This window comes from Carassius gibelio, chromosome A3, assembly GCF_023724105.1.
Source record: "Carassius gibelio isolate Cgi1373 ecotype wild population from Czech Republic chromosome A3, carGib1.2-hapl.c, whole genome shotgun sequence".
In the NCBI taxonomy this organism is placed as follows: domain Eukaryota; kingdom Metazoa; phylum Chordata; class Actinopteri; order Cypriniformes; family Cyprinidae; genus Carassius; species Carassius gibelio.
In genome coordinates, this window is record NC_068373.1 from 20,557,968 (window position 1) to 20,630,056 (window position 72,089).

At 36.1% G+C, this 72,089-nt stretch overlaps 2 protein-coding genes across 3 annotated transcripts; one reads left to right on the plus strand and one right to left on the minus strand.

The window, feature by feature from the left end:
• Nucleotides 1–12,367: 12,367 nt before the first annotated feature.
• Nucleotides 12,368–26,201, minus strand: LOC127951520 (zinc finger protein 281). Its single transcript, XM_052549420.1, has 7 exons — nucleotides 25,968–26,201; nucleotides 21,898–22,436; nucleotides 18,108–18,209; nucleotides 17,850–17,973; nucleotides 17,158–17,241; nucleotides 16,878–16,996; nucleotides 12,368–16,803 (listed from the first exon to the last, which is right to left on the minus strand). The coding sequence occupies exons 2-7, from the start codon at nucleotides 22,339–22,341 to the stop codon at nucleotides 15,139–15,141; spliced, it is 2,538 nt and encodes an 845-aa protein (XP_052405380.1). The 5' UTR covers nucleotides 22,342–22,436; nucleotides 25,968–26,201; the 3' UTR covers nucleotides 12,368–15,138.
• Nucleotides 26,202–30,866: 4,665 nt separating this feature from the next.
• On the plus strand, nucleotides 30,867–51,289 carry LOC127951531 (G protein-activated inward rectifier potassium channel 1-like). 2 transcript variants are annotated; one of them, XM_052549433.1, is made up of 3 exons: nucleotides 30,867–31,921; nucleotides 43,966–44,182; nucleotides 50,413–51,289. In XM_052549433.1, the coding sequence occupies exons 1-3, from the start codon at nucleotides 31,253–31,255 to the stop codon at nucleotides 51,048–51,050; spliced, it is 1,524 nt and encodes a 507-aa protein (XP_052405393.1). In that variant the 5' UTR covers nucleotides 30,867–31,252; the 3' UTR covers nucleotides 51,051–51,289. The 2 variants fall into 2 exon arrangements, with proteins under 2 accessions (XP_052405393.1, XP_052405404.1); XM_052549444.1 differs by lacking the exons at nucleotides 43,966–44,182; nucleotides 50,413–51,289 and adding an exon at nucleotides 33,300–34,918.
• Nucleotides 51,290–72,089: the final 20,800 nt, after the last annotated feature.

Sequence of the window (72,089 nt, forward strand, 5' to 3'; positions counted from 1 at the left end):
AGACTCAGTCAGTCATATCCAATTAAAGCACAGTCGGCCTATACTACAGTAGTCCCATGCTGCAGAGCACAAGATCCAGGGCGTGTGGTTGGTTCCACATCTAGGGGTGGAGATTGGTAGGTTTAGGGGTGGAGATGGGTGGGTTTAGGGATCAGGGGGTGGAGACGGGTAGGTTTGGGTATATGTAATGTGGGAGGAGTTGGATCTGGATCCAACCACACCCCCTGGATATTGTGTTCTGCAGTGAGAACCATCTCCTTTACTTTCCAATTAAAGGGGCAGATTTACAACCTCTAATATAAAAAAGGAAGAAGAAGAGAAAGAGAGGAGAAGAAGAAACTGATTACAAAAAATATTTAATCCATGTTATAATCAATTTCTGAAAAGTGGAAATCTCTAAATAAACTATATATTTTTGCATACAGTGAAGAACATGTATTTATATCCTTGTAGTTTTATATAATAATCTTAATTTACAAACCAGACAGACATTCATTAACTATATTGGTTGTGTTAGAGAGCTTCTTTATCCCTCAAATGCCCAGATTAGCATTACAGCACTTTGCCTGGATTAGAGCTCTCCCTGAAACAAAGGCCTTATTCCACAATCCTCCCTTCTCCCAGCCTAAAATGGTCCAATAACACAATTTAATTTAGAACTTGTTCAAAAACATCACATCACAGGTCTGTTTCTGACTAGGTATTGGAGTACCAAGGAGGCAGCAAATTAATGACTTTGCTTTTACACAACAGTTCAATAAACAAGAAGTTAACAATATACTTACTGTACATTTTAGACACAGTTCTACTGGTTACTCTTTCCACTGATAAAATGTCACACAAAGAATATTAGTAACAATATGGTACAATGGTACATAGGAGCTTTTGAAAAGGTACCGCCGCAGTGACAGTTCTGTATTTTTTTTCTGAAAGGGTATGGTCACTTCATTTCATTCCTGAATGAATCAGTGTTTTTGAACGAATCAAGTTAATGAGTTAATGATTCAAATGATTACTCAAAAAGACATATGTTGGATACATTTAATCCCATATTTTAAATACTATCTCTGTCTCACACACGTTTGTCATTTCCCTCACACAACATCTTGCCATCTGTCTGCCTTTCCCTTGCTTTCTGTCTTTGACATGTCACAGTAGGACTTACTTTATTAGAAACACAAACATGCCCTGAGGCAAAAGGTGGCACATACTGTGGTGTCATATCTATACACAGTTTATTATGTGTCTAACTAGGACTCCTGTCTGCCATAATGGTGATTCATCATTTGAAATTTGAGTGAAATTTATGAAATAAACATATCAGTTCATGATCAGTGAATATCACATTAACGCTGTGAGATCACAATAAGAGATGCAACACAAAAGTGCATATTCTGAATGAAACAAAGGATATTTGATATCTGCGGTAGCTACTAATCTATAGGCTGTGACAAAGTCAATCCCAAGAGTGCTCGCTCACACCCAAGTGTGTGTGTGTGTGTGTGTGTGTGTGTGTGTGTGTGTGTGTGTGTGTGTGTGTGTGTGTGTGTGTGTGTGTGTGTGTGTGTGTGAAGAAAAAAATCTCATAGTCATGGTACAGTCACTCACCACAGACTAACTGTCACACCACACAAAATGCAAAAACATTATAGAATCGAAACTTCTGATCTTTTCTGTTTTGTGTGATCAAAATTCTTGATCTTTTCAATTCACAGTGTGAATTGAGCCGTTATATCCTGCCCAGAAATCCTCTAGGGGTTTTGCGAGTCGAGTGATTACAGGTTTTAAGAGTCAAAAAAAAGGCTCAATTAGTCAATAAGAACTGAATTGTAACTGAATAAGAATTGTTTTTTCAGGCAATTGCGGATAAAAGGGAAATTTAGATGAATGAATGAATTAAGAATAAATTCATGTTTATTAATGGTGTTACTTGTTACATTTAATCTAAAATTACTTGGAGACCTATAATGTGAATCATTCAGTTAGTTATTTAAATCGTTTCCCTCTGACCACAACTGTGAGTGACCAATGACATAAAAAAACAGTAATAAGCCCTTTCATTATTACAACTATATTTAATCTACTAAATGTAGCCGTTGTATCTACTGCATGTTTTACAGAGCTCATTAGAGGGACAAACAGACTATTTAAAATGTTGACTACTGCTTCACCAACTAGTTTTAGAGCCTAAAAAGTACATTTGAGTAACACATTTTAGCTAAGTCAACGGCGGATGCCTATCATGGCTAAGAAAAATACTGTCTAGGTAGTCAGCTCACTAGGTTTTGCGTGTTATTCCGCTTAAAAGCCGGATCGACTGCGGAAAGTGTTATGTACTCAAAGTCTTCCACGGGATCATTCATGTGTTCCTCACGTTTTGTTTGTTGTTGCAGACGAAAGTTTTGTCTCTTACAAACACAGTCGAGCATTAGTAAGCTATAAAACTAAAACTATAACTGTGGAGCTTTTTTAGCACTTGAGACTGTCCATGGTCCTTAAAACACAGCACGGTCATGGCGCAAGTCAAATCATTACAAGTGGGTTCGTCTACAAAATAAAATACCACTAGTCTTTCTTTTCAAATATAGATAACTTATTGTATATCTATAATAAACCCATCAGCACACACAAACACACGCAGATCGCAGGCTTACCTGAAGTCGAGATTAATATCAATAGGAATAGTTGATGCGACAGTAACATAGTTCTCTGCGTAGGTGTCGTTTATACAAATAATAATAAAAATAAAAAAAGATGAAAAAATAATGAAAACAGAAGATGTGTTCCTTGTCAAGAGCTTTGTGTCCGTTAACAACCGTTGGCTTTCGGAGGTTAATTTCCTTTGGAGGATAGAGATCCGCTACAGGTGGCTCTGAAGAGGCAGCGGGTTAAATACGCCTGAAGGGGGAGGAGGACACCACCTAGATTGCGAAACAGTGCTCTTGAAATCAGTGTGGCACATTCAAATCTTTTTCTCCAACACACCCAACATTAAGAAATGCACGTATATATTAATGATCTTAACAAACCAGCAATAGAAAATAACCCATTTATTTGTTTGTTTAATCAAAATCACAGTTACACATTAAAACAATAGTAATTAGTAGGCCTAGTAGTTAATTATTAAATATATAATCCCGTGGCACACATTTGGTTTAACGTCATGGTTCTGTTGAGAAAATGTCATTTAACAAGGACTCCTTTATTAAAATCAATGGTTAACTGCCTATTTTTAAATGTTCTGAGCTAGACTTGTTATGGGGTGCTATAGATGTTGCTTTATTTGCATCAGTTTGGAGTATTTGCATCAATGTGCGGTTCATTTGCAGTAACATGAATGATGGGAGTGAGGTCAGAAAATCCATCAGGACTCAAATTATAAATCAGTTGGCATAGAGACCTAATTTGTTTAATCTATTTATTAACGATAATTTATCATTTGAAATTTGAGTGAAATTTATGAAAGAAATGTACCAGTGTGTGATCGGAGCATCAGATTAAGGCTGTGAGATAACAATCAGAGATGCAACACAAAAACACAAAAGCACATATTCTGAATGAAACACAGGATATTTGATATCTAAACTAAAGGATGAGAAGGAATCAATCCTAAGAGCAGTGTTGGGGGTAACACATTACAAGTAACTTGAGTTACGTAATCAGATTAGTCTGTTCAAGTAACTAGTAAAGTAATGCATCACTTTTTAATTTACAAGAAAATATCTGAGTTACTTTATCAAAAAAGTTAATTTGTTTCCCCATTTATTGACTGACAAGTCTCCTGTCCCCATATTGGGAGAAATCGGAAGTACAGAAGCGTGGTGTGCACTGTGTGGACATGATGTAGTTCTAGACTAAATGTGAACATGCATTAATTCATCCCACTCACAAAAACTGATTTAGTGTTCATCAAAATGAATTAGAGAAGTGAGAAATGCAAACTCAGAATATGACGCAAACCTGCAATAATTAAATATTTTAAATAACACAAATGTATTCAACCAGACTAATATGCAAAATTACTTTAGATAAACTAACAATTGTGCTTTATTGTTTGTTTGTTTTTGTTTTTATTGCTGTATAGTGTTCTTCTCCTGTGCTCTACTGTACAGACGTGAATTTACTTTTCCTTCAGCCTGAGGTTTATTCATTACACTTTTTTTGGTGTGAAATAGCTTATACATTTGCTATAAATAGAACTTCTTATATTAAAAACAATCAAGCCCTGCTCATATTTAAAAATTAATGTGAAAGTAAAGCACATTACTTTCCATAAAAAGTAACAAAGTAATGTTATTAGTTACTTTTTTAAGGAGTAACGCAATATTGTAATGCATTATTTTAAAAGTAACTTTCCCCAACTGAGTGCTCACTCACACCCAAAGTGTGTGTGTGTGTGTGTGTGTGTGTGTGTGTGTGTGTGTGTGTGTGTATATGAACATTGGAGAGTCATGGTACAGTGACTAACCACAGACTGACTCTCACACAAAATGCAAAAACACTGTAGTTTTAAATCTAATCTTAATCTTTTAAGGGGATATAAAATACAGCATACAAACTTAATTCTGCATGTGAAATATCCCCATAATGATAGCTAAACCAGTGTGTGTGTCAGTTTTTCATATTTTATTATGTCACTTTATCATGGAAACACTTAATTCATATATTATGACATTGAATTATAATTAGAAACAGGAGGAGTAAATACTACTATCTTTTAACCTTCATCGTCATATTGGCCATATACTGACGCTCACACAGTTTAGGAGTTGGACAATTATAGCACACCTTATTGTGAAATATTTGACAAATTCTTTTTCATAAAAGCTCAAGCCTTAAAATAAGACATTTGTTTTATGAGACTATAAAAGGGCTCCTGCTTTGATCTAAAGCATATCTGCGGATGTCAGGTTAACCGGCATATTTGATGTTTGCAGACTTCATGATGAAGCATGAGTAAACCCCAACAACAAATATGAAAATCTAAAACCAAAGAGAGTGAAAACCGTATGAAAAAACAAGTCTGACATCAAAGCTTTATAGTTCTGATACATTCCAAAAACTCATTAAGAACTTCACAATAAGGGTGAGAAGCACTTATATATCTCCAATGGAAACAGACTGTTTGATACTGTTTTAAGGAAGAATGTCTTGACATTTAGTGCTCCTTCACTTGTATCAAGTAGCAACAGACACTCCCTTCTTATCACTTTGGAAAATTTGAGGATTGCCAAGAACAGGATGGCAACATAGGCCTTTTGTTTAACCAGCAGTGATAAAAAGAACAACTGTGAACACTCCAAGCTCCAACCGATAAAACTTAGCCATGCCGAGACTCAGTGTCAACTAACATCCCACTGCAAAATGTCAGAAAAAAACAAAAACAAAACAAACATCTTGAATAGTTGCTGGTTGATAATTTGTTTTATTTGAACATTTTTCCTTGGAAATGTCTTGTCAGGTACCTATGTATAATATACATATAAAATTGTAAATTAACGACGCAATTTCCATATAGGGATATTGTATCTACTAGGTTTCCTGATCAGCACATCATGTAATGAGAATATCTTGGGTCCTCCTGGTCTAAAATCTCATCTTCTGAATGTTCTGAACACACTTCATTTAAAGTTTATCAGACGCTTCCCTCTTTGTGTCATTTATGTGTGATAAAGTCTGATCTGTGCTGGCATTTGGATGATGTAAGAGGGTAAAGAGTTGAGGCAACCATATTGTTAACATTTAAAATGGCCATAAAGACAAATGGGGGTTTATGTAATGAGGAGGGCTTGAACTCTAATCTGTGCAGGAATGCAAAGTCATTCAGTGTTGAGAGTATCAGTATAGTCAGTGTAGCAATCAAAATGGAGATTTAACACACATCAGATTTGTCCATATCAGCAAGCACAAATATGTTCTACTAAAATTTCCATTAAGTCATGAAAATGTACTTTTTTAAAACCTTCTTTTAATGTTCAAAGTGTCCAGATTTGAAATGTTTTAGAAATGTTTTTGTGCAAACATTAGGGGAACATTCCATGTTATAATTTTGCAAACATTATGGAAATGTTATTTTAAAATGTTCTCTGAAAAAGTAGTAACAATTAAAAAATAAAATACAATAAAAAACAGCAGAAGTGCAACTAAAATGTTTTTAAGAAGCCTAATTCTGGATCCAATTGAAGATGCTCCATCACTTTTACAGCAGGTTATTTAGGTTAGTTCAGCGCTGCTGATGTAGAATTGAGGAAGCAGATTTAATTCAGACTTTACAGCTTTATTGACCTTCATTGGACTAAAATGCATGCATTTTGGGTTAAGCGTCACAATTATGCACTGGAAGTACAAGGAAGCTTATTTTGCCCTTACTTTTATATTTCATGAGAACTGTTTACTTATGAAAATGTGAGGGAATCCAAATAAGCATTGTGATAGGCAGGCAAATCATCATAGAGAGATAGCTAGCCTTTATTGTTCCAAGAATGACATAAAGAAAATGGGTGATTTGCTGCATATTTAAATATTTTATTGTCTAGTTAAAAGAATAGATGTTTAAGTCTAGTACATATAGGGTTTTAGGTACTAAATAAAGACATTTCAGGGAGACTAAATAATAAAAGTTTTAATTATTGGGGTACTTTTTCAAACCTGTTTATTTGAGCAAAATATATTAGTATTTTGTGTAGACTTTCGTTGAAAACTGAGCAAACTGGAAAACAGGTAATAGCGTTAAAAGAAATGTGTTTGTTTTGAGAATTGAATGAATGATTTGGGAAATTGTGCCAACTGTATCATTTATGCCCTGTAAAAAATGTTATGTGCTATCTACTTAAACAAATATATGGTAAAAATATTACACATACAGTATTGTTCAAAATAATAGCAGTACAATGTGACTAACCAGAATAATCAAGGTTTTTCGTATATTTTTTTATTGCTACGTGGCAAACAAGTTACCAGTAGGTTCAGTAGATTCTCAGAAAACAAATGAGACCCAGCATTCATGATATGCACGCTCTTAAGGCTGTGCAATTGGGCAATTAGTTGAATTAGTTGAAAGGGGTGTGTTCAAAAAAATAGCAGTGTGGCATTCAATCACTGAGGTCATCAATTTTGTGAAGAAACAGGTGTGAATCAGGTGGCCCCTATTTAAGGATGAAGCCAACACTTGTTGAACATGCATTTGAAAGCTGAGGAAAATGGGTCGTTCAAGACATTGTTCAGAAGAACAGCGTACTTTGATTAAAAAGTTGATTAGAGAGGGGAAAACCTATAAAGAGGTGCAAAAAATGATAGGCTGTTCAGCTAAAATGATCTCCAATGCCTTAAAATGGAGAGCAAAACCAGAGAGACGTGGAAGAAAACGGAAGACAACCATCAAAATGGATAGAAGAATAACCAGAATGGCAAAGGCTCATCCAATGATCACCTCCAGGATGATCAAAGACAGTCTGGAGTTACCTGTAAGTACTGTGACAGTTAGAAGATGTCTGTGTGAAGCTAATCTATTTTCAAGAATCCCCCGCAAAGTCCCTCTGTTAAAAAAAAGGCATGTGCAGAAGAGGTTACAATTTGCCAAAGAACACATCAACTGGCCTAAAGAGAAATGGAGGAACATTTTGTGGACTGATGAGAGTAAAATTGTTCTTTTTGGGTCCAAGGGCCACAGGCAGTTTGTGAGACGACCCCCAAACTCTGAATTCAAGCCACAGTACACAGTGAAGACAGTGAAGCATGGAGGTGCAAGCATCATGATATGGGCATGTTTCTCCTACTTTGGTGTTGGGCCTATTTATCGCATACCAGGGATCATGGATCAGTTTGCATATGTTAAAATACTTGAAGAGGTCATGTTGCCCTATGCTGAAGAGGACATGCCCTTGAAATGGTTGTTTCAACAAGACAATGACCCAAAACACACTAGTAAACGGGCAAAGTCTTGGTTCCAAACCAACAAAATTAATGTTATGGAGTGGCCAGCCCAATCTCCAGACCTTAATCCAATTGAGAACTTGTGGGGTGATATCAAAAATGCTGTTTCTGAAGCAAAACCAAGAAATGTGAATGAATTGTGGAATGTTGTTAAAGAATCATGGAGTGGAATAACACCTGAGAGGTGCCACAAGTTGGTTGACTCCATGCCACACAGATGTCAAGCAGTTTTAAAAAACTGTGGTCATACAACTAAATATTAGTTTAGTGATTCACAGGATTGCTAAATCCCAGAAAAAAAAAATGTTTGTACAAAATAGTTTTGAGTTTGTACAGTCAAAGGTAGACACTGCTATTTTTTTGAACACACCCCTTTCAACTAATTGCCCAATTGCACAGCCTTAAGAGCGTGCATATCATGAATGCTGGGTCTTGTTTGTTTTCTGACAATCTACTGAACCTACTGGTAACTTGTTTGCCACGTAGCAATAAAAAATATACTAAAAACCTTGATTATTCTGGTTAGTCACATTGTACTGCTATTATTTTGAACAATACTGTATGACACAATGAATTTAACATTGCTAGTGAAATGGGCTTATTTATTTTAAGCTGATTCTCAAAAGTTTGTGATATTGAGTAAGACCTATTTGTATTTGATTTTGAGTAATCTTCTACAATCACAAGAAGCTCTACTCTTCAGCACAGTTGTAACGACAGAAACTCTTCAAAATGTCAAACATAACTGAACATTAAACATTAATAGATGTTTCCATGTACTCAAAAACACATACAATAGCACTTCATCGCAATATATGTACTCTCCATATCCAGCCACATGCAAAGCATGTTAGGACCTAACAATCAACGCCAAAATAAAACGGCATAATTAAGCTAATTAACTTACAATAAATAGATAGCCTTTCTTCTTTAATTATGTCATCTTAATCAGTTTCTCAATATAAGCTTCAAAATTGCTTAAGTTAAAAAAAAAGAAATAGAAAAACATATCTCTTAGTTTTATTAATGAAATGTGCTCAATATTTTCTATACAACTTTGAACCACAATTTCTTTAATAAAACATACAAACTATTTGTAATAATCTTTTTTTTTTCTATGAAAATAGTAAGACCCAGGATTTTTTGTTTTGTTTTGTTTTACAGTGTAGTGTGTTAGCAATTACTCGTAAAGTAAAGTGGTCTTACAACATGTATTTACATTCAAAGTGTGAATCAGAAATTACTGGTTATTGACGTATCACAGGAAGTAAAATGAGGAAACAGGAAAAAAAAAAAATTCCTGAAATGGATGTTCCCTGAAATGTATCAAATACTAGTGCTGCCATTCTCCTTTTTTGCCCATTGTCTCATATCTACAGCTCGAATCTCCCAGTAATAGACTCTGAGACACCTGAACAGTTGATCTGATGTCTTTTCCTCAAGGGGTCCTAAACAATCGGTAAACCCTGTAAGTGGTTCGGTCACTTATTTTGTCTGTAAAAAATTTTTTTTTTAAATCAGATCCACTGGGAAGTCTGTTCCTGGATAAGGAAACCAGGAAGAGCCATTTTTTTTCACATAAATTATATAAATTCTTCCATATTGTTCTGGTTTAAATGAAAGCATGGGGTCTGTTACTGTAAACATTGGGTGAAACATTAGAACAGCATTCCCATCATATTGCATAGTTGACAAAGACTGCACTTCGCAATGATGCCAAACTAACAATATCTTAAGAAACAAAAATCTCAAAGTAGAACAGGGATTTTGTCAGAAACTATTACAAAATGGTAAAATATGAATAAATAAATAAAGCATTATAGCTTGAAGCTCATACGATCAATAGATGTTTGGCTGAAATGCAGGACTGTCTCCTCCGCTCTGTTTGATCAGTTGTGGTCAGACAATCATACTTCTTTATGGCTTTATGACATGCAGGTTGCCATAGTGACAAAGGCCACACAGTGCTCCACTGCAAAACTATAAATATAAATATAAGTTAGAAAGCTGCTCCTTTGGCCTACTTGTTTACTGGGACCGATACTAATTTAGAAACCTACAACATTCCTGATCTATGCTAAAGGTATTATGAAGAGGTCATTTCCATAAGTGGCCCGTCTAATGTGTGACGTGAATGGCTACAAGGGAGTAGTTCGTGGACTTTAAACCTTATGAGTGACTGATATTTTATTTTAACACTATGATTGAGACAATTAAATAAATCAAATCATTACAGATTCGTATACACACATGAATATTTGAAAAGTAATAATTTTATGGATTAAATGTAAAAAATGAATAAATGAATAAAAGATTAAATAAAAAGTAAATAAAAACACGCCCAACCCATCGATCATATTTTCCATCAATTCAAAACATGGGAGGTCAAACTTTTTTTTTTTTTTCATGGATTCAAATGACTTCACAAACATAATGAACAATGCATTTGTTATTTATGAAGCGGAGTTTATTGCCCCGAAACTTACAGGGCCATAAATATTTATCTTGACTCTAAGTAAGGTAACAGTAAATGCTTAAACTTAAAAATGCTTTGAAAAGTTTGATCAACTTTTAGCGACACATAAAATGGGCCATTGTCTATAATAAAATTTAAATATGATAGTTATCTAAATCTTTCATGAACACTTTAAAAAATATAATAATATGCGATGTATAAAGGTAAGGTATAAGACAACATCTTGTGTATTTCATACACACTTGCATGTGTGTGTGTGTATGTGTGTGTAAAAAAAAATCAGGGGACTTTATCTACGTCGCAGGCAGGCAATGAAAAAAAAAAAGCCTCAGGTGTAGTGGATCCAGCCTTGACCAGAGGCGCGTTTCAGTTCCCACCAAGACAGACATCTCATTTTATTATTGTGGCTACAGAGAATCTGCTCAAATTAGGTTGAACTCTTTGTCCTGCCACTGTCATTCAGTGCACAAGAGCATGGTCTATCACAGTAGCTTTCATTTCATCTGAAATGACGGTTCTTGGTCTTGCTCTTCCATTCCTCTGAGATTGATGGATGCACCCATGCCATCTGTGCACTTTGAACTGGCTTATATTTTGTACATTCACATATTTAGAAACAAGTGTGAACAGTTTTGAATTATTGTGTAAATGATGACAACTGTGTTGCAGTTGTGCTTAACTTTTGCTTTCTTGTATTTAGGGATTTGCATCACGTTTAGCAAAGTGCAAATTGTTTTAGTGAGTGAGAATGTGTTTAGAGTTTTGCAAAAAGAGCGCATGAGAACTGCAATCAGTGTCTACTGCCTGAACTTGCTTAAGGTTTTGCAGAAAGAGTGATTTACTTGACAAATTGGTTTAGGCTACTGGTTCAGAGAATTGGGTTTAGTGTCTTAAACTTAAAAACATTTTGAGGATTGTTTGATAAATATAAAGTTTAAAAGTTTTTGTAACACTGCATGCACTATAAAAAATGAATCATGGGTCTTGTCCTTTTCATTTAAAAAAAATGAAGGTGATAATTAAAAATAATGTGTGGATTTCATTAAAGAAAATGTTAAGGACATTGTTGAGGAGATGTGTTTTCCTCATTTTTCTTTTAAGGAGACTTAAGCCGTTTTGGTCCTTGAATTGGGGAACTGGTTAAACTAAAATAATTAAGGAAAGAAGGCTACCTGTTTTATTTTATTTTTTATTTTTTAAGAGAATTAGCTAAATTTTGCAGTTTTATTTTAGAGGTGATTGTAAGTTCCCAGCATGCTTTGCATATGGCTGGATATGGAGAGTAAGTTTTGAAATTGAATGCCATTTTATGTTTTTGAGTGAAGGGAAGCATCTATTATGATTTAATGTTCTGTTATGTTTGACATTTGTAAGAGTTTCTTTTGCATTGAAGTTTCCATTGCACAGTACAATAGTTACCCTTGTGCAGAAGAGTAGAGCTTATGGTTATGGATACTACTCCTCTAAGGATTAATCCTTGTTTAATGAGCAGTGGCTTTGCTAGTGCTAGAGTGCGGTACAATCCTTGTTAAATAAAAGTTATAATTTTGTAGAAAACACTTTTGCACTTTCTTAGAAAACACTTTTGTGCACATTTAAGCAAGAAAAACCCACAAGATCCAAAATGAATTTCATAGGTAGGCCCTAAAAACCAAGCTGTACAGGGCTGGATAGGTAGCTATAAAAAAAAAAATTATTCAAAAAATCTAAAACACACAGTCCATGCTCCACCCCGATAAAGACATTACCTCATGATAGTGAAAGTGATGAGATATCGGGGGGCGGGGAACTTTTGCATTAACGGTTCAGAACCTCAAGTCCACTTAAGTCCTTCAGCTCAAAAAGTTATGGTTTGTTTAACAAATTAGATACTGAAGGGGTGGATCATATACTGTACAGCATGTACAAATGTTTCCCTAGCATCACACAACAGAAATAAATCCATGCATCCAAACACACTGATCTCAGCATTTTTATTGTTTTTCCTAATCAATAATAAAAGTCAAAATGGACAGGTATAGCCCTGTGTATCAGATCACAAGAATCTGTAATCAAATAAGACAGGAGAGAAAAAGATCATTAGCTACAAATTTGGCATGGTGACAAATGGGAGCAAAAAGAACAAATTCTGAAAAAATGTACATGCAAAAAAAATAAAAAAGGGGAAAAAAATTAGTGTTATTAACCATGTAAAAAAAAAAAAAAAAAAAAAAACACCAACACAAACAAAACGTCCAGGAATATAAAGCGTGAAGCCAAAAAAATTCATTAAAAAGTGTCAAGAAATCCATCCTAATGGTGGCAAGCACTGACAGACAGATCAAGCCACATCATTCAATGCTTAACAGTGTCTGAGGGGGCTTTACACATTTTTCAGCTGTGCTTCACATCAAATCATAAAACAAATCACAGAATATAACTGTTGGGCACAGGCTGAATAAAAAAAACAAAAAAAAAAACATTAATAGCCTGTGCTCATCTGAATAAATTTAGATTTCAATTCATAGCATCTTTAGATCTCCTGACCTTACATTTATTGAAACGATACAAAGTGACCAACTTCAAGAACCTTGCGTTCACATAAAATTGTCTCTGAAGAGGGAAAAAAAAGTAAATAGCACGATAAAAAAAAAATGGCAAAGGGACTATTTGAGGCGTTTCTTAACGGTAGCCACATCAGTCATGCTACATACAGTCACTCTTTGATATCCCTGCTTCTGTCACCAGTGATATGAGGTATAAAAACATCAGCTGTGATTATTTCATTATAATCATCACACTCCTCATTAATGTGATGATGATTATTATTATTATTATTTCCATTGTTGTGAACGGAGTACCCCAACCTTCCTAAATGAATCCTAGTGGTCAGTATGTGTTCCCTAAGAGGAGTCCGCCTGTCAAACAATCTTGCATGTGGTTCTGTCCTTTTGGGGATCGGTAGGCAAAACGCATGAAAAAGGAACAACATTAGATGACAGTAATTCAAGGACAGTGTAACAGCAGCCAACAGCGCTGATGGAAGACCGTTGTCGATTAAAAAAAAAAAAAAAGACAATAATACTTGTACAGTACAAAATCAAACATATAAAAATGTAGTTCAAGGTAATACTTTGCCCTGCATGCACACTGCAATAAGTCGGCTAAATTCCTTTTGGACTGTTCCATCAGTATATTTAGGACCAATACTATATAAATTACTAAGATCGGGACTTTTTACAAGTCGCCTCTGGAGAAAGGCTTGAAAAACAAAACAAAAAAAAGTGGTACAACAGGGGCCATTTTACCACAAAGCACATTTTCCCAACACAATACTTTTGAAATAACAAAAAGGAGAAGAAAAATCCCCCTTTATAACCTGCCCTGCGTCAATGAGAAACTAGGAATAAAATATAAAAAAAGACACCCTACACTCCCGTCCCCCGAGAAAAGCCCACCCTTAATTCCAGCAAACACGTCCCATTGAAACTAACATTTTCTAGAAGACCTTATCATTGGTCTTTTCAACATAATCTACGCTTTCCTAAAATGAGTCCCGCCCCTTTTCTGTCCACTGCCCCCTTTTCAAAACAGCATGTCAGTTACACAGTTCACATTCTGTGTGAACAGCCTGGGTAGTTTCATTCACCGTGTAAAATAAACAGGATTAAAAAAAGTGCTAAATGGGATTCTTTCTGACGAAGAGGGCAAAGGAGAAGTGGACGGAGGGAGAGAGGGAGGAGTAAGCCAGACAGGCGCAGAAGGATCCTATGATGTGGCCTGAGCCAAGAGGCACTTACACGCTCACATGCAGTGCCCCCTAGTGTATAGCCCTTGGCTTCACAATCCAAGGGGAAAAAAAGACAGTCACGGGCCTCCCTTCACAAACTCAGTCCCTCTTTATCCCCCTCCAAGTCACCTGCCAGTCTCAAGAGAGAGTATATGTTATTTTACACACAGATATTCTTATAAATATATATTTATATATATATGGCCCTTACTGAAAGCGAATGTGAGCATTTCACATTGACATAAAAGTACCATAATCTCTATACAGCTAAGTGGAAAGTGGTGTCAGTGTAATTTAACAGGCAGCATTTTCGTCTGCTTGATGAACTTATTCAGAAGAATTAGAATTAAAAAAAAAAAAATCTCCTGAAAAAGCTCTTTGTATTTGCAAAAATATCTGCCTCCTGGATGAATGCTTGCTACCCTTCTTAGAGATTTGCTGTCCACACGTTTTCCTGAGTAATACTTGATTCATTGTAACAGACGATTTCAGTTCTGGGTGACTCCCTGCCATTGCTTGTTCATAATTATTTTTACATTTCTGTGAAGTCAAATGTGAAAATGTAAATGAATGACTTTTGAGAGAAAAAAAAAAAAAAAAAAAAAAAAAAAGCAAACTATACTAATTTTGCTTTCTTTATCGTCTATTGATTAACAGAGCAGAACTAAAAGTCTATGGAGCATTTCCTTTTATTCCAAAGGAAATCGAAAAAAAGAAAAGAAGAACGTAATAATGGAAAATGCATCACAGGCCAAAGGAGGGGTGAAATTTCATGTGAACATAATGGCAGTGAGAAAAACATTACTTAAAAACATTACAATTTCATTAAAGTAGGAGACCTAAATAACAATAATAATAACAATATTAATAATAACAACAACAACAGCAATACAAAATAAAGACAGCATGACAAAATTAAAATAGGGAACCTCCATCTGAGCATCTAGGCACAGGAGCCCATTCACCTGTAGCTTTGGCTTGTTGGGGTTTTGGAGCCACTGCTGACTGGGTCGCTGGCATCAGCCAAGAGACTGCTATACCCTGAGAATTCCGAGACTGACGTCTGTAAGCGGTGAGTTACCTCTCCCCCCGAGTCACTGCTGAAGGCCAGGGACACTCGGCCCCCTTTAAACTGCGCCCCAAAAGCCTGGGCAAAGTTCTCGATCTGATAAGGAGCCTTGGCTGTGTCCAGCGTGGCCAGGTCCTGGGACGCAGCCAGGGAGAATCCTCCTGTGGTGGCTGCGGCTCCATTTTTTGGCCCTTGCTGTTCCTTTGGACCACCCAGGTCTGGAGGCTGAGGTGTGATCTGGTAGGCGTTGGTGTTAGGGGTGTGTGGAGGCGGCGGAGGGGAGGTGTGCTGCTTCTCCAGCTGTTCGGTGAGCTCCTGGGAAGGTGTGAGCTGCTGCGTGTGCACAGACTGCTCCAGGCTGCTCAAGTGGAAGCCCGTTGGAGGCGACGAGCCCTCAAGAAGACCAAAGTGGGACTTTGGCACAGATGAAAGAGAGGGTGAAGACGAAACAGGTTGAGAGTACGAGTACTCCAGAGGTGAGGAAGTATACACATGCTTGTCTGACAAAAGCAGGCTAGGGCCTGAAAAAGGTACTGTGGTAGTCACGGAAGAACCAGGACTGGAACCCATTGGGAAGCTTGCGCTGTGACTGGTCCTCTCCAGTGCCTGTAGGAGAAAACGTGAGTACTCATGCATGATTACAGCTTTGTCGCCACTGTTGGGACTTGACGGGGTGTCCTCAGTTCCCAACGGGTCTGCAGCATCCGTGGTGGCTGGCTGGAGCTCAACGTGATGGGGATCGGTGATGTCGAAGGTCACTTCAGGCTTGTGAGCATAGTGGTCCAACAAGCTCTGGAGAACCTCATCTGGGATACCAGACTTGTCCTGCTTTATATCTCCCAGAGGGGATGAGTCGAGGAGGCCCAGTGCAGCATCGCCATCTAGGACCCCAGAAACTACACCATGAATGACTGTGGGTTGCGAATGCAGATGACTTACACCTACGTCATAGTCTGAAGTTCCAGAAGCAGCACCGCCACTGTTCGGCCCATGAATGTATCGTCTCTTCTTCAAAAACTGCATGGCATCATCATAGTTACTGCTGCTGGAACCAACTTTGACCCCTGAACCTTGAAGAAGCCCGAGGCTTTCCAAGCATCCTCCTGCAGGCAACTCCATGCCTCCTGGCTTGGATTGATCCATGGGGTGAGTATTTTTCTCCAGGAACTTCCTATTCCCTTTCTTAAAGGGCATCTTGGGAGCCCGGCCATGTTCACCATGCATGCTGGGGCCCGGCTGGGCTGAAGATGACGTTGATACCATGTGGTTCCCGGCTGAGCCAAAGTCATGCACCCCGTAACTGTCCACCCCCTGACTATGTGTCACTCCCATAGACCCAGATGACTTTTTACGTTTTCGCTCACCCCCTTCACCAGCATTTTTTGTCTTGCCCCGTTTGCGGCTAGGCGTAGCAGCATTTCCCTGAGAGATTCCGTAGCTGCCATGTTCTCCATCACCTGCTGAGCCCAACTCGTGCTCTGCCCCATCCACACCCTTTTTTATGGCATCTCCACACGTCCGCTTGTGCTTCAGCAACCGGTCTGTTCTGGAAAAATACTAAAGAAAGAACACAAGTATGAGAAAACAGTACTGCTAAACGGAACTGGTTGAAACTTGTGCATGAAACACACCTGTTGGCAGGTGTCACACTTATATGGCTTTTCTCCACTATGAGTTCTCTTGTGTCTTTCCATGTGATACTTCTGGATGAAACGCATGTTGCACTGGTCACAGCTGAATGGCTTCTCTCCTGGAAACCAGACATGCATGAAAGGAAAAATAAATTGAGGACTAAAAGAGGCTTTGCAAATTTTACATTAAAAACAGAAGTGGCTGTGGAGCGTGATCGACATCTTGCAAACAAATAAGCCAGATATGAGGAAATGAAAGCTAAAGTTGGTGTGAACTTACCACTGTGGATCTTCTCGTGTCTCTGTAAGAGGTATTTCTGAATGAAGCTCATGTTACACTGAGTGCAGCGGAAAGGCCTCTCACCTGTAAAGGACATGGATTGTCAAGCACTGGCGTGTTTGTAGTGACTACAGAGACAGCAATACAACATGATGTTTTTTAATGGGGCAAATACCACCTCTAAGTATTTGTATGAGTAAAAGAACTGATACAATTAAAACTGAATTTCAAGTATAAATCAGCAAACCTATATTGGTACTATTAAAGCAGTGGTTCTCAATCTTTTTTACTCAGAGGCTTCAGTTTGTACAAAATCTATATATCTATCTATCTATATATATCTACATCTATCTATATATACACATATCTATCTATCTATATCTATATCTATATATATAGCTCTTTTGCAATCCTATTTTCAAGACGAATCAATTTAAATTTTTAAGAAATTATTCAAACAGTTCACCTGAGTAAGCAAAATAAGTAATGTTTTCTTTTTCTAATACAAAAAATAGTTTTGCTGTTTTGTGATTTGACAAACCAACTATTTTAGAATGCAAGTCCTCTTAATCTCTACTTAATACTGGCTGTTAATCCTTGGAACAAATTGTTTTGTGATGACACTGTGTGCACTGTTAGTACACATACTAACATATGCTTGCTCTTTTGTGTAAGTGTAAACACATGCTGACCTGTGTGTATAAGCACATGTCTGCGTAAATGATAGGAGCTCCTGAATGCTGCATTGCAGTGCTCACAGATGTGCGGTTTGGAGTTTGGAGACAAGCTCCCTCCATCTGGATCCAGCATCATTGACTGCAGATAAAACAATTTTCAGCATTGGACAACACTGATATTTGTATATGAAGGGAAATCCTCTATAAATTTTAACTAGAAGCACAGCAGTGAATAATAAGTAAGTTTTATGTTAATGAAGTGTTTGTTTGCACCTTCGACTCTCCTCGTTTCCTCCGTGTCTTGGCCTCCTGTCCCTCGCCGTTTGACCTTCGACCTTTCCTCCCTGAGGATTCCTTTACCAGCCGTCCTGACAGCTGGGAGGATAACAAAGATACAATGGGATTGGGAGCAGACTAAATAAAAGACAACAAAGACCCATTCATTCACACAACATTTGTGAAACACAAATCTGTTTTTCATTTTATATGAATGGCATATTGAGACTCAAGTTTCTGTGAATGAGAGACACTCTCAGCCTTGGATTATTTTATATATATATATTTTTTTTTTTTTGCAAAGGCGGACACAGAAATCAGCCACAACTCTATAATATGCACACACTAGATGAGAGACTAGTTTGTATATTAAAAGTATTCCCTAATGTGTATGTGGCAGAAGGAAGGGTGGTAAATCTCTTATTTACGAGCCTCTATATCTATCCCTGGAGAATCAATGGCACTTTCGTCATTTTCACATCCATCTATGAAAAACACCATATGGATTATTGACCAGCTGCACATCTGAATATCGTCTCACACTTGGGCAGCATAAAAGAGCTCGGCGAGAAACACACACAAAAACCTATGAATGGAGATTAAAATATGAATTGCCAATGTGATGCTCATTGTCTTTGTGAAGGCTATGGCATATTTAACAAAAGAAAACACTAGTGTGAGAAAGAAATGAAATTATAATTTGCACCCAAAGCTAGTCAAAACAAATCTTAGTCTTTTTACTCTAATCTGATTTCTTTAAAATGACCTATTTCAATAGAAAAAGTTTGAGGAAGAGCAACTGGGATAAATTAAATCCAACCGAGCAGAAAACAAAAGACAGAACAAAAGATATCTTGCATGTTATTTCTTGCCGTGCAGCTAGAAATAATCGTGAATTGGCACGAGTCATCATTTTATTAATGTAATCACAGCTGCCTTTGGCTACTGCACAAAGACAGCGCCAGATGCAGGGCATCAATGCTTCAACCCAATTTCCTTTCAGTTTTCGTGTGGATGAGATGATCAATAAACCCTTATAATGATTAAATGGGTTCACTGCCCCCATAACCTTGGAAAGGACTTAATTATCAAGAATGAGAAGCAAAGGTGCCATTTTGCATTTCCGCACACACAACCGCATGACTCCTGTTGCTTTTGTCCTAGTCAAAGCCCTTACTCACACACAGAAACCAGATGACATCACTGACAGGAAGGACATTTCTACCCTACAGTATTATTATGGAATCTGCATTGCTTAGGAGAGAGCTGTATGACATTAAACACAAATCTGGCTAAACTCTAGGGTACTCTAGGGAATTTATATATTTAAATATCTAAAGAAAAATACCAAAACAAAAACAACAGGACAAAAAACATATGCCCACCAAAATACAACAAAGGACCATTAGATTAATGAATGCGGGACACCCACAACTAACACGATAAATCTGGATTTAAAATAAATAAATAAATCAACTTAGATATTAGGGCTGCACGATTAATCGCATGTGACTGTCATGCGTGTCTCGTCAGTAAAGCAGATTCTGTGATTAGCAGTAAATGTCCATCACCTGCTCTCAAATGGAGCGGCACTTAATATACAGATTCATAGTTTGCTGACAAGCTATGCAATACCGCGTCATAGTGCAGATGAATCGCATGCAGTTATGAAACCGATATTGCATAGCTTGTCAGCAAACTATGACTCTGTATATTAAGTGCCGCTCCATTTGAGAGCAGGTGATGGACATTTACTGCTAATCACAGAATCTGCTTTACTGACGAGACAAGCATGACAATCACATGCGATTAAAATATAACATTCAAAAGTGTATGAATCACTAATTTTGCTAAAGAAACATTGTCCAACAGTGACACCAGTAGGTAAAGTTACAGTCTCTCCACGTCTCTCTCGCCTCCCCTGAGCCCATTGAGTTTTAACAGACCCTCCAAAGCATGCTGTGTAGTGATGTGTCGTTCGTGAACGAATCATTCTTTTTGAACGAATCTTTTAGGTGAACGAATCGTTCTCGTTCACGTAATCCACTGACTCATATTTCTCGTTCAGTGAAGTTCCTCCCTCCACAGCAGCGCGGCGCTATAAGCAGCGCATGCGCAGCTCAGTGAACCGGGTAACAACTGTTTCATCCTGTCAAAGAATTACTCAACCTCGAGCCAATAGCCTTATGAGATGTGTATGAGATGTGACAGTATTTGATTTGTTGAATGTAGTGAACGAATACGCCCTTCAATGAACGAGTTTCATATGAGTCTGTACTAGATCTAGAGATCTTATCGTTCGTGAACGAAATGACTGAACTGGTACCCATGTCGTTCGTGAATGAGTTGAATGAGCTGATACATATCGTTCGTGAATGAAATGACTGACCTGATGGTCTGGGTATATTCTGGCAAACCGTTTACCAATCACGTTTCTCAATCGGCAAAGCACATGTCGTTCGTGCACGAGTTGAATGATTTAGTAAATCTCGTTCGTGAATGAAATGACTGAACTGGCACACATGTCATTCGTGAACGAACTGAATGAACGGATATGAACTGAACTGAAAATTAACGAATCACTAGAAAGAATCATAATTTCCACCACTAATGCTGTGAGTTTTGAGGGGGGTAACTGAGATTGAATGGGGGGGGGGGGGGGGGGGATCAAGTGAGAGGCCATCATGAAATGATTGGATGTGACTGGTTATGTTCGGCTGTGATTGGTTCATTCGATTTCCATCGCCATGTTCACAAATCAGTCTCAATGGCGTTAATGGGAAGACTCATTAAAAAAATTAAGTGAACAATTCCACACTTATAAACGCTATAACCACTTTGTTACATCAAAATAAGGCTTGAAATGGCCTGAAAACATGATCTGTGGGAGTTTTTAGTGAGTAATCAGCTTGGAAGAATTTGAAGTACATTTCAGTGTCTGAAACCAATATTTACCTAGCCTTGATGACAGGTGAACCAAATAATGCAAAAATAAATTCAAGTTAATTATTAAAAAGAATAGCTCAACATAAGTTTACAAATAAAATATATAAAGTTATTTTGGAATAAATGTAAAATGCTTAAAAACACTAACTTGATGAGATACATCCTTGGCTGTAATAAACAGAATATTGATTGCATTGTTAATGTAAAAAATATACAATTTCTGGTATTGTATGTTTATTTAAAAAACTATGCCTCCTCATTTCAGTACACCAATATATATATATATATATATATATATATATATATATATATATATATATATATATATATATATATATATATATATATATATATATATATATAGACACACACACATACACACACACACAAATATATTCATTTGATATTCCACTAAAATTCCACCGTCTTTCTGGTGAGATGTTTTTTTTTTTTTTTTAAATAACTACACTTCCAAAATTGTATTTTCTGGGTTCACTATATAAACTTTCATTGAACGGTTCTTAAATTATTTATTATTTAGTGTAAATAAAACGTTATAATCAAAAAAAAAAAATGTTTTTACCAATACAAGGAACCTTTTTGTGGAATGCAAAGGCTCCATGGACATTAAATGTTCTTCAAGGAACCATAGATAACAATAAACCGTTTATTTTCAGAGTGTAGTGATATTAAAAAAAGGGAAGTTCAGTAAAAAATGTTATCTTGGAAATCACATGGTAGTTCTTTACCTTTTAATAAAAGCTCAAGTGAGAAATTCCTTGGTGTAATTATCAACCATCCTGTCCAAATGTATTTTACAGACAAACATGGGCACACTTACGTTTCCCAGACTGAGGTCATGGACCACCAGGTTCTGATGGTTACCCAGCGAGACCTCCAGCAACTCTCCTCCACTTCGTATCCCAGTTCCGGCTCCACCTCCAGGGTAGAGAGGCAGCCTGTAATCATGTTCAGAGACCTTCTCCTGTTTAATGCCCATTGCATGAACGTAATCTCCCATGCTTCCCATCATCCCTCCTATGCCACCTCCACCACCCATGCCTCCAGCACTCAGCCCTCCTCCACAGTCTGGCGAGTCCCTCTCCTTCTTCAAGATCATCTCGTGGGGCTGCAGATCAGCCATAACTGTTTGACTGGCCAGCCGGGTGAAGCTAGTAACAGGGGGTAGGTGGCTGAACATGAGCATGCCTGGACCAAAGCCTGGCTCCATGCCACCGTTGGAGCGGAGGAACTCATTTCCAAATTTGTCCTGGATCAAGCTCATGTTGAAGGGGCAAGGCGCAGAGTGTTACACACTGATGCTGATGCTGGAACAGAGGGCGACAGGGTCTGCTTTAATGCAAGGCCACCTCACTCATCCTAAAGAAACAAACAAAAGAAAAAAGAAAAATTATTTGACATTCTTGACATATACTACTGTGAAGTACTCGCAACTGTGTCTGGTTGGCCAAGTAGCAGAAAGAAAGAAAAATGTTTTAGGAAAGTAATTAATGAATTATTAAAACAACTTGCATTCAGTATTTTTCTGAAATAGATTTGTATTTTTTGTAACGATGCAAGTAGATTTGTAATTTGGAAAGTTTTCATTTCAGGTCTTCGATGCTACTCAAAAATCAGGTCACTGTGAGAAATGTTTGAAACAAAACTATGAAAACCTTTGTGAGGCTTGCCAAATTCATGGAAATTGCAAAGCATGTGATGCAAGCAAGTGATGTACAGATCTTTGAGAACAAATTTAGGAACAGTAACCGTATGTTCTTTTGATCCAACTAATAAGCGCTTAACTGGATTAATCACAGAGGTTTGTGGGTCAGGCACGAAAGAGACATGTCAACCTCTCTTCGGTGTACTGTGCTTGCTTTTTCCTTCTTTTAACACACAAACAACCACCTGCAGGAAACAATTAACTTTTAATGAGAAGTAATGTTTATTACTTATAAAGATTAGGAGTAATTATAATAAGAGTGACACAAACATATCAACTAGAGAGACTCATTTTTAAAACTAAAATTAAAACAGATTATATGTTTGAACTCATATGGGCAATTGTGCGGCTAATTTTTTTCTTAAAATCCGAGTCATTATCATAGCTCACCTATCATCAACCCTGTTTTGATTTCAACAAATCAATTTGAGCGAAGGGACGCAACCTGATGAATATTCATGAATCCAGCAGCTCATTAATCCTTAGTGCGTTTTCTTAGTAGAATTTGTATCATTATCTTTTATCATTATTCTCCCACAAAAAAAACACTGAATAACCAAAAAGCACAACCAACAGTCCCGAAAAAATATTCAGTTATATTGACTAATATGCATTCATTCATGAATATTCATTCATTCCAATTACTAAAGTTCTATCATGAAATAATACTTGATTATCATATATAATGCTTGACTGACTGATGTTAAGAGTGTACTTTCAGATATATAAAAAAAAAACTGTGCAATTTTACAAACACACAAATATAATAAAGTCTATTCGACTGCCAAATAGAGGGTTGACACGTTCAAATTTTTAGTAAATTAAATTAAAAAGTGCCAATTAAGTAAGATTATTATATCTAAATGTTAATTTTCAGGCTGGAAAAACCTGTATTTACACACGCACAGACATTCATTTTAAGATATCGTCCACAAAACAAACCACCTGGTGTTTGCCACATGCTTTATTTTTGAACGTTAAGGATTAAGAGCATGTTATAAATATAAACACAGACCCTGTAACCCTGTCTAGCATTAGAAACGTTAGTGAATTGTAGCCTGTGGGACATTTCTCTTAATACATTTTAGTCCAGTACAATGTATGTGTTTGTGTAAGAGGCATTTGTTTTGAGGCCTTCCTAAATCTATTGTGGTGGTTATTTTATATTTTAGTATTCTTTAGTATTCTTAGACTGGTCCCACCGTATAAAGGTATTAGCAAAATGTGTTTTTGTGGAATATGATCAAAATCTCATTACATTAAACATACAGATGACTTGGGTGAAATATGAACAATAAAACACAGGACGAACAAAGAAGATATTTTGAAGAAAGCTAGTATCCAAACAGATTTGGTTACCATTTATTTCGATTGTATTGTATGAACAAACAAACCATTTCTCAAAATATCTTCTTCTCTTACTTATATATATATATACACACACACACACACACACACACACACACACACACACACACACACGCAAACAAAAGGAAGTCATACAGGTTTGGAACGACATGATAAATGACTTTTACTGCTAATGATGACACTTTTAATTTCAGGATGAATTATCCTTTTAATTGGAGCTCATCACTGTCATTTAAAAATTACACAAAAAAAAAAATGTAAAAGCTTTGTATCGGTTTAACATCGATCCCATTATAATATACAATGGTTTTACAACTGTAAACGAGATCTTAAGTAGTTATGGTATTTTGCAGAAATGTTTCCATGTAAATTATGAAGAGCACAGCAGATTGGTTTCAACATCTCACTCAGTGTGTGCGCGCACATCAGGGTACATCATGTTTCCGGGAAGTCAATGGCCAATTGCTCTTCTTTGGAGTCCTGCACCATCCGATGATTCATACTAATTCATTTCCCCTTAAAAGGCTGCTGGATTGGATCTGAACCAGATGCTTTGGCATTAGTCAGAAACAAACCATCCGTGTCATTCAGGGCATGGATATTTCATCATGTCCAATATTTTATTATTAGCATTATTCAAAATATGTCGAGCTTTCTTGTAGTTAGGTCCATTACATTAGGTGAATTTAACTTTTAACTGTGTACTCATGTCAAAAAAATTATATTATACTTTTTCTGCTATTGAGTTGGAATATGCAGGTTTCAATGTACGGTAAGGTTAAGGGGGGTTTAGTTTCAACGATGTAATATATATATATATATATATATATATATATATATATATATATATATATATATATATATGTACACACATATACATACATACACACACAACGTAAAAACGTGTGCACAGTAAGTGCACTAAATCAAATTATTAATTTTAAAGTTAGTACATAGCGGTACAAGACCCTTAATATGAAGTGTGTCTAAACATATATCATGGAATACAGAAAGGCGAAATAAAGGAACACTTTGTCCAAGTACAGGCGTCTTTTATCTCGTGTAACAGCACACAGCTCGAGTCTCTTTGTGTTGTGAGTGCGCGCAGACGGCACGCGACGCAGATGGTATGTAAATAGCTCGTGCATACGTTAGCCAACTGAGCTAGCTCATTAATCAGAGACATAAATCATTTATTTCACACACTCAAATCAAAGCGAGTCTCAACTCCAAGACGAAGTGGCCATATCGGCCAGAAAAGAAGAAAAAACAACAACAACAACATGAATCCGTGGCGAGGGACCCAAACGTCTATTATGTGAACGTGGGAGATTTAAGTTTTTGTTAGTAAGGCAGGACCGTTATGGTGGGATCCATAACTTCATGCAGACTCACAAAGGGCCTCGCTGCTAACACGCTAGCAATCCGGCTAAGCGATGCTTAATAAATAAATTACGCTTGGGCAATACAGAGCACGGAACGTGCACTCATAAAATGACAAATATAATGAAAACATATGCAATAATTAACTAAAAAGCACTTTGCAAAGTAAAAATGTGCTTTCGCTTACACCACAAGCTTACAACATTAAATTAAGACGTATTGAACATACACAATGGTATTGCTGCGAGATCGACAGCGCTTACCCATAATAAACAGCCCCGTGCAACTCCAACGAACAATTGATGCTCCGCGTCAAGCTACGCGGCTACATGCTACACTGCGGCGCTGCGCTGCGCTTTGTTGTCTGCCCCGCTTTCGTGCGCCTCTCCGGCGCTTCAAACTTCACGTAAATCTGATCTCAGCATTTCGCTTACCAGTGCATGTCCACCGTTGGCTCTCTCTGTGTGTATTTCCCCCCTCGATCGTTTCTTTTAATGTTCAGAGTCCAAACATTGTTCTCCTGCAGCTGCTGCGTTCCTCCATCTTGTCTGAGCGCGGAGAACTGTGGGTAGAGCGGACGGGTCCTGCGAGGAGACAGGCGCTGTGATCCAGGGCATTGGAGCAGCGTCCGATAGTGAACTATGGCACAGAGGAACAGATAACAGTCTGCTAGACCTAGTGGGTGCTGTTGGGAAGATTTTCAACTCAACTCACTTCTGCATTGTTTCAAGGCACACAGCATGCAGTGTGGATAATTCTCACAAATAGGCCACTTTTTTGTTCTTTTTGGCAACTTTATCACATCTATGCATTCAAAGAGGAAGGTGTCTGCATAAACAGCTTAGTTTTCTCTTTGAAAACCTGTTTAAGTTTCTATTCCCCATCTTATTCTCTCAAGCTGTGTTTGTCTGGCAGAAATATGGTGGTGTGGTATCCCTTTGGGTCCCCCAAAATGAGGACACAGCACATACTACTGTTGTAATACAGCTCTCAAATTAATAGGTTGTCTGACACAATTCATTAGGCTAAAGAAAAAAAGAAGAATGGAAAAACAATTCCTCAAATAGCCTCTTAATTAACTAGACTATCCTAATTGTGAGGAGAAATAGTGACCCTAAGAAAAGATCCAGAGAGAAACAAAGAAAGAGACAATATAATAAAACTATACTAAACAAAATATGCTAAAACAATGTGCTGAACTGAAAGAGATCTGGTGAACAGAGCCATTTAGTTTGCTTATTACCCAAAATGTTGCCCCTCCAAGAACTACCAACCCATTATTTTAAATAATAATAACGCTCCTATATGTTACATTTGCATAGAAACCACCGTACAAATTTATAAAAAAATATATCCAAATGTTATATTATTATAATTTTCTTTACAATTTGGGTTCTCAGAAGGACAATAAATGGTTCTAAAAAAATTATTAGTGTAAAGAATATTATAATTTATTACATTTATTTTTCAATATTTGTCTATTTATATTTACAAATGTGTATATTTTGGGGATTTTTATTTTTATTTGTATTATTATTATCTCTGTGTTGTTGTCTCTGTGGAAGCTTGTCACTAAAACAAATTATTTGTATGTGCAAGCATACTTGGCAATAAAGCACTTTCTGATTCTGATAATAATCACAAGAACCTTTTTTTTTTTTCACTGAAAAGCTTCCATGAATGTTAAAGGTTCTTCATGGAACCATCAAAGCCAATAAACTTTTTTTTTTTAAGTCTAAGATGATTTTGTACCTTTTATTCTCTTCCTTTATCCACTTTCCACCAAAAGGCAAACTATTGCAGCCAATATTTGTGTTTCTTTATTTTATAATTGCTAGTATCTTCCCTTGCTTTTAAAAATGCCTCAAAAATGCATGTGACATAACTGAAATGTTGCAGTTTCAATATAGGTAAAATAAATTATTTCAAAGTGATTTTATTTTTCTGCTCTTCCCGTGAATGCGCCTGCAACCATTTGTGTGTGCTAGGGGGGTTGTTTATTTATTTCTCAGTACTGGCGTCTATGAAATCTCTCCCATCTCTGGACTGGTTAGATAAATGTGCTTTGAAAATTATTTTCAAATGTTATAGTCTGACAATGTTCTGTCATATAGAGAGATCTGTTCATGTTTAGTACTTCAATGTATAATTCATTTAAAACATTATTATGACTAGGATCAGACAACAATACTCATAACCAACCACAACAAACTATTGAAATTATAGAAAGACCTTTAGTCTACACCCTGATCTTATCAAATGCTTATCTTCCTTTTTAAATTAATGTACATGCAACCGAATTAAAACATAAAAATTAAATAAATATGGAACATATTTAATCAGAGGCTGTGCTATGGGTAAAGTTAATGCTAAAGGTTATTGTCAGGTGTGTTTAAAAATATTAGGAACACTTTACTATTATTATTATTAATCAGATTCATTACATAGCCTTCTGCTAGAATATATGGACTAAAAATGACAGCTAAATGTTTGCCAAATCTTTCCACTGTCATAGCTATTGTAGTGATCTCAGCATTTACAGCTCATGACTGATATTTAAGAAAACTTGACAAGGCATGTGGTATCATATATATGTCATCAATTCTTAAAGCTCATTCTTTATTCAAGAGTTAGCATGTATTAATACGCTCACTGTCTCCATCTCTGCCTTTCTTGTTCTATTTTTTTTTCTTTCATTTTGCATTTCCTTATCTGAATGGCTCTGCACAGCATCTGGTGTTCTAATACTATATTATATTGTTCATTTATCATTGAGAGAATCTATATTTCTCTATATGGGGTGGTGGGCGGGGGGCACTGTTTTCTCCACTGTTGTTTAGTTATGGGTGCTTGATCCTGTTCACATTATTCCTAACCAGAAGAGTTGTCATTATGAGGGACTATAATGATTTTTTATATAATAACAGATCTACTGGTCTGGTGCCCTAATGGCTGCCCATGTATTTGAGTTTCCCCAAACAGAGAGAGAGAGAGACGAAGAGGATGCAGTTTCAAATTTCTCTGCAGTGAATAACTGCACGATAACCGAAAATAAGTATGTCGTTAGACTGGTGGGAATATTATATTCATGTGTCATTACTGTTCAGAGATATATGTTACAGCTATTTATAAAAAAGACAGACAGCACCTTTCTGCTAGCATTAACATCATCAGACTCAGCACTTTCTGGTATACATTCTGTGCTGACCTTTTACACAATTCATCAAAAGAGCACCTTTTGAGGTAATTCAGATTTAGGAAAGGCTATCTGATAAACAAATGCATGATGGTTACGGATGGCATTGTTTAGGTGCTCTACGATTAGTCTGTTTAACCCTTTTCATATTATCATCAATAAAAAGAGCATTAAAAAGAAATAAATACATACATAAACACATAATAAACCTACTAAATTCAGCTACATTCAGGTACTAAATGTTCTCAATATATAATATTCTCTCTCTATATATATTTTGAAAATAAATGTAGAATTCCAATTATTATTTAGTGTCCCTTTTTAATAAGAATACAAATAAACTTAAGAAAATCAGAAAATAATGCTACTTTTCTTTAAGTTTTAAGGTCACAAATATTTATTAGAAGTCAGTTAAACTCAGCTTTCGGTTCCAAAATCAGAGGAAACTCCAAGTAGCTTTTAACTTTGTTTAAGGCACATGGCATGATTTCTGTAAGCTTCTGCAATTTCACATTTATCCCTATCCAGAGTTGCATTCATTTTTATGCAAGATCTTGTTTTGATGATAGGAGAGTAGGACCACTGCACAAAGTCTTCTCCAGCACATCCCAAATATTCTCAATGGGGTTAAGGTCTGGACTCTGTGGTAGCCAATCAATGTGTGAAAATTATGTCTCATGTTCCCTGAACCACTCTTTCACAATTTGAGCCTGATGAATCCTGGCATTGTCATCTTGTAACATGCCCAGTCCTTCAGGGAAATATGATGGAATAACCTGGTCATTCAATATATTCAGGTAGTCAGCTGACCTCATTCTTTGGGCACATAAATTTGCTGAACCTAGACCTAGCACTGCCCCCACAGGCTTGTACATTAGGCACTTGGCATGATGGGTGCATCACGTCATCATCCACCTCTCTTCTTCATCACCATCACCATCACTCTGGAACAGGGTAAATCTGGACTCATCAGACCACATGAACTTCTTCCATTGCTCCAGAGTCCAATCCTTATGCTCCTTAGCAAACTGAAGCCTTTTTTCTGATTAGTCTCACTGATAAGTAGTTTTCTTAAGGCTACACAGCGGTTTAGTCCCAATCCCTTGAGTTCCATTGACATTGTGCATGTGGAAATGCCCTTATTTCACTATTAAACATAGCTGTGAGTTCTGCTGTTGTTGTTTTTTATGATTTGATTTCACCAAAAGTTTAAGTAATTGCCAATCCCGATCATTTAAGTTTTTTTCCAACCACAGTTGATCACTGTTCACCACTATCCTTCCAGTTTTTAATAATGCGTTGGAAAGTTCTTAACCCAATTTTAGTAGTTTCAGCAATCTCCTTAGATGTTTTCTTTGCTTGATTCATGCCAATAATTTAAATAAGACCCTTTTGAAACAGATTAACATCTTTTCCATTAACACAGGAACTGTCTTCCGACATGGCTAGAAAATGAGAAGCTACTTACTGCATCATTTAGGGTTAAAAAACTTTTTTGCCAGCTGAAACATAATCATCCATGCAGTAATTATCCAGTGGGAGGCTCTTACCTCTTTGCTAAGTTAAATTCAGTTACCTCCGTTTTTGGAACCGTAAGATGCGTTTATCCGCTTCCTTACCTTAAACATACCCGGGCCTGCATCACACCTGCTTTCTGGAATACCCGATTAACTCCCCGATAGGAATACAATCTTATAAGACCCAAAGCCCCTATAATTCTTAGCCTTGGCAGGCATGCGTATATGCACGAGTGAATGAGTGGCTTTCATTTGTTTTAGTTAATTGTGTATTCACGCATCTCAGTCAACAGATGGCGCTGTTAGTTTGAGTAATTGACTGCGGAATAGCGTTCAGTTTTGAAAGGAAATTATGATTTTGTTTTCGGTTTAAACACACACACAAAAAAAACTTTAATTTGGGATTATATTGACACTAGCATAACAATACAAAATGTGTCCGCGGGACACCAATGTAGTCGACTGAGTAGCGTATTGATTTCAACATTGGACTGGAAATCCAATCTTCTTTCCGTTGCCGCGGAACACACACAACCGCACATGCATCTTCTTCAGTGTAAAAATTGTATTTCGCACACACAAGCAAACCCCCCTCCCACCCGTTCGTCCCTCACACCCACTCTCTCTTTCTCTCTCTTATTCTCCTGTTCATGCCATATCATGTGCAGAGGAGCCGAAAGTGCACAGAGAACACAACCTGTGCATTTCACACAGGCATCCAGAGAAACGCGACCAGAAGAGAGCCTGGTACAGTGATGCAATACAGTAAACTGGAATTGTAACAGGCACGCGCTTTCAGCTTTCCTGACTGCATTTACACTCCAGATTTACTCGAGGTGGAAAAAAAGTTAGCAGAGAGACCTTGCCCTGCCTCGCGACCTTTTTCCATCTACTTTTTAAAGTGAAAAGGCACCGAAGCCATGCTACAGAGAAAGTAAGTTTTTCCTTTTTGTATTTTTAAGATAATAACCCCCCTCCGGTTTAATGAAACCAATGTGCTGAAGTTATGGCAGCGCTAAGGCGTAAATTCGGAGAGGACTACCAGGTGGTGAGCACGAACAGAGGCGCGTCTTTCCCCAGCGCACCGGCGAAGAAGAAGCGCCAGCGCTTCGTGGAGAAGAACGGACGCTGCAACGTCCAGCACGGGAATCTCGGCGGAGAGACCAGTCGCTATTTATCCGATCTGTTCACCACGCTGGTGGACTTGAAGTGGCGCTGGAACCTTCTCATTTTCATCCTCACCTATACCATTGCCTGGCTGGTCATGGCCTCGATGTGGTGGATCATCGCATATATCAGAGGGGACTTGAATCATGGCCATGACGCTTCGTACACTCCGTGCGTCGCCAATGTTTACAACTTCCCGTCAGCATTCCTCTTTTTTATTGAAACCGAGGCGACAATTGGCTACGGTTACCGCTATATAACAGAGAAGTGCCCTGAGGGCATTATCCTGTTCCTGTTCCAGTCTCTGCTTGGCTCCATAGTAGACGCGTTCCTCATCGGCTGTATGTTCATTAAGATGTCCCAGCCCAAGAAGCGCGCGGAGACGCTCATGTTCAGTCAGGACGCGGTGATCTCACAGCGAGACGGAAAACTCTGCTTAATGTTCCGCGTGGGCAATCTGAGGAACAGCCATATGGTGTCCGCGCAAATCAGGTGTAAACTCATAAAGGTGAAAAGCACACACTGCACACCTACAGGCCTTTAGTTTATTTACAACTATTGCAAGACAATACAGCCAAACACAAAGAGTAGCATACAAAGATATATATACATATTATTATTATTATTTTTTTAGAAATGCTTAGTTTAGATTACATTAGGCCTATTCTCAATCGTTTTTTAATCATATTATAATTTTCTTTAACCTCAGCCATTTGACTGCAAAATAGTACATTTACATTAAAAACTGGAAGCTGATTAACTTTACCTTTAAAAGAAAGGTACAGTGACAGGCATTATAAGATTGTATTGTGGTGGCTGTATTTGAAGAATTCCAGATGTAAATATATATATTTATACGTGAATACCAGCCTATTTATATCTATATAACTAAAAAATTCCTCTCTAACAACGTTAGGAACAACCAATAATAGGTAGCCTAATATAAAGACAGAGCATTAAAATATACCACTAGTAACAAACGTGATATTAAAATAATGCAATAAACGCCTTAAAATGCAACATAACAATCCAATAAATCTCAAAACAAATGTGATTTAAAGGCTGAAAATTAAAATAAGGTGATTTTGATTAATTTTTTTTTTATTTTAATTTTTTTTAAAAACATTTTTACAATATTTTACAGCAACGTGTTAGATATGGTAAAGTGACTTACAGTTAACCTACATAACATTATATTTATTGGAAAATTATTACACTGTATGGTTCAACACATTACACTTGTTGCATGTGTTTAAATCACCAAGCTGTTTGAAACCATTCCTTTAAATTTCTTTGAATTCATTCATTCATTCATTCACTCACTCACATTTTTAAGTTGCAATACTGGAATGACTTATTAATCTCCATTAATATCCATTAAGTATTTAATGTTGTTGTTGCTTTCAGTATGTGCATACAGTAAATAGTTTATAATGTAGCAGATTTTTTTTCACTATATTTTGAAAAAATATACACTTTAGCTATTTGGCAGTGTCATATCATAAAATGTTATCATTTTTAAGTTTTTATTTTTTTTAATGGTTATGTGTATTTCGGTATCTCTTTAAATATGTTATGTGATGTAGGTGGAATTCTTTTGACGTTCAGAGAAATTCAGTGAGCTTCATGGGTGCTACACTAGAGAAAAGTTTGTTTCTGAAAAATAGTTAACATGGGTCAATGGTGTGGCAATGTCGAACCATAAACAGCATGTTATTCAGTAGTGGAAATTGATATTTGCATATTGTGTAAAACACGGAACTGCAGAAATATCTAAAAGTTATTATAAGAGTTTACTTTTTTACTGGGACGAGACGACATTGACATTGTTTTTCTGGAATGGATCCAACTTTTCCCCTTTAGAAATGAGCTGTTTTCTTTCACAGAAAGCATGAAGAAGTGACAATCAAGGGACCTGTGAAAAGTGAAGTCAGTACAGATGAGAATTCTAGGCTCGACATGGACATCCATCGTCACAGTTGAACAAGATGAGACAAAAGGCTCAGATAAGAGAGTTTTACAGATGGCTAACTCTGTCCAACATCTGTCACTCGTAACAAGTGACATTTAAACCCACCTGCTCACTAATTGGAAGGTGTTTCCACGTCAGCGATAATTCCATGGGTTTTAAAAGGGTTGTTCCAAAATGCGAAGAGAAAAGACAATGTTTCTGGGTTTTGAGCTCATAAGCCTCTCTAAGACTCCTGCCGGAGCTGAGGTCACAGCCAGAGAGATGCTGGAAAATTAGCATTTGCACACTTGAGAAGGAGGATGTTTTGTGCCCTATAGCCTCAGGCAATAATTTCAGAACATTAGAAAATGTAGCAGAATAATGTACAGATGTGCACTATAAATACAAAACATATTCTGAGGGGGAGAGTACTTGTTTTGTCAATGCAATTGCTTTCATCTAGAAGATGCTTACATAATAGCTCTAGTAGAAAAATACTATGCATTCTTACACTATGCTTTGATGCTATTGTGTGAGTATGAGTATGTCTGTCTACTGTCCATATCAGTTCGGTCAATAGAAGGGCTTAAAATGAAATGAATAAGGCAAGGAAAGTTGACACATGGACATCACACTCACACAATAGGATTTCTCCCCTTTAACTGATGAATAGGACTATCAGTCAAAGGCTGCTTATAAGGTTATAAAGGCTACTTATAGAACTGTGTGATCATCTGAATCTATCCAGTATAATAATTTTACTAAGCCCGCAGAACAATTGCAAAGTTAAACAGGTGAATATTCTTCAAAGATATGAATGGATGACCTTTCAGACCCACTTCAAAGACCCTTCAAAGACCCACTGCATAGCTCACAGTAATTATGTAGTGCCAAGTGAATGCTGTGATTGATTAAGAGTCTTGGGTCAATGGCGTATAACTAAATGAAGCAGACTGTCAGTTTAGGCTGCTGAAGTTTTTTCTTTCAAATAGAGAAGAATAAGAAGAGGAACAGAGGATAAACAGAGAAAGCACAATAGGGTACTGAGAGATAGTGAAAGGTTTGCCAGAATAGTGTAGACAGCATCAGGGAACACATATAAAATAGACTCTGAGAGAAAGAAAACTTGATTTATTGGAAGTAAAGGTAAAATAAATAAAAAGGCAAGAAACTGACTCAAAAGAGAATGAAGAAATGTGGACATATATTGGAAAAGAAGAAATCTCTCTCTCTCTTTCTAATATAACCCGGTTCTCATCAGTATTTTTTCCTTGTGCTTCAGGGCTATTTAAGCAGCCAAGAGTATTTATCTCACAACCAGAGCACCAAAGATGTGGAATATGAATAAAATGTAACCTCCATTGTCTGAATAATTGAAGAGTTGTAGAATAGAAGCAGGTATGTGTATATATTATGTATAAAAAATATGGAATGGATTATCATATCAGATGACACATTTTATGCATATTACAGATCAATATAGATAAAAACAAATATAATACACAAAAGGTTTTTTAGAGGCAGAGGACAATTTAATGCACTCTGGTATATCTCTTTCTGTGCCTGGACTACTCTGTCAATGAATGGAAATTTGAATTAAAAAATATATCAAAATAACAGTACTAGCTAGATGTGCACTGGAGGGGCCTGCCTATACAATAACAGTTGAAGTAGGCTACTTAAGAGCACTTAAGAGCACTTAACATGTACCTATCTGAGCTAGCATTGCTTTCTGTATTTTAATCACATACAAACCAGTTCTCTCTCTCTCTTTCTCTATTTCTCTTTCTCTCTCTCTCTTTCTCTGCCAATTTGTTAAAGCCAGCATATCCAGTCCATTTAGATTCAGTCGCCCACACACAATCTCAGTCATTCCCAGTCACCTTTTGTTAGATCATGTCTCATCCTGTCGGATAAACAAAGCAGAAACATTTAAAATGTGCATTGATAATACTGATGCATTTATAATTTCAACTGTGATATGCACACTTAAAGAGGAATACTTAATTGTTAAGATTGATCATGAACATTTATAGTGGGTGTAAGACATATGGACTGGTGTTTTGTGAGAGTATGTGTGTGTAGTATTTGTTGCACATCATAGCAACAAATAGCACACCAGACAGACTCTCTCATGGTTCACCTTATATTCTCCCTAATATGCAAGCATAGAGACACTACACTGCACACTCTTAAAGGGATAGTTAACTTAATTCTGAATGTCATTATTTACCCTCAAGTCACTGAAAACATTATGTTATATTTTATACAAAATAATGACATATGTATATTGCTTCTTCCTACTTCCTATCTGTCTTTCCATATCCTCTAAATTGAGAGAAGCATGCCCGTATGATTCTTCCCCATCTTTTTTTTTTTTTTTTTTTTTTTTTACCTTATCTTCAGTTTCATATAAATTAAGTGGTATATATCACCTTCCATTCATCTAATTGCAGTTCTGAGTCACTGTCTCTATTGTTTGTGAATTGATGAACAGAGAATACAGAGCAAGGGTAGAGAGGAGAAAAAAAGAGCAGACGAAAAGAGCATAAAGATGAAAGGAGACAGATTGTTAACATAAGAGATAAAAAGATAAAATACAAGGCATGAGTTGGGAAAGAGTGGGAGACAGAAAGATAGTGTTCAGCCCGGAAGACACAAGAGCATTCTAATGCAACATGGTAGAAATGAGGTACAATGAATATATGTCTGTCTTGTGTAAAGTTCTAGGTTGAGTTGAGCGAGGAAACATGAGTGAGATGAGAGGATACTGGACACTTGAGAGTCTCACGATATGTACAGTATAGAATACAGAATATAGAATACACGGTATGTATAGAATAGAATACAGTATAGAATAGAATAGACATATTTTAATAGATATATTAGTATACATAGTATTTATTCAAGTCAGGGTTTTCCAAACTGGTTTGTAAAGGGACTGCAAGGGGTTTATGAGCTGATGAAAACCAAAAAAAAAAAAAAAGAAACCTGCATGTCATGTGACCACCATTAGAAAACTGTGACCATGCAGATGTGTTGTTAAATTACTGACACACTTCTAGAGGGGTAGATATTTTAGGCCAAAGAGGTTCGACTGACCATAATATTTGGGGAATTTCTGATCAGAAGTCTTATCAAAGAGTCATTAAGTTTATGTTTTAATATTTTTATATTTCTCCAGAAGTAATAACTATAATAAATACCCAAAATATATACAAGTAAACAATAAAAGCATTTTGTGTAGCTTTTACTTTTTACTACTGATGTCGTGTGTGCACCCTTAATTTACCTAAGCTGAGTCGAAAAATGTTTTTTTTTTGTTCTGAGGTATTGCATACCTTGCCTTCTAGGAGAAAACGGCCCTTCTGCACACACAGATTTGCACACATTTATTCTCACATTTTACGAGTTCTGAATGAAATTTATTAGGTTATGTGATTACCCAGAGAAAAAATCCATTTAGATTGTCTAAGCCCACACACACAATCATAGTGATGATAATAAAGCGCTAATTGTGCAAGCAACATCATAAAAGCTGAGGAAACACCGCTCCCACTGCAGTTCAGCTGGATTTGTTTGATCTCATTTAGCATGTCTTACAGTGAGAACAGATGTTTGCTGTTGTGAAGGCAGTCACATGTGCGCTGTGATGAATGAGATAATTGCTGATAATTCGATTACAGGAGAAAGGCTTTAACTCAGGTTGACTGTGTGGGTGTGTAGTGTATAAAGGTCTTTGTGTGGTGATGTGTTGGTCTATTTTGTGAGCTTAAAGGTCTAATTTAAATGTGTTTGTGTGTGTTTATGCTTGACAGTATGTTTGACATGAATGAAAAGGTTTAGAATTACTTATAAGGTTCATGTACATAATCTCAAACTGCTTGAATATATGTTTGTTATAGGACACAGGCATGCTGGGAGTTATTTATATTTTGTATGAATATAGTGTGTTGTGTGTGTTGCAGGCTGGCAGTGATGGATGAAATGTGAGGTGGACAACATGTTATTTGTCTTGTCACTAACAGGGGTTGGGGACATGTGACCCAGCAGTGATACAGATGGATGACTTTGTTATGGACACACACAGAGGTTATACGTATATGGCCTTCAGCAATATGAAATTTCACGCTAAGAGGTGCACATTACATTATCTATATAATGCATGTGGATTTTATTAGGTAATTCCTCAAAGGAGAAGAGAGAGAGAGAGAGAGAGAGAAATAATGCAGAAGCCAATTTGAATTACTCCGTAACAATTCAGTTCTGTTAACTCGATTGGTTCTCTTCTGAAACTGAGTAGAGAAGTATTGCATAGAATAGAACAACTCACAACTCTTTTCAATGTTAAAACTAAAAAATAAGTTAATCTTTCACAGTGCAACACTCTATGGACACCTTGGCAATTTAATCGCCATTGGCTAGTAAATCTTTTAGTTTTTATATATATATATATATATATATATATATATATATATATATATATATATATATATATATATATATATATATATATATATATATATATATATATAAAAGATATGTATGTTTGACTTCAAATAAGTGCGCTTTTGCGTCCATTCAGATGAACTGAAAAATATCACAGATCAGTTGAAGGATATAGTGCTCAGTGTGAGAGTGTTCGGCGAGTGAAAATATATCTGTGCTAAATTTATACTTAGCCTCCAATTCAGAGTAAAATCTGAGAATTTCTTAGCCATTGGCTAATATTAGACATAATTTAGTCACCTGAGTGAAGATTACACATATGCAAGTGATTTATTCGCAATGTAGAGGGTTGCTGTGTATTTAATCAATATATTTTTTTTTTTCGAGTAGATGTGTTATTCTACTGAATCCTATGTCATTCTGATTACACTGGTAGACTGATTACATCATACATTTCTATCTTATAGTTAAATTTTGGTTGTATTAGCACTCTATTAACTAGAGTTGGGTCCGAGTCCACCTTTGTCGAGTACGAGTCAAGACCAAGTCCACAAACATCGAGTCCAAGTCCGAGTCCGAGTCCAAAAGGGGCCGAGTTGGACTCAAGTCCGAGTTCTTAAAGGCCGAGTCCGAGTCGAGTCCGCCCGAGTCCAGAAAGTAATTAAATTAAAAAAGAGTATAAATTGGTATTGTACATTTTTACATTCTATTAATATTTTAACCTTTCAACCCATTAAACCAATGGCAATATAAAAATGTAATAAAAAAAATACCACTGTTACATCTAGTCATTGCCATTTAACATTTTTATTTTATGTCAACAGAACTAGTTTCCTATCTAAAAAGGTTTCAAAGGTTTTATTGTATTACAAGTGCATGAAAATACAAATGAACCTATTTTATTATTGTATCACACTATATTGTCCTCCAGTTAAAGATGACATTTCAGTTATTTAATGCCTCTCCCCCACATTTGACAGAGGTAAAGTGCAGCCAATGAGGAGATCCTTAATGATGGCATTATGAATTTCTTGTTGTCTTGGAGAACTTGCATCATAAAGTTGCATTGCTTGTTTGGTCAGTTCTGGTCTCGCAAATCCTGCAATGCTGAGCTGTGCAGCATCTGTTGGTTGCTGCTGCTGTCTTTGGTACTCGGTTGCATTGGTTTTCGGATCACCAGTACACTGAACCGAAAACTGTTTCTTTCGGAGGCGTCCGATTTGAGAACCGATGAACTGATGATACTGCGTATGCGTGTAATTTTTCAAGTATTTTGTTAAACATCGGAAAGTGTGATAAAACTATAAAAAAAAATAAAAAAAAAATAAAAAAAAAAAAAAAAATATATATATATATATATATATACGTTTTTTTTTTTGTTTTTTTGTTTTTAAGATCGGGGCTACATGTTTCTAATCTGTATATTGTAGATTATGTATGGGCCAAAGGGGTTTTCAGGGAAGTTAGACAATAATTAAGACTCTAAAGACATGTTTAATATGAATAAGGGATGATTTATGAAATATCTGTACTGTATTTATAGTTAATGATGACAGATTCACAAACTGAGTTTGTAGTAAACAGAACATGAACATGAGTAGAGCAGCTGATGATACTGAACTGCAGCACGTGCCGGTGTCCTGACATTTTATCCTACCCTGTCAGATTTTCCTACCCGGGTTTTGAGCGATTCTCGTTCTCGAGTCAAGAACCGGTTGTATCAGTTTTCAGATCATCAGTAAACTGAACCGAAAACCGTTTCTTTCGGACGCGTCCGATTCGAGAACCGAGGAGCTGATGATACAGCGCATTCGTGATTCAGCATGAAGCCGAATGACTCACAGCGCGTCTGAACCGAACTGATTCTTTTGGTGATTGATTCTGAACTGATTTTGTGCTAATGTAATGAGTGCGGGTAAACCGAGGGCTTGAATGAACGGCACTCTGACGAAACGTAAATTCATTTAATAACAAATAAATCGCAATGGATTATGTATCCGGTGAACTGTTTTTTTTTTTCAACCGGTTTATTGAATCAAACCGTCCGAAAGAACCGGTTCGCGGAAAAGAATCGAACTTCCCATCACTAATCCACATTGATATCCAGTGAGTGGTGCGTGTGTTTCGTCTGCAAGCAGGAGACTTCTGCCGGTGTGGTGCAGTAAAATGACAGAAGGGGAGACATTCATTAATTTATCATTTCAATTTTATGCTGGTTTTATTGTTACACGTGACGCGGACTCGACTGTACTCGGAATATTTTCCGAGTCCAAAATGTTCAAATCCGTGTCAAGTCCGAGTACAAATTCACCCGAGTGCGTGACAAGTCCGAGTTCATTCAAAATTGGACTCGAGTCCGGACTCGAGTCCGAGTCCAAGTTCGAGTACCCCAACTCTACTATTAACAGTGTGAAAGTCCCATCTATTTGCTTGTGAGTATCCCCTCCCCTTCCCACAGCTCTGCTGTCAATGCCACTGTGAGTCAGAGGAAGGCAAAGCAGTGAAATCCCAGCTTTTATTCACCCATGCACATGACTGAGTCAAACGGATGGCTGCTGGTACCTGCTACAGTGGAAAGTGGTTTTGATCCACCTCCTTCTGTTTTCCCTCTTCTTGAAGACTCCCTCCTTTCTATCTCTCCTCCTCTTTCCTGTGAGATATAAAGAAGAATGACAGGTTTGATCTGGCAGCTCTTTAGTCTACTAGGCACACATAAACACACACAAATGAATGTTGAGGCACACAGACACATTCAAATTTAATGTGTTGTTAATAGCTTATTCACTTCTGTGAAGGTGCTGATTTTAAAATGGCTTTGGCTCTGTCTAGCTGTGTGGCTTAAAAGCCAATGGATACTAAATTAAGATGAGTACAGCCTTTAGCTTGACATCAGTCAGCATTAGAGCTCATCAGATGCATGCAAACATATCATCCCTTAACATCTTATTTATAATAACTTCCTCATCTTAAACAGTTTAAGATTATCACCAGATATCGTCCACTGCGATTTGGTGTGAATGTGTGTATTTAGCTGTGTTTTCCTGAAACATGCAGGAAAGATGTTGTGTACAATTTGCTTGTCTGCTTCTTGAACTTAGTAATCTGTCTTTTCAAGCTTAACTTAAAGAGACAGGAGTAAAAAAAAAAAAAAAAAAAGCCATTGCCTAGAGTGGATTTAAGAATCAGAAGAAAAGCAACAGAATGTTTGTGCTTCAGTAAAGCCTGCTGAAAAATAGTGTAATCCCATTCATACTCAATACCACAAACCTCCCAATGAACCCCACATCATGTGTACAACAATGGTGGCTTGTGTCTCATGCATTGTGCATTTTAGTAACATGCCCGATTCTCATTGTTGTGATCTGGCCCAGCACTTATGTTCGAAATGCATTGGGAGGTGAGCTCAGGGCTTCATCCCAAAATCCTCCTTCTAACACCGCAAAAATAGCAAAGATGGCATTATGTTTGGGTAGACAGAAGCATTATTGTTAGAGAAATAACTACTCCCAAAAATGAATCTTCTGTCAACATATCCTCATCATCACATGAGGATGAATAAATGATGAAATACATTTTATTCTGGCATGAAATATTCCTTTAAAAAAGGAAAAATATATTTTGATTAAAATATTCTAAAATATTAGTAGAATATGGTAAAGCAGCAGAATTAAAAAAAAAAAAAGTAAACATACACTACCATTTAAAATGTTAAGGGTCACATGATCCTTCAGAAATATATATATATTTATTTTGCTGATTTTCAGCTAAAGAAATATTTCTTTTATCAGTGTTGAAAAGAGTGGTGCTGCCTAATATTGCAATGGAAACTGTTTTCCTTTTACACATTTTTTAAAAGAACAGCATTTTTTTCTATACTGAATGGTTATACCGGGGTCTCCCGGTATAAATTAGGTTACACACAATTTTTGCCATGCTGCATTGCTGCTGTATGGCAAAAGCTGCTTTTTTACTCTAAATGCTATAGTATTTTTAAAGCAACTGAGCTACTGACACACTACTACAGTACAAAATAAAAGTTAATGCTGCTACTTTTGTTTTGTTTTTTATTAGTTTTTTTAGGGGTTGGCAACGCTAGACTGATATAGTGGGAGATGGAAGACAGGAGTGCTGCTAAATTAAAAGCAGTAGGCACATTGATTTTTTGGCAGGGATGTTTTGTGTGTGTGAGCAGGAACACACTGGATATAGGTAGTTGGTGTGATGCGACTTCACGGTGGAAGTGCTCCTTGTGGGTTGATAGAGAGTTGAGGAGACACTTAGAGCTGCTGCTCCAGAACCTCTGTGTGGGTGAAGGTTTTGTATCCGTGTGTGTATGTGTGTGTGCGTGGGTGGGATGATGTGATTTCGAAAGTATGTTTATATTCTCTATCTCTTATTCCGAGGTGGAAGGAGAATTTACTGTAAGTGTAAAAATGTGTATTAATCCGATTAAGCCTAAATCCAGTCAGCTGACAATCCCATACATCTGAGCAATCTAGGGCTTGTGGTTCTGGCACAAAAATCATGCTGCCATCCCTAAAACAAAAACATACCATCACATACAAAAAAAAAATAGTCATCATATACTGCTTTAAAATTAGACATATTTTCAGAGTTTGATCTGTGTGTGTCGTCTTGTAAAATTTTCCTCACTGTCTCTGATTTTAGCCTGGCCAATGTGCTTGCAAGAGAAAGAGAGAAAGAGCCATAAGAGTGAGATGGAGGAAATAATGGGGTAAGAGAGAGATAGAGACATGTCATATTGTGTCTATATGAGCATTATTAAATTGTTCTGCTTGGGCGGACTGGATGAAGGAGAGATAGGCCCTGTCCAGCAAGCCTTCCCTGAAACGAGAGTTTATAGACTCACCTAACAACTCAATAGATTCATCACATGGTTTATAAATAAACCTTACTCACCATATTTGCTTTAGTTTACTGATAAAAGATTCAGATTTTAATCAGTTCAGCCGCAGACAAATCTACTTAATCATTTGTTAAAGGTGTATAGTTTTAGCTAATTTGCATATTTGTGTAATGTATAAATATCCAAATATGTCTGCTTTAATATATAAAGATAACATCTATAGATATTTAATATTGTAATGATGCATTAAATTTATCAAAAATTAGAGTGAAGACATTTAAAATGAAATAAAATATAAGTTTCTTTTTCAAATAAATGCTGTTCTGTTTAGTAGACATGTGGAAAATGATTCCATGTGGAAGCATTTGGATGCCCCACTGAGCTCCAGCGTTTTAAGCAATAGGCCTATTTTTAGAGGGTTGTTGGTTTACATCCCATGAGGCTATTCTACAGCTGTATGGCCCCTTTGGAGACAGCTCCAGTAAAACCACTGTACTGAGTGTGGATGATATGGATATTTGGAAGTGAGAGGACATCCACCATCTAGATGAATGTAAGAGTGCCTCCCCTTCTACTTTATATTCAGAACATTATTCACAAGAGAATCTGTGTGTGGATTCATCCTTTGCCTTTTCACATTCAAACACAAACCCCATGTGTAGAAAAACATAACCCTCAGATTGGAGTTTCCTTCTCTTCTTCAGTTTGGCATCGCCCTGCAAATCATCAGGTGTTAAATGTCACTAGCTTTCTGAACAGACACTCTTTATCGTCTTAAATCAAGGCTGAAATGACACAATGCTTTGTAAGCATTTTCTTATCTCACCCCAGCCTCCTCCTTTTCACCGACTGTTTTATTTTACTGTTCTGAGCACTCATGCTTGTCACAATTCCCCATTCACTCCTTGCTAGCCATAAACCCTCTCTCTCCACATGCCTAGAGATGAATATTTCCCTCACACACCTAACAGCATGAATATTTCCCTCAATTTCAACTATTCTGTTATTTTGGGTCTGATTATACAATTTATACAAGATTGTAAATATACATGCTGCTGACATTCATCTTTCAATTTCCTCTTTCCATTTTCACCTCCATTTCTTACCACCTTTGATTATCTTTTTTTCATATTGATTGTTCTTGCTGTAATTTGCCTTGGATATTGAAGGGCATAGTCTAAAATCGATGTTTTTGATTTGATGATTGTCAGTGGTTGAAGATGACGACTACTATGATGATGATGATGATGATGATGATGATGATGACTTCACTGTCTCTCACCAGTCTCGTCAGACGCCGGAGGGTGAGTTCCTGCCGTTGGATCAGTGTGAACTGGATGTGGGCTTTGGAACAGGCGCTGACCAACTCTTCCTGGTCTCTCCCCTCACCATCTGCCACGAGATCAATCCCAAGAGTCCTTTCTTCGACCTGTCCCAACGCTCACTTATGAACGAGCAGTTTGAGATCGTCGTCATCTTGGAGGGCATTGTAGAGACAACGGGTGGGTTGCAATTTTCGCACCATTCTTCATTTCTTTCGGAACATAATCTGGCTTGACACAATTGTTCATTTACAATATTGCTCACATGCCTTCAGTGATTTTACACAGCAATGTAAAAAACATATCAGTTACACTTTGCAATAAGGTCCATTAGTTAATGTTAGTTAATGCATTTTAGGGCTGGGATAAACGATTATTTTTTAAACGATTAATCTAGCGATAATCTTTTTCGATGCATCGATTAATCTTACAATTAATTTTTTCAGACCGATTCGATTTCGATTATCTCCCCATTAATTGACTACTTACAATTTATACATGTTGATTTACATATCTGAATGAAAAAAACATGAATTCCTTAAGATTGCAATATATGTTTATTGCTCTTAAAATTACAAAATAAAAGACTGACTAAGAATGCATTACTTTGCACTTGTATAGATATAGCATTCAATAAAACCTTGAAAACACATAGCTTACTGAACACATAGGGTCTAGCTTACTGAAAAAAAGTGCTTCTTTAAGATGAAAATAACAACAACTTGATGTGTAGCATTCAATTAAAAAGGTCACCCAAAATACTTGTTTAGAGCAATTGAAAGAATACAGTAACCAATGTAAACTTGAGGGCTTTAAGCTAATACAGAGAGTGCTTTTCCAAAAAAAAAAAAAAAAAAATTGAACAGTGGGAGCCAGTAGCCTGTCATGGAGAAAAAAATAATAATCTCTGAATGCTCCACATGAAACTTTGGTGTTCCGCTCTTTTTCTATCGTGTTTAATGATTTTGATTAATATGCACAAGGGAGAGAGAGAGCAAGAAGCGCGTGTTGTTTGAAGACTGTGAGTGTGCGTGCGCAGCTGGGGCTCTCTCTCGTACGCGCCCTGTCAGGCTCAGCAGTCATTCTATTCTACATCACTTACCTATCAAATAAGGCTTTGACAGCTGCCAAAAAAAAGATCAATGCAGAAAAACCCCTGGATTGGTTATATAACGTCAGACAGAATGTTGATCCGGCCATCGCGTATATTCAGCACACATAAGGTAAACGTTTTGCAAACGTTTTTTAGAGAAATAAAAACAGGTCGGTGAATCAATGCGCATATTTTGCGTCAACGTATTTTTTGCGTCAACGTCATCGATGACCTCGACGCGGTGTCCCAGCCCTAATGCATTTACTAACAATAACTAACAATGAGCAATACATTTGTTAGAGTGTGGTTATCTTTCTTAATGTAAATTAATACAACTACTAAAAATTTTATAATTTATGGAAGTACTGAAGAAATTTTACCTTTGTGACTTATTTATTTTTTATCTTGCAATTATATATTTTTTTCTCAGTATTTTGACGTCTCAGAATTCTATTTTCTTGTTTCTGCCACAGAATAAAAAAAAAAAAAATGTTAATTGTGACTTTTTTCCTCAGAATTCTGAGCTTACTTAGAATAAGAATTAAAAAAAAAGAATAAAAAAAGGACATTTTTTATCAACTTCTTTCTCAGGAAGAATTAAACTCAGAATTTGAGTTATAAGTCAGAATTGTGAGATAAGAAGTCACAATTACCTTATTAATTAAATGAAAAAAGGAAGTACGGTATTAACAGTCACACCAAAATAACAGAATATATTAATAAATGCTGTAATAGAAGTTTTGCATAGTTTATTACTAATGTAAGTAATGATAACAAATGAAACCTTATTGTAAAGTGTCATAAAATTATTTTAACATTATTAAAACAATAAAAGAAAAATCCCTGAGAAACAAAATTTATATTTTAAGATGTCTTTTCATTTACATTTTTTCCCCCTTGCATTATGCATAAATCTAGCTTCTTTGACAAGAAAAGAAAAAATGTGCCAATGAAAATTTTATTTTCTCAAGATGTTTTCTCTAAAAACAAGTCAAATAAATTTGCTTTTCAAGTAAAATTGTGATATTTTAAAGGGGGGGTGAAATGCTATTTCATGCATACTGAGTTTTTTACACTGTTAAAGAGTTGGATTCCCATGCTAAACATGGACAAAGTTTCAAAAATTAAGTTGTATGATTGAAGGAGTATTTCTGTTCCAAAAATACTCCTTCCGGTTTGTCACAAGTTTCGGAAAGTTTTTTCCGAGTATGGCTCTGTGTGACATTAGATGGAGCGGAATTTCCTTATATGGGTCCTGAGGGCACGTCTGCCGGAAGAGCGCACGCTCCCTTATAGCAGAGCAATGAGAGCACAACAGACTTCACTGATCAAAGCAAGAGCGTCGCGAAATGTCACAAAAGAAGTGTGTTTTTGGTTGCCAGGGCAAGACAACCCTGCACAGATTACCTAAAGAGAAACAGCATTAAGGGACCAGTGGATGGAGTTTATTTTTACAGAGCATCAACGGAGTTGTGCAAGTGTTTGTGTTTGTTCCCTGCATTTCGAAGATGCTTGTTTTACAAACAAGGTCCAGGTTGACAACGGATTTGCACATCGTTTATTTCTTAAGGATAATGCAGTCCCAACGAAAAAGGGTCACAATCGTGTGTTGGAACCGCAGGCGGTGAGTGAAACGGCTTCAAATATCTCTGTGTTGTTAACTTAGCTGTCGGCGTGTAAGCACATCAAGTGAACAACATGCGATGTTGTCATCAAACTGCATGAGTAAAACTGCTTCAAATATCTCTTTGTTGTTAACTTAGCTGTCGGCGTGTAAGCACATCAAGTAAACAACATGCGATGTTGTCATCAAACTGCACTTTCCACATGTACAGCTTAAAAAAAAATAAATAAAAAAAAAATGACAAAGTGGAACTTAATCATTTTCCAAAACCGCTAAGCAAATATATACAGTTTCAGTACATACCACACAGAGCCGCTGTTGTTGCTGCTGCTCTTGTTAAATTTCAGCCTCTGGATCATAAATATACGCTGAATCTGACTGTTAGCAATGGTTTGTTTTGGTTGGTTTTGTCCTCAGGTAATGTCACAGCTTCCAAACGCTATCAGCGCAAAAGCCTACTGGCTCTCGTGATTCTTTAGCTCCGCCCACACGTCACGCCTACAGACGCTCGTGTTTTTCCGGAAAAAATCGGTACAGACTATCTTTCTCTTATGAATATAATAAAACTAAAGACTTTTTGGAGTTATGAAGGATGCAGTACTACTCTATAGGTACTCAAGATTAACAGGATATTGAGTGAAAACGAGCATTTCACCCCCCCTTTAATGAAGTTAAGATATTTTAATGGAAAACATGACAATTACTAATAAATACTTTTTTTCTACATCATTCATGTTCTAATCATGTCTAATAACATAAAACTTTTCACACACTTTCTTTGTATTTTTTTACCTTGTAAACTGTGTAGTAGGATGTAGTAGGTACAGTCAGGTCAGTGGTGATAAGTGATGAGTGCGTTGTCTTTTTGATTGCATTATGCCTGTGCTGTAGCCTTGCTGTTAGCAGCGTCTTCCGCATAATAGTCTTTTTTTTTTCAGTCACATGCTTTTCAGTTTGATGTATTAGCTTCAAACCTTGCTTGAGTTTGATCTGTGTGTGAAGTATGAAGAAGGAAACTAACTGAAGAAGGCAGGATAGGAAAGTGAGAACAGTTCTTTTTGCATTCTTTTTCACTGCACAGATAAACAAAAATATAATTAGAACTTGCTTTCCTTTCTACTTCTTTACACCCTTTCTATCAAATATGATTCTCATATCAATTTTAGGGGTGTTAACACAGACAGACACAGACAATGCAACTCTCACTCTGTATGGTAGAAGTCAGTGTAAGATGACTCCTATTTTATAATTATTAATAAATTTATAATAGTTTTTGTTACTTTTCACACTTTCTTCATCTAACTCTTTAAATTTGAACTTTCTCTCTCTCTGAGAAATGATATGAGATGAAGACAAAGCGATGAAAGGTATCACATAGCCTCTGTGCCAGCGATGCTCATTATTATAGGTGTAACAGCAGTGATAGACACAAACACACTTATCAAGCGTTTCAGTGCACACTAGAGGAAGGCTCCTAGTAAACCACTTATTCATTCACTCTTTCATTCAGTAATGAATTTCTTCCCAGGCCAGTAACAGGTGATTTAAAAGTTAACCACTCTGCTGATCGAGAGCTGAGGACTGCCATGTACTCATAAGTGCTTATTGATCCACTGAAGCCCTGGACACAGACAGAAATGTCAAGTTAATCATTTTCCACAGTGGTACAAGACAAAGCCACAGCTCTGTAACACTTTAAGGGCTTTGCATGAACCTTTACAGCTCACAGAATTAAAAAGTCTCATTTTAATTTGCATCTTCTCTTTATATACCCTAATAAGAAACAACAAAGAACCAAATATATGTGCAATTTAGGTCAAATAGACCAAAGTATGAGGTTTTTTTTTAATCAATACCTAAGACTCTAAGTATGTATGCTGACAGAGTATTGCGCAGTGAAGAGTCTTACTGTGAAATTTGTCTTGCTTCAATAGAGAGCTTTAAAAGCTACTTTCAGGTGAACTGCAGTGAAGCCATTGATACGTTCACGAAACCTCTTCCAACATTGATCTATCATTTAAGCCTTTAGATAAAGCCATGCAATCCCATTGCTCCCACTCAGCATGATCACTCCGGCAGCAAAATATGGGATTTTCACTGTGATTAATGTCACATAAACTGGTTTAATTACTTGGGATGATATAATGCTAGCAGAAACACTCTTAGAGAGAAAGTTGTTATGATCTTCATCCTTCATTTTTGAAAACTGAGGCTTGTTCAGGTTTCATTATAGTTGCTGCAAATTAATATGCTATTTAATGATCATTTAATCATGAGCAGGCCCACACAGAAGCTCTGCAGACTTTGAACACCAGTCAGTGATTAATTTTTACATTTTCCCTGCCTTTGCATATTTTTATATTAAACATTTGGCTTATTTAATGCTTTGAGTTATTTGTACTCCCAAGGCAATTGTTTAACACATTTTACCATGTTTAAATCCTTTCTGTAGAAATATGCCCCCCCCCCCCACAAATCAACACTAAAACTGCTTAAAGTCTGCAAAAGCCATGGTATGATTGTAAATAAGTAATAATGTAATTTCACTAATGCTCTGAATATCACTAATGATTCAGACCAACAAAACTACGTGATATTGCTTTTAAACAGTTCAGTAAACAATGTTAAAATTGAACTTACATATCAGACACAGTATTATTGGTAACTTTGGGTATTTTTTAATCCACTAACTGAAATATTTCCAAATGTTAGAATCTGCCGTAAATGTCTCAAAGCAACACACAATTGCACACTTTGGTGTTTTGTTCCAGAAGGAATCAGTCATTTGAATGAATGATTCAGTGTCTCACACATATTCACATAATTCAATGACTTACTGATGATCAATTCATTTGTTCATGAATGATTCAGTGTTTTTTTTTTTTGTTTGTTTTTTGTTTTTTTTATGAACTGGCTGAGTAAATGATTCAGTGACTCAATCATAATCATTAGTTTTGTTCAGGCATGATTTGATTGTAATACTTTCATTATTATGTAATGACTCACTTATGAACACTTGTTTTGGAACAAAAATCAGTTCAATGACACATTTAGAAAACACACTAAACCACCTAGATATCGAAGTGTCCTCACCACTACACAAGACTGACAGTCTCAGTCAATAAAATCGAGGACTGGAATTACTGCATAATATAAGCACAAGCCTAAACAAATGCTACTTCAGTGTGACAACATACATTTTCCATCTTTCTTTTTATTTACTGGTTTATGCCCATGAAAATAATAATTCCTCTTCTGCAGAAAATGAAAACAACAGCAAAAAAAACAATGCATTCTTAAGGAACGCCAGTTGTTTTGTGATTACTCTATTGATTGTTTTTAACTTTATTGTGAAACAGATTGGATTTTCAGTCTTCCTGGATGGTTTACAAGCGAAAGAGCCCAGCCGTGTAAACCTATGGCTCGGGCTGTGTTTATGACTCACTGAATGAGCCTCTGGCTGAATTATGGTTGCAGGAGTCTTAAAACTCTGCCTTGCATGGCCTTCATACGCACATTATGTATTGAGAGTCTTTAAATCACATTCTTGGAGGACAAAGTAACAGGGCAGTATAAATCATTCTCATGGCCAAGCTAAACTGACAATGAAAGCATCCTTATCTGTAATACATTTAGACCATAAACTTTTCCTCTCCATTGTAATACTTGTTTATAATATGCTGTTTTTCACAGGTATGACATGCCAAGCTCGTACCTCGTACACGGAAGATGAGGTGTTGTGGGGTCACCGCTTTCTACCAGTCATGTCTCTGGAAGAGGGCTTCTTTCGGGTGGACTACTCCCAGTTTCACAGCACCTTTGAGGTTCCCACGCCACCCTACAGCGTCAAAGAATATGAGGAGAAATCCTCGCTCACCTCCCCCCTGGTCACACCGCACCGGGAGCGAGTGTTTTCCATGGACTGCCTGGAAGCAGGTGAGGAAGGGGCGCACTCTGGAAGCGCTTCTTGCAAGCTGCCCACCAAACTCCAGAAAATGAGCTCGTCTGGTAGAGAAGATCTACAAAGGAAGGTACTACGTTTGAGCTCGCAGCAGTACGAAAAGGCTTCGAGCACGGGGGACCTTCCTCTTAAACTACAACGCCTCAGCTCCAGCCCTGGGCAGGTTGACGGAGAGGCACGATTCCACCTCAAAGCCCTCAAAGTGGGTTTCCAACCCATGGCCATGTCCACGGGAGACCTCCACCAGAGAAGTCTGCCTCCCACCCCAGCGGCCATCCCCACACACCCCCACGGTCCTCCACACACACCTGGTGGCCGACCAGAGGACAACCTGCCTGCCAAATTAAGGAAGATGAATGCAGATCGCTGACCTAGAAGTGCTTTTGAAACTTTCTCCTAGTCTGAGAGCAATTTTCAGTGTTTATGTACAGTGAGCATGGACAACTACATCCGGATTAGAGCTAAATTATTGTTTTGCTTGGAACTAAATAAGGACTCTTGTAGAGTAACGGTAACATGTCAAGTATTAACTTACTGACTGCACAATGGAGGATTGCAGTGGCTTGCACTGCAAAAAAAATCTAAATAAATAAAAAGTGTATAAATGTATTTGTAATTAGTACTTTTGATTTATTTTACAGTAAAGGTTCAAAAAAATCCTTGAAAAACAAAATATTTATTTAAAAAGTTAAATGCCTAAAGATCCTGGAAACAAACTAAACCAGATAAAAACACTTGAAACGAGCTACATTTACTTGAAAGACAACACATCATGTACTGTATATACTAAATGGTTGGTGTTAGAAAGATTCTTTTATTATTACTTTTATTCAGCATGGATGCATTAAATTGATTAAAAGTGACGGTGAAGACAATTATAATGTTACAAAAGTATTCTATTTCAAATAAATGCTGTTTTGTTGATCTTTCTGAATCTGGAACCTAAAAATATATATATAACTAAATATAAGTATTGTGGTATCCACAAAAATACTGAGCAGCACAACTGTTTTCATCATTTCTAATAATAAGAAATGTTTCTTGACCAGCAAATCAGCATGTTAGAATAATTTCTGAAGGATCATGACTACTGCAAATGTATTTAAAGTTTTGAAAATGTAGCTTTATCATAATTGGAATGAAATACAGCCTTAAATTTTAATGATATTTCACAATATTATGGTTTTTACTGTATTTTTGTTTAAATTAATGCACTCTTGGTTAATTTTTTTTTTTTTAATGATCCCAAACTTTTGGGCAAAGTACACTTTAATAAAATATACTTTCTTTGAAAACAAGTACGGATATCTTAAGCATTGTTGATTTTCAAGTAAATTTTTTATGGTTCAATGGTTTTTATTTATTTAAAAACTAGACAAATTAGACAAAAATACCGTTTTGCAATGTGATAACTAGTTGGAGATACCTAACTAATAGAAAGCACAAGAGTTAACATTAATTTTTTATTATCATTCTTTGTCATTTGTGTTTTTCTTTCTTTCTTTCTTTCTTTCTTTCTTTCTTTCTTTCTTTCTTTCTTTCTTTCTTTCTTTCTTTCTTTCTTTCTTTTAGCACAAAATTCCAGCTGGAAATACTGTGATTTGTATTCCTTAGCTGTTTACTGGTGACTGTATATGGTCGCCCAGTGAATCTCAATCACACACTTAGTAATATAACAAATATACACAATTACAATATGTGCATGCCTACTTCTCATCTCTAGCTGTGTATCATACAACCCCCTCTGTTATCCCTAGTCAAAATGAATAAATTGTATTCAGCTGCAACATGATGTGTGTTTAGTAATCTCTCTGGTACAGAAAAATCAAATATATATGTTTTTCTGTTTGTGTGTAGGTTTTTATAATTTTATGTTGTGAAGATTTTTAAAGAGGACCCCAGGAAGACTAGCTGCCATTAAATGGGCCGCTAATGGGGATCCTAATAAAACAATAATAAATATATATTAGTTTAGTTTAATAGCATATATACATCTCTGGTATATGAAACTTTAGAGTTTAGTATTTAAAAGTATTTTATAAAATGCCCCCATGTGATGTTTTAATATGGGCAAAAGGTTATTACATTGACATTAAAGAGGATGCATTATGTTGAATTAATCATTTCATCCTCAAGTCCAAACAGCTTGTTCATAAATTATGTCTGTAGAATCTTCTACTTTAATTAAAAATTCATGCACTTCTAAAAAGGTTTAATGACCATTGGATTTTGACACTGGCATAGAAAGAAATTCTGTAACAAATCATCAAATGGACACAACACACTTCTTGTGGAGTCATAAAAACTGATGGAAAATGAAATTCAGTCAATGCATTAAACTCTGGCAATGCCAGGATGCAATCATTAGGCTGGTAATATATTCAAGTTCAAGCATTCTTTCTGTCACCTTGTTTGCTGTATGGGTTGAACTTTTGATGCCCTAATCATTTTACGTGGTAAGAAAGAAACACATTAAAAAACTATTTTGTCTCAAAATGTTCCTGTTACTACCACCTGGCTCTGAGTGAAGTAACATTAACAAAAAGGGGAGGCCACACAGAAGACTTAAGTTTAACAAATAAACATTTAATCAATAATAATTCAAATAATACAAAAAATTAAGTATAAGTAAGAAAGAAAGAAATAACTATCTCATAGGGTTGTAAAAGGAAGATGAATGGAGGCCCAGTTCAGCACCCACTGCTCTCCATCTTTTAAACTCAAAACACCAATCACAGGTAACACTCCACACCTGTACCTGATGCTCGTGGCAATACCACGGAACACCACCACCTAATGGACAAATATTGAAAGGAAAGCACTCTGGGCATAACAATCTTTTAGGACCTTTCACTGTGATTGGTTGAGAGGATTAATCATTGTGGGGTTTACTGGTGATTGAAAGCAGTGATTGGTTGACAGAGTAAGTAATTAGAGGACTCATCAGGTCAGATATGAATGGATTGGCTCAAGCAGTTCCATCAAAGCTCATAAAGACACAAGAATACATCATTTTCTTATTTTAGAAAATAATGATCAAGGAAAGAAAAATAGTGCCAAAATATCAATAATATTAAAGGTCAATATTATAATATATTATAATAATAGTCAATAATAAATGTACTTCAAAACACACATCAAGTAAGCTATTCATGATTTTTTGTTTTATGAGATTTTTTGAAAAACATTTATGCTTTGTTCAGCAAGGATGTTGATTAAACAACTTCAAAAATGTCAAGTGTTGTTACCATTAATCATGAGCTAAAATACTGCCTAAGCAGACTGAATCAAAGACTATAGATTGCCTTAAAGGGACTTTGACTGAATTCATTTATGTGTGGTGCATGCTCATTGATATTTTGCAAATGTAAAAAAATAAAAAAAAAATTAATAAATAAAAAAAAAGTCAAGTCAAGAATCATGACCTAAACCTTGTTTTCATAAAAGGTCATATTATTTAATTAATTTAAATACTGTATGTAAGTAAACCAATAAATTCATACATACATGCATAGATATAAACATAAAAAAATACTTACCTTGGCACACAGTCAAGTGTTAGTTAGGTCACACTGACTTTGATTCAATGGACAAATAATAATAATTATTATTAAATATATAATTCAACTGTTTTTCTTTGAACTAGTAAAATTGATTTATAGCCATCTTATATGAGTTTTTATATTTGATAATATATGGACAGGTACACATCTAGATATTTGTTACTGTAAGTTCCACGAAATATAAGTTAAACCATTTTAATTAATAAATTGAAAACATTATCATCCCGAAGAATGGGTTTAAGAAAAAGAAAGAAAGAAAAAAAGAAGGAAGGAAAGAAAGAAAATAAAAGCATGGTTTCAGCACCATGGACAGGGCTCTGTGATGACTGTTTGAATGAAAAGCATGTCCATTTCAAACATCTGTTCTGTAGAAAATAAGCAAGAGAGAAAAGCTGAGAAGACACTGAGAAGGGTTGAAAAGTAAAGATTGAAATAGAGGAGGGGCAGAGAGAGAAAAAGAGGACTCCACTGATGGAGCTAGGATGGTGAATGAGTTTCAGGTTTCACTTCAAAAGTGATATATTGCAGGGACACAGAGAGCTAAATGTTAAGAATGAAAGATAGAAGACCAAAGCAAACTGAAAAGCATTGAGAGGAGGTGTGGGCTAAAGAGGTTGACTATGCCGTTGTATTTTGTATATGTACAGTATATATACGTCATGTGCCTATGTATACAATAATACGTATTCATAAAAAAAAGACAAATCACATGTGTAAGATTATCAAAAAGAAAGAAAGAAATGACCCACTATATGTGTTAACTGACCATACAGGTGCATAAACATTCAAACCTAAATAACTAGAGAGATTCATGTCATGTTATTTAAAATATTTACACTTCCATATTAAAACAGGTGCAGAACTTCATTCTTGAGAGACTATCCAGACTACATCATGTTACTCTTTTCATCTTTTCACATCTGAGTCTTCGAAATGACAGTTTTCTCCAGCTCATCTCTCACAGTGTCTAAAAGCTGAGGAGACTAATAACGCTGACAGACTGCTGGTGTAAAAATACTTCTGACATTAAAGTTTCAGAAGAACTTAGAAGGGTGAAGGAAAGGAATAGGACATGAAGAGTCAAACTCTCTGAAAGAATTGATGAAGGTGAAAGATTAATCAGGACAGTGAGACAGCAGTGTTCAGCAGCAGACTGACACTCTCAGGCCTGATTACATAAAAGTCTCCCAGGAGTAGTTAATAATCAAGACTGCTAATGATTAAGATCATCTATTATGCTGTGTTCTGGAACATTCAATGCTGATTGGTCCGTTGCGGTATTTGGCAGTCTGATATTTCCTAATATTAACTGTCCATGGCAATACTGATGACAAAGTCAGACACTGTGTTTTGTCGCTAGACTGATTGTTGTAGTGGATTTCTTTTCTTAGCTATTCATTATTGCAAAACAATATAGGCCTAATTATAACTAAAGTAATAGTTCACACAAAAATGAAAGAATTGAAAATGTATTCACTCTCAGTCAAGATGTAGATTTGCAGATCTGGAGAAATTTAGCATCACATCACTTGCTCAACAATGTAAGGAGATATAATTGTTGCATAATTCGAAATAAATAGATTATGATAAATAAATAATGAATGTAAAATATTATAAATATCCTGTCTTATATTTAAATGCATTTATATTCAACACACCTGCACCACATTTAAAAAAGAACACACTTATATTTTTTATTCCTCCCCAAACAATGACAACTTTGTAATACTTAAAATGAATTTTTGAAAAAAGTATTTAATGTCTTTTAAACATTGTTAGATCCACAAAGCTATGTATGTATGTATGTATGCTGCTGCGGCAGAGCAAGTACCGAGACATTCTACTGCCAATACATCCACAACATGCTGCTGTGAGCATGTTAGAAATATTGCTGCTGCAAATATAGCATACATGACATAACCCCCACAAAGCAAGAGAAAACAACAAAACAAAACACCCCAAATAAGCAGATCTATTGCCAAGACATAAGTACTGCTGCTGCTCTGAAGAACCATGTACAACGCCGACCGGGTCAACATTTGTGGGCTATGACTATGTGAGCCTGGGCTATCACACTGACTGGCTTTACTCTAATTAGACATGCACTATGTGTAATGTTTAATTAACAAAGTGATATACGTTGCAATCCGATATAGAAGACCCCAGCACCCAGCTGAGCAAATATAATAATTTAGTCATTTGATAACTGCTGTACATTCTCCGCTTCATCGGTCCAAGCGGCAGCATAACAGCTTGTTAAAGTGTCCCTATTATGCCATTTTAAAGGTTGCTCATAGTGTTTTATGAGCCTCCTAAAATAGCTTTACATGCACGCAAGGTCAAAAAACATCTTAGTTTTCTCAAAAAAATAGACTACATTTTGCCTAATTTCTAAATGATTCACAAACGACTTGTGTGAAGCAGTTCAAAGAATCAGTCTTTCTAAACCACTCCTTTCAGTGAGCACTCTGCAATCCTTTGTGATTGGTCCAGAGCTGTAGATAGAATGAAACGAAACGCCTATTTCCATGACTGAATGACAGCCATGGAAACTTGTTAATACATATAAAAGATGGTATGATTGTACCTTACCAATTCGGGCCAGAATCTGATGATGATATGGTTGAACTGGCTGATTGACAAGAGACTGATTCGCAAGCACGACTGGAGCAGGATTTTTCTCAGTGGTAAGTGTCAAGTGTTGACAAGTTTGTAGTAATTATGTGATAGAAGGTTTTTATGGTTTAAGTTTTACTATAATACCCTGTCAAGAACCACCCACATAGACAGGAAGTGGTCTTTCACACAGGTAAGAGGCCAACCAAAGTTGTTTTTTGTTTTTTTCATGAGTTCACGCTTACATATAATTAGCTGAGGTATGGTATGCATATTTGGCGTGCTGTCCGGGGTAAGGGTCCGAGCTTGGGAATGGCCTGAACCTAGAGTAACCCCCTTCCCTCTTTATTTATAAAGTGAACTCAAAGTGAGGAGATATGGTGGAGGAGGGATGCTGATAAACCATCAATGGATAGAGGTAAGTCAGCGATAATTATACTATAGAATTGGTTACTTGATTGTGGTCCACCTGGGTTGATTAGGCTAAGTATCTGATGCGCTCCTCCCGAACCTTGTTGCTAAAACATTTGTTTATCTTTTTTATTTTTTTTCACATCATTTGTTCTTTTTTTTATTTTTTTTTACACATGCACTCTAAGGCCCAATCCTAATTCTATTTTATACCCCTTCCCCTTCCCCTTCCCCTTCCCCTACAACATCCGCCTACCCCTTCCCCTTGTCCCTTGAAACAGAGTGTCAAGGGGTAAGGGAGAAAATATTCCTCTAAGGATTGGGACACCACTACTATGCCGTCACACGTCATCATTTGTCGTGTAGCTCTTACAATACACACATATAGCCCTTAACGTGAACGCGTGAAACGGAGGGGTAGGGGAAAGGGGAAGGGCTAAGGGGTAGAATTGGGATTGGGCCTAAGTGTGATTTGTTTGTCTGAAATAGTTAACAAACCAATAGACTTGTGTGCAACAACCTTACAATGGGACATACAGAAATCACCAAATGTGTGCATATTTTGTAATCAATATTTCAGATTTATAATGAAAAATACAGATTATTTCAGAGACATCATTCAGAAAACAAAGCCTATACATAGTTGTATATCTTTCAAAGATTTGATGCCACTAACCTGGCAAACCCAATCAAAGTGTCTCAGGCTGTATTCTTCATTCAACTGAATGTCCTCAATGTATAACTGGTGAGTTCTTTTCTCTAATGGATGACCACATGTAACAGACACAACTACTGTTTGTCTGTGCCTGTTATCTATGACAGTTGGTATGTACTTGGTTTGGAGAGCGTGTCTGGCCATGTCATTTGTGTGAAGAGATTGAAGAGTTTGTGTGTGTGTGTGTGTGTGTGTGTGTTTGTGTGTGTATGTGTGTGGAGACTTAAGATATGGTCTGTGTGAACACTCAAGATGAAATAGTCACACTTCACTGAGCAGAAGAACTTGATGCAAAACGATGCAAGTGCGATGATCCACTTGACATTTTCTTGATTCCATTTGCCTGGTTATGAACAAACACATTCACACATACAAACACACATATAGAGATATACAAATAAAAAAAATAATTTTACATCTAAACAAAAAAACATGTAAAACCAAATCATCAAATGTAAAAATCCCTTTAGTGTGTTCATTACAAATAAATTGATTATTAAAAGCAGTTCAATCAAGAGCAGCAAGTGATTCTCTTATTGTTAGATTAATATTAATGAGGCGGCCTATATTAAGACTTACCGTAATGCACAGATCTAATGTAATGTTGCAAAACAGATGTTTTTCCCCATTAGTTCCCCAAACGTTCACTTAAGACATAACCGATTATGTTTGCGTGAATACTTAAATACTATAAAGTTGTGCATATGTGTAGATGTATGCACATGCTTTGGGTGACAGTCAGCATTTGAAGCGAGTGGAGAAAAGTTACTCCTCTCAAAAAACATACAAATAAAGGTAATCAAACATCTAAAACTATTATTTGGAGCACTGGGATCCCTAGATGAGGGCTTGATGATTTTTTTTTTCATTGATTTTCATTTCATTTTTTGATTTCATTTTTGTGAAAACCTCAAAATCGATTTTTTGTTTTTGCCTGTAGCTCAAAATTAGCCTGTGCGTATTCCAAATCATTTTAACCAGCACAGGTCATACACACATACAGATATACTATATATAGAGAGAGCGAGAGATAGAGAGAAAGAAATAGGTTAATGTATGTTGAAAGAGTTTGTGGTTAGTTGTGTTATTCAACCGCGATGCACCAGCACCGCTTAAAATAGGAATTGTTATGTTATTTATTTAAAGAGAAATGCGTTGTTTTGTGTCATCCCACTTGTTTTGGAGCACTTGATTTTTCCCATGGGCCCCCTTGACTGGTTCTTAATCCCCCCTGTGCCACCCCATTAAAAAATCCTAAAATCACCCCTGCCTCAGTCTTTCTAACAGTTTTTTCTGAAATGGCCTCTCTGTTGGGTTGTCACAATAACAGTTTGACAGAGCCAGTCAGAAGTAGGAAAAGTTCAAATCAAAAGCAGCATGGTACTACAGAAGACATCATGAATTTTTGATTACTTTCTTTTGGTCTTCCGGGAAATAAATGAGTTTTTTCTCTCCCTTCCACAATCATTCTCTTATTCTTTCACTCCTCTCTTCTTTTGATGTATTTCACTGTCCTTACCCCATTTCCTCTCTGCATGTGCCTAAGGGAATTCGGAATACCTGGAGTTCTTCTCTGTTGGTTTATCCTTTTCCTCCAGCTTCCTGTTCTTTCTCTCTCACTTACTCTCTGCCGTAAATCTTGTGAGATAGTTTTGTTCTTTTGGGTTCATGGTGTGCTGTACTGTTCTGTGCTCTCTGTGTGTCCCCTAATCTCTAAAACACATTGGGTTTGCTTTAAACACTCCAACCCCCCTGCACAAACACACAAATGCTCACATACATGCACACACACAGGCCAGAGGGCACTGTTTGAACATCTGTTCATTGTCACATTGTGCCAAAGCACCACTTTTTCGTTCTTTCAATGTCATTCATTCCATTATTAGCATAGTTGATTTATTTATTTATGAAGTCTTCTGTTTTGATCCCATGTGTTTGTTTTTTTTTTTTTTTGTTGGTGAAATCCATACATTCAATAAGCTTTGTCTCAAAACCTGCCAAACTACAAAGCTTTTCTGGTCACCAAAGATGCACTTAAAATTCAGTTCCTTGCTGACATTTTAGACACCTCATACGGACCTTTGCATTTAAAAATAAATAAATAAAGTCTTATCTTGCCTAGGGCAATATGTGAGTTGGGACTGCCACTGCACTGTGGTATTTAAACATGATTCAGCATACAAAATCCTGAATCTCTCAATGGAAAATAAATAAAAAGATTTCTATTGTACAAGCTGTAGAAAACAACTACTGTCATTTAAGTGAAGTGAAGTGAAAGTGACATTCAGCCAAGTATGGTGACCCATACTCAGAATTTGTGCTCTGCATTTAACCCATCCGAAATGCACACACACAGAGCAGTGAACACACACACACACACACTGTGAGCACACACCCGGAGCAGTGGGCAGCCATTTATGCTGCGGCGCCCGGGGAGCAGTTGGGGGTTCGATACCTTGCTCAAGGGCACCTAAGTCGTGGTATTGAAGGTGGAGAGAGAGCTGTTCATGCACTACCCCCACCCACAATTCCTTCCAGCCCGAGACTCGAACTCACAACCCTTCGATTGGGAGTCCGACACTCTAACCATTAGGCCAGGACTTCCCCGATGAAGATTAAGAGACCTCTTTTAAATGTTTTTTAATTAGAAACTTCTTTCTGCCAAATTAAGTTAGTTTGCCCATTGACAATTGTCACATTCTGCCATTTTTTATCTGGATTCAGATTACACAATGCTACTGTACAACTTCAGAAGCAAAATATAATGCAAAGGTGAGTGTTTCCTGTGCCATATTTCATCAAAAGTAATAATACGAATTTATAAATGGCATTGAGTGTGATGCAATAAAAAGATTCCAAAAATAATGATGAGAATTGTCTTTCTATTGAGTTATCATAAAACAACCAGTGCAGTTTCAGAATCCATAGTAAATCCATACTCTTGTTTTGTTCAGTGAGAACATACAAAATGACCGGCAGTTTGATTTTGCAGAAAATAAATATGTAAAATGTATAGTAACAATAAAAGCTGAGATATCAGTTTGAAAAATACTTTACTGACCTGAACTCACCTCATAGCCATTAATGAATGAACATCTGAGTCACTTTCTGAATTACAAGCTATCATTACAGATTACAAGTTATCCGTTACAAGAAATGAAATAAAATCATTTAAGCTATAAGATGCACATTAAAGCTATAAGACTATATTAAGACTTTAATATATATATATATATATATATATATATATATATATATATATATATATATATATATATATATATATATATATATATATATATATATATATATTGTTACTTTTATTGTGCAAAAATGTATTAAATGAATATAAAATTATACATTTATAATGTTATAAAATATTTGTTATTTCAAGTATATGCTATTCTTTAAAAATATATATTTTATTTTAAATGGCTGTGTGATATTTGCAAAAGCTCCCAGACTTTGGCAAAAAAGCCTTGGGCTAAAAAAGACAAACACAGTTAAACAGAAAACATTGGAAAAACAAGGAAATTACTAATTGAAGGGTTCAAACAACCTCATTGTTCCTACATTTGAATAATGCATCAAGGCTGGTTTTCAGTCTGTTAGTATGTTAGATTGCTTTAGTCCTAGAAATCCTTCACTCTTTCAGACATGGATCCAGGAAAGGCTTTGGAGTCAGAGTGTTTATATGGACGGCTGCTTCCCAAGACTAATGGAATGGGAAATAACGGTTAAAGGATAATTAAAGATAGCCGTTTGAATTCTTTCAGCTTGAGTTACCTAGAGGAAAAGCCCCCTCTCAAACATGTTCTTCATATCTCTCTCAAATACAGACACCATTCCTCCTACCACACACCCTTAAAAGTAAATGTTCTTTAATGGCTTCCATGGTTCCATAAAGAAAATGTTCCATTCATGGAACCTTTCTACTGCACAAATATATTGAAAGAAGGTTTTTTAGATTTTCTTTAAATTAAGAAAAAGTGTTTCTTTTAAGAACTAATTGAAAGGTTCTGAATTATTCTTTGAAGAACCAAAAAATTGTTCTTCTATGACATCTCTGCAAAAAATTCCTTTTGAAACCTTTATTTTTAAGAGTTTATTCTCATCAATACTTATAGAAAGTTAGAGATGTACAGTATATGCTTGGTTTTATTATGCTTTTGAATCTTGAATCTTAAGAGACAATCTGAGACAGAGAAAGAGAGAGAGAGAGACATGAAAGAGTGAGTCAGATGTCATCAGTGGGGGCCACTTTGTCATAATTCATTTGAGGCTTTATAAATATCCTCCTGGAAAAAAGGGTAATAAAATTCATTCCATTTGCCCTCCTACTCTTGTCAATCACAGGTCTCAGACACGTCTGTGCAGCTCACTAATTATCTGTTCCGCATTTTAGTTTTAATTCAGAGCAGATGAAAATACATTTATGTACTTTGTTAAAGGAGAGTGTTCGGCAAACTATTTACAGTTCATTATACTGATAGAAATAAGCAGATTTGGAACCTGATTAAATTAACAAAGAGTGTGTGTGTGTGTGTGTGTAAGAGGAAGGGGAAGGGCAATAGACAGACAGATGGAATTCAGAGTTGTAGCTATACTGATTCTTTAATATTATTGGTTCCTGTATGATAAAATTGCTTTCATAATTATACTCTGATTTTAATATCAGTCATATCAGAACTGCCAGACTTTAATCTATAGTCTCCAAATCTTAGGATATAGAAGCTCAGATGTATCATTATGTCTGAACCTGGCAGGATATTCAGTAACACTAAAGCAGGGGATGTTTTGAGTGAGGCGAATGTTGTTCATCACGATGACAACACCCTGGACTGATTCTCACGTTTCACACTCTAAACTCTAAACATTTCTCTATAGAGTTTGCCTAAAAATGCACAATGAAACTTACAAGGTTAGAGACGGAAATTATGGAAAAGATAGGAAACTCCGATGTGAAATGACAGGTGGGAAATGACATGTCCAAATAAGATATTCTAATCTAAATAATCTATTCATACCTTGCAGAACTGGTCTGTTTTAGAAAGAAAAGGGTTCCAGTGAGAACACAGCAAATATCACATCATGCCAACTGAGGAGGCCTTATTAATGATCTGGCAGCAAAGGTTAGTATATTATATATTTTCCTGTTGGCAGATGTTTTGTGTATCTGCTTGGAAAACCCAAAAACAAATTAATCTAATTTTAATTGGATGTCAAAAATATTACAGTACTTCCGAAAATAAAATAAAAACCTCAGTGCTGGAGAATTAGTTAATTACAGACCAATCTCAAATCTCCCTCCCAAAGATACTGAAAAAGGCAATATCCTAACAACTATGTTTCTTCCTAGAGAAAAATGGTATCTGTGAAGATTTTCAGTCAGGTTTTAAACCGTACCATAGCACTGAGTTACAAATGACCTGCTCTTCTGATCATGGTGTTATCTCTTCTGATCATAGTGTTGCTTGATCTTAGTGCTGCATTTGACACTCTCCACCACAACATGGTGGTTATTCTGCATACTGTACTTAATAAACAAACTCCAGCTGGTTCAAAATGCAGCAGCTAGAGTTCTTAGAACCAGAAAAAATGACCATCATAATTTCCCAGTTGTCAACACTACACTGGATCACTATTAAACATTGTATACATTTTAAAATCTTGCTAATTGCTTACGGAAAGGTTTAGTTCCTAAGTACCTGAGTGAGCTCTTATCACATTATAGTAATTCACATCTGCTGCGATCTCAAACTCTAGCCATTTGATAATACCTAGAATATCTAAATCAACTGCGTGCGGCAGATCCTTTTCCTATTTAGTGCCCCAGCAATCTACCTAGCATTATTTGAGAGGCCGACACACTCTGTCAGTTTAAATCAAGGTTAAAGACTATTCTCTTCAACCTGGCATACACATAACACACTATCACATTTCTATAATTCAAATCCATTATTTAAAGTATTGTTAGGTTGCATTAACTAGGTCAACCCGAACCGGGAACGCTTCCTTTAAACACTTGTTACATCTTGTTACATATTAAGAAGACTTGCATTTAAGCTAATAGTAGTCCATCTTATTCTTATTCTGAGGTCACCACAGCAACCCAGATCCAAATCTGTATCCAGACCAGATCTGATTTGTGCTGCAGCCTGTAATTAAACCACACCATGTTGGTTTCTTCATAACAGAGGAGAACTGGTCCCTTCGACTGAGCCTGGTTTTTCCCAAGGTTTTTTTTTTTTTTTTTTTTTTTATTTCTGTCACTGACGGAGTTTTGGTTCCTTTGGCTTTATTAGTTGAGGACACTTAATTCCTGGCAATATTTTCAGCTTGACTGCACAGACACTATTTGAAGAGAACTGAACTGAGCAGGATGATGGCATCACTAAATCAATGATGAACTGACTTTAACTGAAAACTTGACTTAACTATTGTCCTTCTGCATCATCGATACACTATTTTCTTGTTTAACACCGTAAAACTGCTTTGACAAAATCTATATTGTATAAAGGACTATAAAAATAAAGGTGACTTGACTTGAGATCAGTACTTTTGTAATTTAGCAGGACCACATGCAATGCATTTAAGTCTACAAAAATAGGTACAGTGGGAGGAAGTTACACAATTTGAATTAAGGTAACAGACAGATTTAAACAAAATAAAAATAAGGGAGAGGCAGAAGAATGTTCTGAGAATGTTAAGATTGAGAAAGAGAGCTGGATCCTCCACACACACACACATACACACTGGCTTGTGTTCTGTCCATCAGATCAGTATCTCTGAAAGGTGTTATTTCAGCTGTTAATCACATACTTATCACACACAGACACTTCTCAGAGAGATAAGTAGTTGTTGCAGCCCTCCACAGAAATAGCATGGCATATGTGCCAAGCTGGCAAACAAAAGACATAAACTTTGTGCATGTGCCAGATTTTGACATGATTAACACACACTTAAATGGTTAAAGGAAATGCATTAGCGTGTGGATGCGACTGGTAGAGATACATGTAAATACATGGCTTTTAGAGGTTTTAGAGGTGAGAAATTGTTTGTGTGGGTTTCACCGTCGTGGTTCTCACCTGCAGTAATAAGTGTCAGCTCTACACTCCTGTTCTCTTCCTCTTCCTTCATTACCATCCCATCAACCGTCCTTCACTCCCCAGGGAAGCACAGAGACAGAGCGCAGACATGCACATACGTGCACACCACTGATAATACAGCAGCAAATTATCACAAAACCTTTTCTATTCCTGTTCTATATTTTTCATAACTAGAAAAATTGGTATTCGCCCAGCATCCTTTTCCATTTTTGGTTATATATAAATTTATTCATATATTTTTTGCAAAGCACTTTTATGCCAGACTTTAAAGGGCACTGAAGACATACAGGTGTAAATTTCCAGAAGAGCAGACTAATGTGTAACAATAAAATATAAATAAACTTTGACATGCAATAGCATTCGAGTTAGAAGGTCATACAGATACTTCGGTTCAAAAGTTTGAGGTCAGTAAGATTTGTAAATAACACTTTTTTTATCAGTAAATAACACTTTTTTCTTTAAACAGAGCTATATGACTTCAGAAGCCTCGGAATATAGCACACAAATGTTATATGGACCAGTTTTTTATGCTATTGTTTGCTTTTTAAAGTATTCTGATCCTTACTGTAATTATATAAACAACCAGCACATTTTATTTTTCCATACTATCCACAGAAGAAAGTCATACTGGAAAAACAAGAGGGTGAGTAAATGATGACAGGATGTTTGGGTGAATTTATCCATTTATCCAATTTTCAATGATAAAAATGCAATAGAAATATGAGATACTAAAATATGAAATGGAAATCCTTTTATTTAATGACTGCAATTCATAGTCATCAGGCTGGTGTTATATTTAATCAGAAAATGGCACTGTTTTTCACTCTATGTGGTTTTTCTAATACATGAGAATCATGGGTTAAAGAGAATGACAAGATTCTTAAATTAAAGTGTCACAACATATCAAACTGATGTCCTGAATGCTTCAGTACTTTCCATTAGCAATGAGGTCTCATCAAAGAAATCCTCCTTTATGTGCAGCTGGTAAGATCAATTCCCATTCATGCAAAAACAGGGAGTGACAGGAAGTCCATAAACCTCTGCACTGTACTTTTTGACACTCCTAGTTGTGCTCTTGTAATAGATTAAACAAAATCACAGAAGGTAAGATATATGGTTCTCTTGCACACCACGTGACCTACTGTTATATCAATATTTACTTGATCTATAATCATCTAAATCATTATTACTGGAACAAATCTATGAAACGGCCTACAGTATGTTCATGCACAATCACTCCCTCGGCGCAGCTAATTAGTTTGCCTCTCTTTGTAAACATGGCAAGCAATATTTCAGCAGTGTATGAATGTGTGCCTCTGTAGGTTAGCGTGAATGGGTCTGTTTAGACACCTTAAAATTATCATCGGACACACATGCAAGTACGTGCAGATCCACGCACACAAATATACACAAACACTGTTTATCAGCCAACCAATTTTAGGAAACAAAGAAGAAACAGGATGCTATTTCAGTCTAATAAATCAACATTGTCATGACTGGTTGACTGTCTGGACATATTAAGAGCTCTGCTGTATGTTTAACTTTAATGAAAGTCAGCTAAAATTCAGCACGGAATAGATGATGTCATGCAGCTTAGTCTTTGATTATGATAATATATGTACATATTTCTGCAGATGATTAAGAGAAGCAAATGTGCAATGCCCGACACGGTCAAAAGCATTTAACATGACTAATTTCCATGGAAAAGGGGCTTGTGTGTGTTGGGGGAAGGTTGCTTTTGATCTTCTACATGGGGATCAAGGGTTATAGTGGCTAAGATTTAAATCTAAAGGTTGCTGGTTTAAATCCCAAAAGAAATCACCATTGTATCATTGCACACTTAAAGTCAGTTCATGATGCACTATATGGAAACATTTGTGACAAATAAAGACCCTGTTGTTGGGTCTGTTGACTGAAAAATATGCAGAATTTTATTTAATGTTTTCACCTTTTATACTTAGCAAGACTGCATTTTTATTTTTATTTATTTTTTTCATTCATTCATTCTTTCTTTCTTTCTTTCTTTCTTTCTTTCTATAGAAACAGTAAAAACAGTAATATTGTTAAGTATTATTACAATTTTAAAAATTCTGCTTTCTATTTTAATTAAGGCTGTCCGTTTAACATGTTAACTTAATAAGTTATAAATAATGTATGCAATTAAAATATTTTATCGGCCAGCCCCCAGACCTGTACATCATCTTACATTTCATTGTTGAATGTTGACAAATATTATGCAATTATGCCCTAAAATTCAAGATATGGGGACAAAAATGTCCCTGATGACTTTTTGTCTCTTATTTATATTACGATAAGTGATATCACAAGTGCTGTTTTTGCACTAATGTGATTTTATACAACAGTTCATTAAATAAGAAGTTAATATTGTGCATTTTTGCTCCGTTTTGCCAACAAAAATACTACCTATAAAGTGACTGCAGAACTGTTTAGTTTCTGAATGAATCCTCGTTCTGAATGAATCGGGTGAACCAATGATTCAAAGGCCCATTCATAAAAAGAGCCATTTACTTAATTCCTGAATGAATCAGCCGTTTTAACGAATCAAATAAATGGATGACTTATAAAGACATTTAAAGGTTCCTGCTGGCAGTTTTAGTTTCTTAGAATATCATTTCATAAAAAAAAAAGATAAATAAATACACATAAAAGCTGCGGTAGGTAACTTTTGATGCTCTAGCGGTTAATAAACAGAACTGCTTGCGTCTTGCGGAAGAACATTGTAGCCGGAACTACTTCTCTCTTTATGTCTATGAAGAATCACAAAGGATCTGGGTTACTCCGCCGCGGTGCCCCCGAAGCAATCTAAAATAGTCCGAATATAAAAACTTATTATAGGTGCACCCTAGTGATTCAGGACAAGCTAAAAACATGGTTTGGAAAATGGATTCATGATGTACTTGCTTATTATGTACATTTTTCTACATTTTGAACACAAACAAAGTTAAGGACCGTAGCTCTGATTGGTTGTTTTTTACCGGGAGCGCATGACAAAAGTTTTTACAAAAGTTCCCTACTGCAGCTTTAATAGGGATAGGTATAGTACACCAAAAACATAAAGAAATCTGTCATCATTTACTCACCCTTATGTCATAACAAAGCTGATTTGGTAACCAGTGACTTTCATTGCATGAAAAAAAAAAAAAAAAAAATTGAGGTTTCGCAGATTATCTTCTTTAACGTTCAATTTTTTTTTTTTTTTTATAAAGCTACTATTTGTAATGTCTATTTGATTCTTTCTCATTTAACCCCATGACAGCTTTAAATAATCTTTTGTGGGTATTTCATAGCCACGTTTAATTACACACCACATAATTAATTAATTCAAAATATGAATCGACTGAGAGCTAATTTTAATATACTTTTAAAATGTAATTTATTCCTGTGATGCAAAGCTGAATTTTCAGCAGACTTTACTCCAGTCTTCAATGTCCCACAATCCTTATGAAATCATTCTGATTTGTTAATTTGCTGCTCAAAAAGCATTTATTATTGTTATAACTATTAAAAATGGTTTTGCTGCTTAATATGTTTGTGGGAACCCTGACACAATTGCGTCATTCTTTGATGACTAGAATGTTAAAAAAGAACAGCATTTGAAGGTGGAAGTGAAAGTTTTTGTCTCATATTTATATTAATACTTTATATTTATTAGAATTAGAAAGTATTAAAAGCATTATCAATTTAATTTAATTGATCAATTTAATGGGTTCTAGCTGAACCAAAGTATTACTTTCTTTCAAGAAAAATGAACAGTACGTGTATATAATGTTATCTGAAAAATAATATTTAAAAAAAACAAGGCCATCAAAACAGCAAGGCCATCTGTCCACACACACATCACACCAGCCCTAATGAGGCAGGTGTGAGTCAGGAATGCCCTCAGCCAGCCCAATGGACGGCTAGATGTCCTGATCGCAAAGGGCTGCTGGATTAGCAAAGGTGGTAACTGGTGCGATACCTGAATCAATGCCCTGCAGTAGAAAGAAAGAAATCGTAAAGAAGATATTGGATGTTCTGTGTTTAATATCTCATAAAACAGACAGTCAAGTAAATTGTAATTGAAAACTAAACTAAATTAAATATTATGGTTTAGCAACAAAAACTTAACACAGCAGTTTGCATCATTTTTTTTATAAAGGGACTTAATGATTTGCAGCATAAACACAATTTTTCTAAAAGTTGATTACTCACAAAAAAATATTAAGTTAGAGACAATTGGGTAGTGGTGCGCAAACAATTTTTTTTTCCAGTTGAACCTAACATTCAGCATAGAACACACTAAAAGTACCTCATTTAGCATCGAAGTTAATGAACAAATAAGATATTTGTCACTGGCATTAGCACAGTCATTGCAAATATGGTTGATGCAGTGTACACCTTCATGTGACCAGCCACAACCTTAACCACGAGCACTTCAACATAACAGAAACTCTTTTAATCATCAAACATAACAGCATTAGACACATTAGCAAAGCATGCTGTGAACTAGAACCACAGTTTCAAGACAATTTCATTAAATCACTACTAAACCTTTTTTTATTATTATTAGTTAACAATGAAATTTAAGTTTAAATTACACAAAATAAATTGATGTAATGATTAACATTATTATTTCAACAGAATTCATTAACCTAATTAAATTAACTAAATCAATAGATTAGAGATTATTGATCATGCTAAACTAGTTTGTAATTTGCAGCATATGCACAATATTTGCCCTAATGTGAAACACCCAGTGTCCAGTTGAAAATAATAAAAAATAACCTAGCAAAATGACCTAACAGGATGAAGCCAACATTTTTTTTTTAACTTGAGACTTGTGACAACAACATACATTTTTTAATATTTGTTGTATAAGTAATTCACTCAGCATACTCTACAGTATGCAGTACAGTAATATTCCTTTCTGTGTAAATCTTGTATGTGTTAATTCTATCAAGGTAATTTTGGATGAAGAACTAGCAGAGAAATGATGATGATATTTCTTATATATGGGAGCAGATTGACCACAGGTGTGCACTGAGCACTGAACCAGCAAAATACATCTACATCAGTCCCCCTCCACACTGCACTGCACAATAATCTTCCTCTTCCTGTCTCTATCATGCTTTCTTGACAGCTGCTCTGATATCCAGGTCATTATCAGAATTGAAAATCATGCATGCTTGTAGCTGGATCAGTACTGGGCCCAGATGAACGCTATAGAATACCAAGCTCTGGATATTGTGATGAAGACTTTAGGGGAGAGAAAAAAGAAAAAGAAAAAAACCCATCTTCCTTCAGTATTGTGCTCAGAGACCGCAACAAATTGAAATCTGTCGGTCAAGAATTTTCAATTAAGAGGGAGAAAATCTGGAAATGTATACTCTGCAACTTTTAAGCAGCTGTCACAAAAGGAAATCAGCCATACTAATGACTTTGTATCCATCTGAATTAGAAATATCCATAAAATGATTGGATGTCAAATGAACTGGTTTTTGCCACAACGCATTACTATGCTTAGATGTAATTAAACTGACTAAAAAAATTTCTTTTGGCTGAACTTAATTTAATTCAACACAGTGGGTCCACGCAGTCGGAAATGGGTTTCTTAAACATTAAATTAAACTGTGAAGTACATGGATGCAATACGATAACACATCAAAGTAATGAAAGAAAAGTAATGCAGCTGACTACTAGGGAACCACAGCATACATTAGTATGCTAATCACATTCATTTCAATCCTATGTAATGTGTGGTGTTAAAATGAGTCTATCTGCATTTTCACAGTAATTGCTCATAATTTATTACTTATGAGACAATTATAAAATATAAAATTATAAAACAACTTTACTTGTCTCACAAATGTGTTTGTTACCTCACTCCATGGAACTGTGTATTATTTAAAAATGTTACATAACTTTGATTTAATTTAAATAATTAAATTAGATTCAAAATGCATTTTATTAAAACTGTTTAGAGCACACATTTGTTAATTTTGAAAATGGAATCAGTTTAAACATGGATTAAATGTGGCTAGATGTGGAACAAACAAGATTTATTTAAAATGTATTAGGTTGAAGCAAATTGGATGATTTATAATAAATATATAAACCTGGTTATTATGTATTCAAAACACATTCAGTTTATTAGTCTTCTTACACAACATTTCATTCTTTTTCATTTAAGCCTGAGTGATAAATATGCATCAGATTAAGTTTATTAATTTAAACTGTCAAATCCAAATGGATGGAGATTTGATGTGCAAATCAGACTTTTTTATCTTGTGTATTAAATAACTACATGCAACTTGGCAGTTTTGCTCATGGTTATTTAAGTGTGCAAAATCACATGTATCTTTACTCAAATTTCACAATAAATACTGTATTGCACACTGTCCCCTTGAGACACTAAAGTTAGAAAGTAATGACAGAGAAGAGGAAGTAAATGGAAGAGATAAAAGCTTGCAGTCTTAGGTACGTGCACCGCACAGGTGAGATCCAGTGAGTTTGATTATTGACCTCTGTTCCTCAAGTCTCCAGTGGGGTGTAAGAATGAACCGAGACACTTATCAAGCCTATATTATTCTGCTTTTAGACAGAGAGAGAGCGGGGGAGTGAGAGATAGACACTACTGATGAAGTGAGAAAAGAGAACAACTCTTGCAGGTGGAAAAGGCTAAAACCTATACTAGGTTATAGGTGTCTTCTGACACATGTTCTATAATCAAGTGAAAAATATAGTGTGTGGCTGTACAGCAAAATTACCTTCTGCTTCTGCCTGTGAAATATAACAACATGTGTCGGACTGACATGTAAGAAAGAGTATTAGCAAACACACGTCATGCACACACACACACATACACCATGTGAGATGCACTGATGTTTAATCTCCTTCTTGACCTCAGATCTCCCTCTCACGTTTAAACAGCCCAGTCCCACAGCGCCTCAGTAAAAGTTAGCATTAGCATTTTGGTATTTCAAGTGTGTTTGCAA

Coding starts and splice junctions, on each gene's coding strand:
- LOC127951520 (XM_052549420.1), bottom strand. CDS start 22,341: ATGAGCTTGATCCAGGACAAATTTGGAAATGAGTTCCTCCGCTCCAAC. Junction 18,210..21,897: donor ATGACCTCAGTCTGGGAAAC/GTAAGTGTGCCC, acceptor TTATCCTCCCAG/CTGTCAGGACGGCTGGTAAA. Junction 16,804..16,877: donor AGTGTGACACCTGCCAACAG/GTGTGTTTCATG, acceptor TTCTTTCTTTAG/TATTTTTCCAGAACAGACCG.
- LOC127951531 (XM_052549433.1), top strand. CDS start 31,253: ATGGCAGCGCTAAGGCGTAAATTCGGAGAGGACTACCAGGTGGTGAGC. Junction 31,922..43,965: donor TCAGGTGTAAACTCATAAAG/GTGAAAAGCACA, acceptor GTCTCTCACCAG/TCTCGTCAGACGCCGGAGGG. Junction 44,183..50,412: donor GGGCATTGTAGAGACAACGG/GTGGGTTGCAAT, acceptor TGTTTTTCACAG/GTATGACATGCCAAGCTCGT.